Source organism: Pagrus major, chromosome 16 (genome assembly GCF_040436345.1).
Source record: "Pagrus major chromosome 16, Pma_NU_1.0".
NCBI lineage: Eukaryota > Metazoa > Chordata > Actinopteri > Spariformes > Sparidae > Pagrus > Pagrus major.
The window spans coordinates 22,504,189-22,575,998 of record NC_133230.1 but is presented as its reverse complement, the minus strand read 5'-3'; the positions used below and the strand labels follow the sequence as shown (position 1 = coordinate 22,575,998).

The 71,810-nt window shown below is 42.4% G+C and overlaps 3 protein-coding genes across 3 annotated transcripts; 2 read left to right on the top strand and 1 right to left on the bottom strand.

Annotated features, from left to right (window-relative positions):
* Positions 1-13,337: 13,337 nt before the first annotated feature.
* Positions 13,338-18,787, bottom strand: cmpk2 (cytidine monophosphate (UMP-CMP) kinase 2, mitochondrial). The gene is made up of 5 exons (XM_073483348.1): positions 18,171-18,787; positions 16,933-17,047; positions 16,364-16,565; positions 15,930-16,163; positions 13,338-14,247 (listed from the first exon to the last, which is right to left on the bottom strand). Exons 1-5 carry the CDS (start codon positions 18,741-18,743, stop codon positions 14,127-14,129), a joined length of 1,245 nt encoding a protein of 414 aa, XP_073339449.1. The 5' UTR covers positions 18,744-18,787; the 3' UTR covers positions 13,338-14,126.
* Positions 18,788-19,802: 1,015 nt separating this feature from the next.
* Positions 19,803-23,015, top strand: rsad2 (radical S-adenosyl methionine domain containing 2). The gene is made up of 6 exons (XM_073483347.1): positions 19,803-20,201; positions 21,061-21,222; positions 21,404-21,633; positions 21,717-21,866; positions 22,261-22,293; positions 22,618-23,015. The coding sequence occupies exons 1-6, from the start codon at positions 19,886-19,888 to the stop codon at positions 22,780-22,782; spliced, it is 1,056 nt and encodes a 351-aa protein (XP_073339448.1). The 5' UTR covers positions 19,803-19,885; the 3' UTR covers positions 22,783-23,015.
* Positions 23,016-24,557: 1,542 nt separating this feature from the next.
* On the top strand, positions 24,558-56,055 carry rnf144aa (ring finger protein 144aa). Its single transcript, XM_073483270.1, has 9 exons — positions 24,558-24,625; positions 24,862-25,108; positions 40,892-41,042; positions 43,085-43,189; positions 44,176-44,236; positions 45,691-45,907; positions 47,406-47,553; positions 48,349-48,438; positions 50,863-56,055. The coding sequence occupies exons 3-9, from the start codon at positions 40,908-40,910 to the stop codon at positions 50,992-50,994; spliced, it is 888 nt and encodes a 295-aa protein (XP_073339371.1). The 5' UTR covers positions 24,558-24,625; positions 24,862-25,108; positions 40,892-40,907; the 3' UTR covers positions 50,995-56,055.
* The last annotated feature ends 15,755 nt before the right edge of the window (positions 56,056-71,810 follow it).

Below are 71,810 nucleotides of genomic sequence, written 5' to 3'. Positions count from 1 at the left end.
GCTGCTGTCTCACTGTGGGTTTACACAAGCTTTTGATGGATACCCCTGAATCTATTAACCAGCTGTGTACTGTAGGTGTAGCTGTACCCTCTGGAGTGCTGCATCACTCTTTAGTGCTCTGCAGTTTCACGTTAATTGTAACAGGCTCCGTCTAGGTGCCAGCTGGAAAGGATGGAATATCCCAAGCTGTCATCAGCAGCTTGTTCTTAAGCCCCTAAAAAACCGGAGTGTTAATAGTCGGTCATCTGCACTTTTTTTCGCAAAATGCTAAAATGTTTGCTTTTCTTTTTAAGTTAGATGTTTAACAAGTACGCCCTAGTGATATCTGTAGAGTCAGATGATAACAGAAACAGTGGGAAACCTCAAAAACCAAAAAGCTTGAAGTTCAAATTACATTTTTAATGCAGAAAACTGAAGAGATCCTCTCTTTCCTTTTAGCAGAAAATTAAAGAGAATAACCAAAGATTGTGCTCTGCTTGTTGGAATAATTCATTTTTTTTCTTGGTTGCCACATTGCTTAAAGGGTGCATAGGCATTGAAACTTGGCTGGCCTTACAAGTGAGAGGAAGAGAGCTTTAAACCTCCGGCCAGGTTCTGCCTGGAACAAGGCAATCTCCTTCGCTCACAGAGCCTGCATTTTTAATGAGAACATCTGCTCCGGTGGCCCTCTGGTGGAACCGAGGCTTGCTTAATCACACAGTCGAGCCCCTCAAGTCCCTCGCAGTGGGATCTGCTCAGCCCAGTGATCAGACAGACCGAGCTGGCCACTTTGCACTCGAGCAGAGTACTGGCTGGTAGGGAAAGGAAAGGGGGGCGGAGAGGGCATAGCGGATGTATTATATTTGATGCACACAAAAAAACACCCTCATCTATATCTAGTGGAAGGTAGAAGAAGACAGTGAAATAATCTGACTGGAAAGAGACAAAGAGAGTAGGAGACCCAGACAGAGGTCTATTAGTGCAATGTGCAGTCTGTTTCCTACAGGTGGGAGTGTGGCTTAGAGGCCTGACAAGCCTTAGTAGCCTTTTTCCACATACTCTTAACAGCAGTCTTTTTTATATGATTGCACAAGCATGAAAAAGTGTTATGTTCAAGTGCCTTATTTTAGCCAAGGACAGCCCTGGTTAGCGACTACGGTAGCTTTAATGGCCGTCAATCAAAACACCTTGCTATATAATGTATGTTACAGAAAGGGCTGTACAGTTCTACAGTTTATGCTTTATGTTTATTACAGTTTTGAAGAGGAACACTTAATCAGTTTTCTATTGTTTTGTATTCATCATTCATGTTCCCAACAGTATTTAGGATGCAAACAGTGTTTTAAGTGTTTCCCTATGATATGAGAATGACTGGAGGGTCCAAAATACAACACAAGGTCTGTTGTGCACAGAAGGGCAACATCAATTCATAATATTCCAATCAAATCAGCCAGTGTTGTTTAAAATGAGGTATGATGTAATGGACGAACAGTTATAAAACTGTGATGTGCGTCTCATCAGCTGATAGTTAAACAGTGTATTTCCCTCTGGGTTAGGGTTAGGGTTTCAGAACAGGCAAACTCAACGAAGCATGTGAATTTTAACTATATTATAAATATGGGGTTAAACATATTAACTTCAACAGATGAAAATGTGAAACACTAACACCCATAGGCTCAAAAACTTGTAGTTTCACTTTGCTCTGTAGGTCATGTTTCTGTTTTGCATGGGACTTTCCAACTCTACAGTAAAGAGCACTGACTAAACCCTGTTAACGTAGAAATAACGCAATTAAACAGAGATCGACTCACTCATCCTCTTGATGAAGAAAAGCACTTTGCTGGCATTAGATCTCTGAAGTGCTTTCAATGAAACACAAGTGTGTGTGTTGAGGTGTCCACGTGTGTATTTTAGCACAGTAGCCCACATCTTAAAGAGTGTGGATGTGTTTGTGATTGTGTGTGTCTGTGGTGTTGTCCCTGCATCCATTATATAGAAAACTATTACCTGGGGAAACTTCGCAGAGTTCAACTGTTCGCAGATTCTCAACCGTTCCAAATCACTACATACAGAGTTACATGATTTTCACTGGACAGGAAGGGGAATGAAATTCAGAATCTGAAAAGCAACAACTGAAGCTGTCAGAGAAATGTAGTGGAGTAAAAAGCACCAGATCTAACTCTGAAAACAATGTTCAAGTGCCTGTCCTCAAGAACAGTACTTGAGTAAATGCACTTACTTACATTCCACCACTGTACGCATGTATGTGTGCGCACACATTTTCCTGTGTGTGTATGTGTGTGTGTAGCAGCGACAGACAGACTGACCCTCTTAGCACACTGAGCGCAGTGAAATACGAGCTGCTGAGATGCTATGAGACTGCTAGCCTCTGGTTGAACCGCCGATGAGGCCCACCTCTGCCTCCACCGCTACCAATTAGATAGCGCCCATAATGCAACCTGAAAGATGCACTGAGCCCGGTGGCTTTATAAACATCCTCCTTGTCTATGGCCAGCGCTCACAGCCTCATCGTTTCAGCTCAACTTTGTGTGTGGGTGTGCGGGTTTAAGTGTGTGCGCCAGGCGTGACTGTGTACGCAAGTTTGAGTGTTGAGAGTGATAGATCCTCCCTTCCAGGGATGCACTCCCATCCTGGCAGTGAGTATTATAGTCATTGCTCTCTCTCTCTCTCTCTCTCTCTCTCTCCTGACTACATTATCTTATCTGATTACTCTCTCAGCCAGGATGCGCAGACATACTGGAGACTGCAGTGTAATATAACATGCCTATATGACTTGTGGTTGCTACATGAGATATGCCACCACACACATCATACCAATGGTAACATCAGACCTGTCTGCTTGCCTCTGAGACCTGACAGCTTCATTGTTATTAACCATACACAAGAAGCCAGGCACAGACAGCCGGGCATATCAATGCTGCAGCAAAACTCTGTAATTACGCCGTAAATCAAAGCAATCTCCGGCCAAGTTCCGACCAATTTATCTGCAGACCTGGACTTAATGTGCGCAGGGAGGTTGTGTTGACTTGTGTACACCTCAGAAAAGAATAAGGAACCAGCGTGTAAAGCACACTGTACGGCAATGAGTGATACCTCCGCCTTTCTCCATCTTTTCAGCTGAAAGATAGCTTTCCCAGCTTTGGATCATAAAGCGGCAGTGAAACTGTAGCCTACCATCAGTATACAGCACTATTAAATAATCCACAGTGTTTTCAGTGGCCTGTGGGGACGACGCAGAGGATGGTATAAACATTAGAGTCAGGAACAACCCTCCAGTAAGCCTTTTTATGCCATGTGAACAGGTGTGAACTCTGCCTCTTTGCTTTCAGACGATTGTTGGAAGTAATAAGAGACATCGTGCTTAGGATTCTGCTACAGGCTGCAACAACGCATTCTCCTTGAAGTTTATCCAAATGATGGCCTTCTTAAAGCTGTATAATAACAGCTTGTGAATGCCATCCCATAAATACTGTCTGAATATTAAATAAACCCGACAGCTTTGAGTCTTGTTGTGTGCACGCAGCCGACACGCTTGCGTAGTGCAAGGCGCAGCGCCTCGTTGCATCAGGCGCACTGTAAAGTAGAGGACTTAACTTTAAATGGGCCACCGTGTTGCACCGATCCATCATTCACAGAGCAGTCTGACTAGTTTGAGGTCAGGCGAAAAGGATCAGTCGTTTAGGAGGGCAGAAAATTGAGGTCAGAGGCAAAGAGGGAAAGGGAGTGTGGGAGGAGAGGAGTGGAAGTAATAGAAAGACACGTACCTAGCACTGTAGGTACACATGCAGCTATGGTGGTCAGAGCCATAACATGCTCAGACTGAAAAAGGACATATTCTTTTGTGTAATACAGATTATCTTCCACTTTATTTACCAGCTCTCTTTATTCCTCTCTGCTCCTCTCCCCCTTCGATCGTGCCAAAGCACACAGTACATCTAATGCTCTCTTGCTGTTTCTCCCTGTTGATACTTTCATGAGGTCTTGTACAACAAGTCAGCAAAGAAAGAACGAAAGAAAGATGAGATGGGGTAAAGAGACAGAGAAAGGGTTTAGAAACAGCTACAGATGAAAGAAAAACATGTGAAGAGTCAGAGGGACCGGCAGAGAGTGTTTTTTGGACAAATAACATGGTGTCAGATTCTGCTGGAGAGCAGTGTGGGTGTCTCTGGGCTGACATGGCTGTAACAGAGAAATCCAATGGACCAGTGACTTTTCCAATTAAAGTGTTGCACTGCGCATATTAATCACACCAAGACGGAGGACTGTTGCACCCTCAGGGTGCTTCAGTTACTTGCCTATTGGCGAGTGTCCATTAACTACCTCAGTGTAGGAGTGTTGATCTAGAATTGGTTTTGCTGACATATTAAACCCAGTCTGATGCTCACAGTAGATTATTACTCCATTTATTTTATGCTGTTTTCTATCTCACTTCAGAATGGTTGTCTCTCCCCTGTTAAGAATGTGTTCATGTGTCTGTGTGAGTGCAGTGCAGGGGTGCAGGCATCTGTAAGACAGGCCTAACCTTGTAATAGTATCTCTGCCTTTTGTTGCTCGACTTCCTTCAGGGTAACCCAGAGGTCAGTCTCTGTCAGGTGGTTTTGAGATATACCAGTTGCCTTGAACTCTTTTGTGAAAGATGACTCAATTGCTTTTAAACTATAATACCATTAGTGAAGTACTCTTTTGGAACGCTGGGCCACAGACCATATTCACATGCCGACCATTTTAGTCTGACATCATGCTTTTTGGAGGCTCAAGTGTTGTACTGGTGTGTTCCAGTTTACAAGTTGTATAACTTGTAGACTGGAAATAATTATGGTAACCACAGACCTTATTCCAGATATTCACTATGCATCATCTTTTCAGTTGCTGATCAATAGGGAAGTGGTGAATTCATAACAATTTATCAGATTCCCCACGTTTATAGGACCTGGAACACAGCAGTACGACATTTGAGATTCCCACCCTGAGTGTGATGTCAGAGGAAAATAGCCGCTTTGTGAGATTCCCTCGACAAACAACCTGTGGGATTTTTGATTTGGATTTTGAATTACACGTGTTGTTCAGCAAGATAATCTTCACAGATGAACGGCACATTCTTGAAGCGTAAGTGAAATTGCTAGAAGTAAAATGCTACATTGAGGTCGCATTATTTAAACGTCACCCCCACTAAGCCTCTAACTACACAATTACTGTACACATAAATTGCAAATTTAGTTTGCAACTGAACTCGCCTGTGAAGACGGACTAGTGAGTAGATGAGTCTCCGTGTTCAGAGTGATGATGTTTAATGTCCCTGACAACCTCTTTGGTCTCATTTAGCCACTTGTTAGCAACCGCTATTTTGAGGCCTTTGTAAGCGCTTTATGATTAAGTTGTGGGACATTTGGTAATGTATTTTATGTCATAGAACAAAACGTGTAAATATCTTAAGCCTGTGGTAAACACAGACCTTATTTCAGGCATTTAACCGAAAACCCATTGAAAAGACCCATTGACTTTGAGATGAGAGAACCGGAAGTACAAAAACACTAACTGATTTCCAGGTTTTAGGAATACTAAAGCACTCTATTGTGATAGATAATATGATCATTCATTTGCTCTGACGTTCACTCTTAAACTAGCAGAACTGATGCCTCTCTGTAAATGTTAAACACAAACAAAGTTGTAGACCAAACAGAAGTAACTTTCCTGCTAAACAGCAAAGCACAGTAATTACGGTACAGAACGCCTCTGAGACACCAGAATTTGGCATATGAAATCCCAGCTGTCTTACCTAAATATTTCACTGGCTTCTGTATGTGCATACGGAGTAGAATACTGTATGCTGGGAGGGAAAAAATGCATAGTACATGCAAATACATAAGATTTGTGTCCTCGGGCGAGACCTACACTATTTTAAATTAGCTGACTCCTCCACACATCCCCTGAAAACATCTCAGAAAATGATTTTTTAAAGACAACAACAAGTCATTAAAATGAAAGATCATTTCAAATTCACTGTTTATTCTTCTCGATCGCTCTGCTTTGCGAGCACTTTAAATTAGGTGGAGAAGTGAATACCTTCAGGGGCGCTACAGTGTGCGTGTGTTTGAATGTTTATATGACTGTCCCTCGCTCAAATTAGTCTTAATGATGCATCAGTCAAAACTCCTACACAACTTGACAGCATACTGAATATTTAATAAGTCTATACTGTTGTCACTATATACTACCATTAATACTAATGACTCTATATGGCACATAAGCCAGATGAGATCAACACAAAATTGAGTGTATGCACAGATTTCAAACCTGTCATGTGAGGTGTAGAGTGCATCTATCATTGGAAAATGGAGCCTGACCCTCTCATTGTGATCATTATACTCAATGTGTTTGAGTATGTTTTAAATGACTTTTAACTTGTCAGTTTTCAAAGAACAACATTTTGTTCAAAGCAATTTTTGTAGTCTTATGTGTTTTGATTTGGCTGTTTTTGTGCGTTTTTTAGGCGAGGATGATACAAACATAACGATTTTTCCGCTGATTTTGCTGCACATGTGCTTAAATGTGCTGCAAAGTGACGTTTTTTTTCATCCGTTCAATATTTCCAACAGCGCAACTTTTTTTGCAGCAGCACAATACCCACATCAGTCTGATAAAAACAGCCTACCTTAACTCAAACATGATGGCGCGTCCAATAGGCAGGATTAATCATCTCCCTGCTACACAGCTATAGTGGGCTGCTCCGTCTTGGCCCGGAGGAGACATCAAACGCACTCTCCCTGCCCGCCTGCCTACTGTTTCCCCTGGAGAGACAGAGATGGGTTAGAGAGTGGAGACTGGCCTCTGGTAGTGCAACTCTCTGTGGAGTCCATATTGATTACACCTGCCACTGGCGGCTAGCTCGAGCTGTGTACTCTGACAGCTGGCAGCACAGGGCGAGATGGATAACTGCTCCAGCTAGGCTCTGGCCAGCTACATCATCACTTGGCTTTGTAGAGGGTGTTTGGAAGGCAAGATGTTTTTTTTTTCTTTCCTTTTCTTTATTTTTTGTCACTGGCAGAGTTTTAGTTTACCTCTTAACAGTTAGCTGCTGTTCCTACCTCAAGTCTTGTAAGGTTTTCTTCGATTTTTGTCATGGCATTCAAAGAATTGACTATATCTTGTCTGGGGGCACTATGTAGTTTCATTCCATAAATGAGTAAACAAGCTGTTCTCAGAGGAAAATAAGGTCCCCAGAACACTGTTTGAAGATAGAAAGGTGGCAGGGTCCGCCAAATATAAACAAAGTTAAACAATATGATGTTACTACTACTACATAGTGCATCTTTAAAGGCTGCAAATTATAGAAAACACTAAACACAGAAAGAATCTAATGGTAGCCCTTTCACAATAAGATCAATTATCCATATCATATTCTGCACATGGCTGACCACAGGCTTGACTATTAAAGTTTTCTTATCACAGATGAACAGCACTGGAAGTCCTTCAAAGTGAGCAAGTCAGACACTTGTGAAAACATTTTTATGCTCTCGTATCGGCCCCTGAGGACGGCTCGTGAAACTCTGTTTAGAAGGCAGGGGGAGTGACTTGTGGGAAGGGTTGGGAGGTAAAGCCAGTGTGAATCCCTTCCCCAGTTAGCTCACAGTCCCTCCTGTAGGCTGCTGAGTATATGGTGTTTATTATGGAGATGAGCGGCTATAAACTTGATATTTTCCAAGGTGCAGTGAGAAGACTACAAAGTAGGCAAATGCAGCGGCTCTCACACAGGAGAGCCATAGAGTGAGCAAGCTAAATGGGTGTAGAGGGATTCAGATGGCTTAGTCAGGATAAGGGACTGGGATCTAGTGGTATGTTTCTCTCATTTGTGTCTCTCTGCCTCTCTCCCTCCTTCTCTCGCTCTCTCTATCACTATCTGTTTTCACACCCCAAAGGCCTTATTTACAATCCTTTACTTCTCACACTGAAGCGTGTGACAGCGGCAGTGGGTAACAGAAATTGAAACGTAAGCCTCACCAAATCCCCGGTCATCTGGATTTAGAAAATGCACTTGCGAATTCTCGATTCTCACATTTGGTACGCTGAGTTAACAGCATCATAATTAAAAAGTAATTTGATATATAATAACAGTATGTGGTACACTTTTACAGAGTTGTCCCACTGAAGTTCAGCAAACATTTGCTCTGCTTAATGATTCATATTCCTCAGTATTATTCTCGCTTTCTTTGTCAGCCTGTGCATTGTGATTTCTTCTCTCCCTGCAAGCGCAGCTTCCCCCAACCGCTATGCATCTGTCTTTGGTAGTGTTCATCAAAGACCAGTAGCTCCCCTGACACCGTTACAAGAATCCAGGATCAAGTTGCTCTACTTTTATTTATGTGTAGTGCCGTGTGTTTAAATATCTGCTTGCTATCTCAGAGATTAGTCTGTTTTGACCCAGCCATTATTTCTGCGGTAGGGACCACAAAAAAACAGACCTCTGTGTCTCGGGAGAGATCCAAATCAAAGAGGAAGACCAGGGATACAGAGAGTCAGCCAGCTACTTGCCTGTCAAGCGAGGAAGCTTCTCAGCTGTCTGCTGATGCCTGATGAAGTAGGAGACATGCCTAAGCATTAATGGAACTGAAACAAAAATAAACCATTCTCAAGTATAAAAAGAGATGCACATACACAGCTGCGTAGAACTTGGCAGTGTTGCCTTTGATTTATTCCTCCGAGGGAAGAAGGACGGTATTTGTGTGTTTGGAAGTGGGGGGGGGAAAAACATGGCACACAAGGAACATTCCAAGTTCGCCACAGGAAATCAATTTATTTGAGAGGGCAGCCAGGCTAAAAATAGGGAAGCCCCAAACAATAGAGTTGGAATTAATTGCCCAGATTTTGTGAGAAGGCAAGAAGACTCCAGAGAGCCAAAGTTTGTTCTCCGTCTTGTTTTCATATGTGTGTTATGGAAATATTAGTCTGGTCTAGTTGTCATGTTATTTTGTTTTTGGCATATTTCTGCTTGCTCGCAGCTGTCAAAACAGAACTGAGTCTCAATCATTTTCTTCCCCCGATATGACGACTTACCACTTGTCAACACTGCTGCCAGCTGCCTTATTTGACAGGATGTGATGATTTATCACAAGTTCTCCACAGTAAATAGACAATAACTGTTTTGTCACACTCCACTGATTTCTAACTGGGTTTTTCGGGAGTGTGTGAGGGAGTGCTCTAGGGGCCTTATGGGGGCTGATGTGCCGTTTTTAATGAGATCTCACAGCAGTGTTTAAATATTTAACCGTTCCTGGTGAAGCCTCCCCAACAGCCGCCAGGCAAAACTGGTGAGGTTTTCATGCAATCATCACAGGCTATACAGCACCTATCCCCTGAAAACATCAGAAAATAAGCACAACCTGAATATATAATGGCATCCTGAATACACAGCCCGCTGCGCCTAATACCAGCACCTATCCACATAGATGCTGTCTTTGCCCCTGCAAATAAGTATTCACACACCACGACAAAGGCTGAGCATGATGATGAAAAGCTGTTGAATTATACATCTGTTTTTTGATGGGATATTTTCAAAACTTTCTTTTCTTTCTTTTTTATCCCAACAAAGTAATTCCCCCATCTCTGCCTCACTTTTTGCCTTTTCCACCTTATTTTGAGCTTTGGAGTGTATTTTTGAGAAACACACACACACGCACACACACGCACACACACGCACACACACACACACACACAGACACACACATTTCACCGTCGATCAGTTCAACTCCTGCACCCTTCATGTTTTTACATCCCACCACCCGTCATTCGCTGAGAATGGCGCTGGGGTGTCTACCACCACCTGCTGTGTTCAGAGGGAAAGTGTAGAGCCGTGTGTGCATGCGGTGTGTTTATGTGTGAGGGGGGAGGAGTGGTTGCAGAGGAGATCGGGCCTGGATGGACAACATTTTGGAGAGGCAGTGTAGCTCAAAGAGGGAAGAGAAATCGTAACTGTGATCATGTGCTTTAATTTAGCCTCCTGGACAACTCAAACGCAACGATACGATCTCATTTTGTTCCCTCGATCTTGTTTAAAATGTGAGGTTTCTTGAGTGAGCTACTTTAATCGTTGGTTTTAAATACTTTGGAATTTTGTTTTTGCAGTCACTCTGTTTTAATGAGATTTTTCTAATCCAATTTGGTGTAATGCCTTTTATTAAACAGCAACCCTTGCAGTTGTTTAGGATGTTTCGGTTGCTGAATATCTAGCTGCTCTGGGAACGCTACACACTGTACAGTATTTGTAGGTGAGGATAGTATTTGAAATAAGCTGTACCTGCCAGCTGGAGGGATCTGGTGGGACTTGAGCCCACAAATGACAACATCCACAGCATCTCCCATCACTCTCGCCTGGCCCCCCTTCCTCCTCCTCCTCCCCCTCTTCCTCCTCTATCCACCATCCTCTCCTCCTTTCCCCTCTTCCCTCTTTTATCCCCCCTCCCTCCACCATCGCAGACAGCCCGTCACCGCCTGTCTACCACAAACTCAGCTCTCCAAAAATCCACCATCGTATCCAGTCACAGCTCTGAGGCCTCCACTGATTGAAAGGAGCATTATTAGCTCCTGCTAACCTGCCCATTCACCATGTAAAATATTGTTTATTTGACAAGGGATGTATATAGACAGTGCTGTAGGGTCTTTAGAGTTTGGCAGACACTTGGTGCCAAATCATATGCATGACTCCTCTTGCCATGCCGCTTCATGTGGCTGCCAAGTGAGGCCCACTGGGGTGTTTGTCAGGGGACCCAGACTACTACTCAAAACCTCCCCTCCTCACTCCTAACACACAGACACACATACACACACACACATAAAAACACCTTGTGCCTCCCGATGCCCTCTCTCCCTCCCCCAACCTGTACCAGCCCAATGCCCTCCCATTCCCCTCCCACCCCTACCCCCTCGGTCTCCATACCACACTCATTATTAATGATCTGAGGGACAGCTTTCATTTGATCTATTACTTAGGATGGGACGGCGGCTGCTGTGCTGCAGCATCCCTGCTGGATCTTTAATTATTTCATGGAGGGCTTTCCTCCTCTCCGCTGCTCCTTCTCTGTTGTGCAGATGAAATATTGAAGTTGAGGAGTGTAGTGCAAAGTGGCCCCATACAGGGTGAGGCGCATATGTGTGTGTGTGTGTGTGCTCGCCTGGTATTTGGTGTAAGTGTACTGTATGGACATGCATGTGTGTGTGCAGTTCTGAGATGCTTTTTTTTTTTTTTCCATAAAATGTGGTTTGGACTTTTATCCTGCTACTTCAGTAGTGAGGTCATAGATTGGAAGCAGATTGCATTAGTTATTAACTTTTTTCCCCCTCAGAGCTCAGTTCAACTTGGAAACACAGATCTTTAATGTGTGAGTTGTTGTTATTGTTAGGACCGCAGAGTGTATCCTGGCTATCTGACAAAAACAACTGTTTCAATGAGGAGAAACACTATTAATAAATGTAAAGAGAATTATTTCAGCGCATGTGTAATGTACTGTGATTATGGGCCATTAATGTCATATTACAGTCGTGTCGAGGGGCAGCAACCTCATGATATCACCGCTCACTTTTCGTTGCCAGGAACAACAAAGCATAACAACATCTGACGTGGAAACGCGGCTGACACCACGGGCGCGCACAACTTTGCATTCAGGTATGATGTATGGCGTAATGCCTAATTGCTTTGCTCTCCCACTTCATAAATTTTGGACTCTCTTGAGACAGAGGCTACTGTGTTAATGGCAATCAAAATTCCACACCGCTCTGAGAATACATTCATTTTGTGTCATCCACAGCGTCGCCAGGCAGCTATGAATTCAATAAAACGCCCTGAGATACTTACCTCATGTAGGAATCCATACTCCATAAACATAATGACACCTTATTTTAGTTTATTTGATTACATGTGATGGTAGGATTTGCATCCACAGCACCTCTCCACTCAGTAAAACATTGGATTGCTGTAATTGATAGTAGGAGTAATCCATGCACTTATGTGGGGGAGCACTGGAATGACATTGATATACAGCGCTCCATTAATTGCCATATGAATAGGGTCTGCAGTGGTTGGCGCTCTGCTGATGCATCACAGTAAAAGAGATGGGTCACTCTGTCTTCTCCAGCCCGCAGCTTTGCCAAGCTCATAATTACTAAAACCTCCAATTAATCTTCCCATCACATAGGCCAAATATACACTTCCTCCATATATACACGACTTACAGTATATGCTCTTAGTAAATGCACAGGCCTGTGTTGTGTGTTGACACAAGCGTGTGCACATGTACATTTATGCACGCACACTTGCAGGCCTGTGCCCATGAGAACATCAAGTACAAACAGCACTATATGTTCTCAGTGTACTCTGTGCCTCCGCTGTGAGCCACACAGGTTATCAATACAAGTGACATCAGTTGTGTCCATTACACACAGTTGAGCTCAAACTGAGGAAAGGGGGAGAGGTTGGAGTCACTGCATGGAGGGCGTGGAAGAAAATATGGAGTTAAAGGTGCAATATGTATGAATTATAGTTTAAAACATTCAAAAATTATCAACAGAATGTGGAGAAATAACAGTTCTGACATTATGACGTCTATGTATTGTGTTGCGGAGATATTTACATGGGGCTAGCATGCTAACCAGCTCGGCACATCCGGTCCCGTTCCAAAACTCCCTTGCTGGCAGTGTAAACACCAACACTCCCCCAAAGCTCTGAGCTCACAGTCACTAGCTGCGCTGCTAACTGAGCCAAATAGCTAACGGCAGCTGCAGTTAACAGCAGTTAGTGGCTACCTAGGTGATATACTGCCCCGTACTTGTTTTGAGTATGCATTCAACAGGAAGCAAATTCTTACATATTTCACCTTTGAATAAAGATGAATGAATCTGATCTGAGTATTTTTTTTTTTTTATTAGTTGCATATCTGATTATTGTTAATGGGAATTTGATATGTTGTTGATTTTGATACGTTGTTGATAGTGTTTCCACCATCAAAAACATTTTTAACGGGCAAACTTTGCCTTGGAAAATGTAAACATGGGCTCTTCCAGCCTACGCGCAGACCTGGTGGCAGGCGTTAAAGGGGCACTATGTAGTTTTGGAGAAGTAATTCAAACTCAGAATTGTTATATTTACAATATTAATGTGGTAACAAGTAAAAGAGTATGAAATTGTGTTGTCCTTTAAGATCAGTTTGTTTATTAAGTCATGAAAATGAAGAAAGTAAGTTTATTTATGTCTCTTCGGATTATAATTTATTCCCCTAGCCTACCGAGTGCAAAACCAGTTAAAAACTCCTAGTAGTAGCTTTAACGAGTGATTAAAAAAACAAAAGATGGAGGGTGGGGGGCATGAACTTTATTCAGCTACTGAAGGGAGGCATGACAGAAAAAAGTTTTAGAAGAACAGAACTAAAGGGATCTGCCATCTGCTGTACAGCAAAACAATGTGTTCACAGAGAGTTCATATGCACTTACATAAGCAAGCTATAACACAAACATGCTGGTACATTCATACAGCTTGTATTACAAACATCTTTGTCAGGCTTGTGTACGACATAATCTGTCACACAAACATTTATTGTCACTGTCTTTTAATTTGAATTTTTTTTTTGAATGACAGTCTTTTATCTGAATGACAGTTAGATCCTATCTTTGCTCTCAATGTCTTCATTCTCTGTTGTATATTTTGAGACCTGGATGTTTGTGTGCTTAAAGGAAATCCAGCTGCGTGGTGCTTATACAAATGTTTCTATCCATTTCCTCAGTGTCGGTCCAAATACAAGTCAATAAGTGCAGCTACACTGTGTCTGAAGGGCTACACTGCGTCTGATTTCTGAGGGGTCATAACAGCAGTTAAATGCACACTTCTTCCTGACAGTACTTGTGTGTGTGTGTGTGTCAGAATCTGTGTGTGTCTACATGAATATGTATTTCTGATTGTAGCATGCAGTTCTGGCCCCTGGCCATTCAACCTTTACTCATTCTGAATAGAATCTCCTCTCCACACTCCAATCTGGCCATCACCATTCCTCCTACATTCACAACACCTTACTGGCACCCAGTGGCGCAAGAAGGTACTGCGTCCACTTGATGCTTTGCTGACAGCAGGGGAGATGGAGAACTGCTTACAAGTGGCATTTGCCCCTAATTAAAAGCTGCACTTGTTGGAGCACTTGGTCTGCAGAAGGACTAGCATCCACGGTGACACAAGCTGGGCCGCTGATCCTCCGGTAAGCCTCCTCCACTCTGCAGAGACACACGAACAAGTGAAGGAAATAAGCATGTAAACACAGCAAACGACACTTTACACTACACTGAATAATCTGTTTTCAGGACCACTTTGAGTATTTTGACTGTTCACAGTTTTGAGAGTGATAAATGCGCAACATCTGAGAAACTGAGCACGAGAAGCAACACAGATGGCTCCGAGCGCAACCGTTTCCTGAGACAAATGAAGCATAGTCCTCGTGAAAGTGATTGACCAAGTCTGCAGAATCTCTCACTCTCTCTGCGGCAGACATTCAGCTCCCTCCGCTTTCTAATTCTGCTGGTCCAACATCTGGCTGTCCCGTGTGGAAAGGCCATTATGTCAGGATAGAGGATGAATTAAAGTAGCCATCGACCTGTCTGCGGAGCGACTAACTGGGCCGGCAGTTCCTGCGAGTTTTGACCAGCTTAATGGAGCACAACAGCTCAGCAACTAATCACCTGTTCTTTCTCATCAGCTGCTTCCCCCGCGGGACAGTAATTGATTGTTAAGTGTTTGATGGATCAGACTAAGACTGAGCTGACCTGACTCAGTGAAACGTGCAGGGGTACAGTTTGTCGTCCATCTGCGCTTTCATGTTTTCACACTCGGACAGAACTTTTCTTCATCACAGACTGTGGAACATTTGTGCGCGCATGTCACATAGCTAAGTGTGTCTATTGTGTTTTTGTTGTTTTTTTTTCTCTCTCCTTTTTTCTGTCATTACCCACTCTGGGTACCATGCTGTCATGTTGTAACTCAGTCAGATCAACGGAATTGTGCACACAATACAGCCCGTCACCATAACTACATCTGTTGGACAATATGGCATATGTTATTATTGTCATTTTAAGACCATTTTCAGCCACTGATATAATGATAATATAAAATCATAACAATGTAAATACAGCCTTTCAAAGAGCAATGCATGTTTAATGCTTAAGAATATTCAGTCACTGTATTTAAAATGTGGATGATATATTAAAATGTACTAAATAAATAAATAAATTAAAAAAATGAATAAAATGGATTTCCAGGCTTTGTTAGCAAAAACTGCCCTTAAAGGGTAACTCCACCTATTTAACACATTAAAGGTCTTGGGGAGTGCTACTGAATGAATGAAAAAAGCCTTTTGTGGCTCCAGAGGAAGCTGCATATAACCTGATAAACCGCCTACAGTGATGTCACTCAGTGGTTAAGTTGCATTGTGGGTAATGTAAAGTGGTTGTTACGATTTAAAGAAATATTAGTTTATTTGCATTAGAAAACTAACTCAGTCACTGCCAGTTCTTTTCACTGCAGGCAGAGTAATGAGAAATGTGAAGTCGATTAATAGATCAGTCCGTTTGCATGAAAATCCAATGCCAACTATTTTGATATTTAATTGCCTAACACATCAAGCTAAAGGGTGTTCCTAATCTCAAATCTGAGTATCTGTTGATTTTCCGTTTGTTATGAAGGTTCATTTTATATTTCTAGGTGTCGGACTGTTCGGACCGCAACATGAAGACATTAGCTTGTGTTTCTGGGATATTGTGATAAGCGTTTTTCACAATTTTCAGACATTTTAGAGACTAAAAAATCAACATAAATATTTAAAATGCCCGATTATTAACTTATTATAAACTCAAACTCGTATGTACCCTACACATATTATATACATGTACTCCAAAGACCTCACTTGAGTCTGAAAAGCTGGTTGTGGTCCAGCTCTTGCTCCTCCTCAGTCTTTCCTTGACCTCTGTCCCTCAGCCTCCTCCTCCTCTCCTCAGGGTCCAGGGTGAGTAAGACCACCAGGCTGGGCTGGAGCAGGTCACCGGGCCAACGGTAAACCTCTGAGCCCTCTGCTGGAAGGTTGCACACCGGACCGCTCACTGCTGTGGCGATGGCGTAAGCTGCTGTGCTGTGCCAGAATCTGGGGATGGGATAATAGAGGGTGGATTGAAAGGTGATTGATGAATAGATGGACGGACGGATGAACTATCCTCGCAGGAATAGGAGATGCTAAACACTGAGTTGTAGGTCGAGATCCCTGTGGAGTCCATCTGTTGTCCCCTTCTATCACAAAACAGGTCACATACTTCACAACACCTGCGACATCTCAGCTGTCTTTACCTGTCAACGATGACAGGTGTCTTCATGCCCTGCTGGCCGACTTGCTCCGCTGTGATGTAGTTCCCCAGAGCGTAGAAGGCCCTGCGGATGAGGGGCGGCTCTCGATCAAAGCGGGCCCTCAAGGGGGACAGGCACTGGGGAGGGGACCGCAGAAGAGTGGCCCCTAGAGAATCCCTCAGAGACTCAGTCAGAGTGGTCTTACCTGTGAGGGGAAGATAAACAAAGCAGAAACACCAAGGCTGGGTATAAAAGGTTGAATTCATCCTATTTTGTGTGTGAATTGTGAATAGTGAAGTGAATAAGGGACTCTTGAAAAGTTGACTGACTTCCCATCCTACCTACACGCTTGAGCTTTCATGAGGTTTGCAAAGAGTATTAGATGAGCGAGCTCTTCAATAAACCATTCTCACAGTGATGTAACTTTTCTGAGGTCATGATACTTGATATTCCATTAGGCGAAGCCCGCTGGCAGATAATGGCTTTAGCAGAGAACAACCAGCCATCACTTTAACGAGACATCTATACATCAGGCCGATTCCCATATTTATTTATGAGGTAATGGCATTAACCTGTGGCATCCAGGCCCTCTATGACAATAACAGGGAAGTCTGGTTTGCTTCTGGCCTCCGCTCCGCTGGGCAGCAGCTCCATAACAGACGTTGCCTCTGGGATGATGTCACCACACTGCAGAACAGAAACACAATCAGTTTGCTGCTGTTAGAGGAGGCAGGAGGGAGTCATAGACTGCGGTGCACGTGAGCATACTGCAGGCCACCTGGCTGCACTGATAGATAAATGGAATAATCAAGTGCCACTTTGGATCACTTGGTGCACACTGCAATACCTTCCTCGACCACATGAGGGTGCCATTTAGCCAATATTTTCACACTCTATGTAATTGTAAAATGTATACCTTGAGACTATAAGCAGTACCCCAACCGTCCAACTTTAAGTAAAAGTAAAGATATTGTGTTAAAAATATTACTTTGGTAAAAGTCAAAGTCACCCATGTGAATAGTACTTGAGTAAAAGTCTTAAAGTATCTGATATTAAATGTACTCAAGTATAACTGCAATTTTCTGACAATAAATGTACTTGAGTATTAAAAGTACAAGTAAATCATAATATATGATATACATATACTGCATACTATTGATATTCATTTTTTTCTGATTATTAGAATCAATGTTTTTTTTTTATCCAATTGGCAATCAAATAAATTAATATAAAAATGTGCTCATTTGGCTCTGATACAGCATATAATCTACAAAGTAACTAGTAACTAAAGTTGTCAAATAAATGTAGTGGAGTAAAATGTGCAACATTTGCCTCCAAAATGTAAAGGAGTATAAAGTATAAAGTAACAGAAAGTAGAAATACTCAAGAAAATTGTAGTACTGTACTTGAGTAAATGTACTCAGTTACACTCCATCACTGAAAGATAGTGAGTAAAAATGTGGAGGAGTGGAAGCATAAAAGTAACAGAAAGTAGAAATAGTCAAGAATATTGTACTTAAGTACTGTACTTGAGTAAATGTACCCAGTTACATTACATCACTGAAAGTTAGTGAGTAGAAATGTGGAGGAGGGGAAGTATGAAGGAACAGAAAGTACAAATACTCAAGAAAACTGTACTTGAGTAAATGTACTCAGTTACATTACATCACTGAAAGATAGTGAGTAAAAATGTGGAGGAGTGGAAGTATGAAGTAACAGAAAGTACAAATACTCAAGAAATGGTAACTTTAGTACTGTAGGCTACTTGAGTAAATGTACTTAGTTACATTCCATCAGCGACTATAAGAACCTTTCTCATAACTTCACAGGCCTCCTCGAAGCTGTAGAACACATCAGAGTTGATGATGTTGAGGGTAGCTGGGTGATATTCAGGCGCTTCTGACGGCACCACACAGTACTGCTCTGACGTTTGGCTGTCTGGATGAGACCACAGATGTTGAGTCCACAGCTGGCCGTCGCCACCTCTCAGGTATGAACACACGAGCACTGGATCGTTCCGGATTAAATCTCGCAAAACTCGTTCTGAGCTGTGAGAGGACTCTTTTAGAAAGAAGCCGCTGATCAGAGAGCCCTTGACATTTGGCAGAAAAGAGGACATGGGGGACACATCGCAGTCTGGAGGCAGGTCTCTCAGCAGTTTGTCTCTCAGCTCCCAGTAAAACTTGGCTCGTCTGACTCTGTCGCTGCTGCAGACGAGGACAGAGTAGCACCTGTCGCATGGCTGGACTCCTCGGAACACCCGCGGCACTTCTTCTCCTCGGTGCTTTTCTTGAAGTGAGAAGTAGAAGGGGGCTCCATCCAGCTCCAGAGAAAACACACGAGAGGACCACTGGGGGAGAAGAGACATTGCGCGACGCGCCATCTGTCACACGAGATTGTTGTGATCAGTTTCCGGTCTGGTTGTGTGGTAGTTACTGGGCTGTGTTACATAAGCTAGACGCTGAAGGAAAAACGAAAGTGACTGCGGTGAAGAGGCGAAAACGAAACTTAGGAGTCTATACTGCTGATTCTGAGAAATACTTATCTCATCTCAGATAGTTGCTGGATGTGTCACAGTTAGGTGGTGTCTCTTTAACATCATTATGGAAGGTGCTGCTCACCTCAATCAATTGCATACTGGCTAGACTGGACATGGATGAAATGAAACTAATGAAAGAAACTACGGGCTTGCAGAGAAAATACAATGTGTGTGTATAGGGCTGAAAACTGCAATAATCCTTTAAATCATTATAATATATTGTTTAAAACAAAAACAGCACCAGCAGACATCCCTTTACAAACATGCATTCGACTGATTTGCTTCTGTGCAGGGTTTAAAGGGGCACTGTGTAGTTTTGGAGAAGAAATCCAAACCCAGAATTTTAATATTTACAATATTAATGAGGTAAAAACACAAACTCAGAAATATTTATTTCTTCCACAACTGAATAAACAAGCTGTTCTCACTGTTTGAAGCAAGAAAGGTGGCAGGGTCCGCCACATGTAAACAAAGTGAAACTGTAGGTCAGTTTGTTTATTCAGCTCCCTCAGCCGTGAGAGTTTATTTATTGAGTTTGTTCAGTTAACGAAGATCTTCTCTTCTGATTAACATTTCCTCCCCAAAACTACAGAATGCTCCTTTAAAAATCATTAAAAGCATTGTTAGGACTAACCTAAGCATGCATGCTTGTAATATATAGGCCTATAATAAAGGCTGTATTGTAATATGTATTATATTTAATTGCATTTCATATCACTAACATCCATAAAGTTGTTCTTGCTGCATCATCAGTGTAAGACTGAAGGTCTATTTGTTATCACGTGATGCAGCGCCGCATGACTGCATCTGTTCATCACCCAGCCGGGTTTCGTTTCTGATGTTTGTAAACAGAAACTAAAGTTGACCAGCTGGGCTACATTCCCTCTCTGCACGTAAAAAAACACACCCTGCAGCCCTCTATATAAAGACGCGCCCCACAGCCGCGCAGTCCAAAACACAGCAGGTGTGATTGTGTCAGGTCCAAGATGCAAATCTCCTCTGTCGTCGCCTCTCCCGGGCTGCTGCTGCAGCTCTGCATCAGCACCCTGTGCTGCGTTCTGACGAGCGTCTTTTCAACAGTTCGCTGGTGGACAGCAGGAGCCTGCAAGGGGACAGCCTCACCTGTCTCACCTGCGGACAGCCAGCTGGATGAAAGCGAAGCCCACACTCCAACGAGCGTCAACTACCACTTTACGCGCAAGTGCAATTACAAATGTGGGTTTTGTTTCCACACTGCGAAAACGTCGTTCGTCCTGCCTCTGGAGGAAGCCAAGAGGGGGCTCAGACTTCTGAAGGACTCAGGTAAATCTCACAGATGAGTGTGTTGTGGTGTTTTGCAGTGGTGGAAGAAGTATTGAGATCCTGTACGCCACTGGCTAAAAGTACTGATACCACACTGAGAAAATACTCCAGTGAAGTTGGACTTTGAAGTAAAAGTCTTGCATTAAAATTAAGTAACAGTACAGTATGTTAGGATAATCAGAGCAACATTATGTCACTTTTTTACTTTAAAATAACAGTAATTTATTTTGATGGTAGTGTCTTGTAATAGGGTGCATGGTGTCTCTGTCACTGGGAGGGCGGTATCACAGCGTTACACGGCACCTATATGATGTCTGACAAATTATTACAGACCTGGGATTTGTATTTACAACAGTGGTGTTGCACTCAGAAACTGTAGGGGGCGCCAAATCGCACAAAATGGCCATTTCTACATGATGTTGCTATGTTGTATTTTACTGCTGCAGAACCATGTATGCTCAGAAAAACATCCTGTTTTCAGTACTATGACTGCACTTTTTAAGTTAATCCAATAGTGTTTTTAAATAGTTTATTTAGTTTAAGAAGTGTTCTCAAGTTAGTTTACCTGAATAAATAAAAGTCAATACATTTGGGGAATAGTTTATTCTGTTTTTAAAAAGAGTTCTCAGTTCTAAATTCGAGGTTTTTCAGTGAACAGGAAGGGAATGGAAAATCATAATCTGAATAGTAACTAGTAAATAGTACAGCTATTGCATCTGAGATGTAGTGGAGTAGAGCTGCATGAAAAATAGAAGTGCTGAGGTAAAATTCAAGTGCCTCAATTTTGTGCTTAAGTACAGTAAACACAAATGTTAAAAAAAAAACAACATGCAGTGAAATTCATTGCTGTGTTTTTCAGGCATGGAAAAGATCAATTTCTCTGGCGGAGAGCCGTTTCTGCACGAGAAAGGAGACTTCCTGGGGAAGTTGGTTCAGTTCTGCAAACAGGACCTGCAGCTCCCGAGCGTCAGCATCGTCAGCAACGGAAGCATGATCAAAGAGAGGTGGTTCCAGAAATACGGTGAGGCTGCAAGTTAGTTCAAACTTTGTGGGACAAATTCATTCTCGTTTTGTTTACACTTTTTTTACCAGATCGCACGCGTGTTGGGAGCAAATTTTTGATCTGAGAAGAAGAAGAATGTCCTCATTTGGCACCAGTGTAAATGTTACACTCTCTGTCTCTCTCTCTCTCTCTCCATCAGGCGACCATCTGGACATCCTGGCCATCTCTTGTGACAGCTTTGATGAAGCAACCAACCAGCTGATTGGCAGAGCTCAGGGCAAGAAGAGCCACCTCGACAACCTCTACAAGATCCGCGACTGGTGCCAGCAGTACAAAGTGGCATTCAAACTCAACTCGGTCATCAACACCTTCAACGTGGACGAGGACATGACAGAGAGCATCACCCAGCTCGACCCAGTCCGCTGGAAGGTAACGACGGAAAGGGAGTGTGCGGCACGTTTGCAATGCCAGCGCCTTGACACAAATACTCACCTCCTCTGAATGTGCTTCAGGTGTTCCAGTGTCTGTTGATTGATGGGGAAAATGCAGGAGAGGAAGCCTTGAGAGAGGCGGAGAGGTTCGTCATCAGCGAGGAACAGTTTCAGGAGTTTCTGGACAAACACAGCAGCGTCTCCTGCCTTGTTCCAGAGTCCAATGAGAAGGTAGGCCGGAGCGATCTTTCCATATTATTAAGTAATTCTGGAGAAATATAGTTGATTGTCTTATTCCCAGATCGTAAAATACCAAGGCTTTCTGTCCAATGCTAAAGACCCGATTTGGTATTTTATTTTGATTGGTATTTGACGATCTGGGCATGAGACTGGTGTACCCCACCACTTGCCCAATGTTAGCTGGGATAAATAGTTACAGATGGATGCATGTCAACCACATTCATTGCTGTCCCAACAGAAATGTAGCATTGCAGAGATCGATTCATCCTATATCTCTTTCTATTGGGAGTGGAGCGACATCAGCAGTGTTAGATCTAAATATAGTGTGACAGTGTTGTGAATCAGTTGTCAAAATTCAAGTTTGTGGTCTTGGTTGTCTTCACAGATGAGGAATTCCTACCTGATCCTGGATGAATATGTAAGTACCTGATATTGTTTATGGTCTAAACACACATCCTCTTCAAATCGGTGCATACACACTGCACACGGGTCATTCCTTAATGTAACTGTAAGTGTGATTGCATTATTATGTTTGCTTAAAGTCAGTTTTAAAAGGAGACCTATAATGCTTTTTCATATTTTCTTCCCTAAAATAAGTCATCAAATGTGTATTTTACTGAATGGAATTCAAAGGTTTCAGTTTGGTTTGATTCTGATCATTTAAATGTGCATGTTTTTACTTATTTTGCCCTGTAAGTAATTTGGATGTATGCAGCTGATTTAATCGTTCGTCCTTTTTCAGATGCGTTTCCTGGACTGCCGAGAGGGAAGGAAAGACCCATCCATGTCCATCCTTGATGTCGGTGTGAAGGAGGCCATTCGCTTCAGTGGCTTTGATGAAAGGATGTTTCTCAAGAGAGGAGGGAAATATGTGTGGAGCAAAGCTGACATGAAGCTGGAGTGGTGAAAACCAGCAGCTCCATTACGCTTTACCTTTTGCCTTTTTATGTGTTAACGCAGATCATTTGTACAATAAGTGTTTTTCATCAGTGTGTGTCTGTTACTTTTATAAGTTAATATAATGCTGAACTATTGAAGTAAACATTTTTTTAGATTGATATATTGTATTTCCTTGCACTGCATACACATCTGTTTGTGAGCAAATAAATTTATAATATATTATTTTAATAAAAATACCTCAACAAAAAAAGTGTCAAAGTTATGTCATCCATTGTGGCCTGAAGGTTACTGTATAAGGTGATGTTGAAGACATACATCACTTTTGCTTTCAACAACTTTAATATATTTTATACTATTTTGTTCAATACAAAGTGTTTTACATGGCCAAACCAGAATTAAAACTGCAATGAGGCTAATCAAATCATTTATCAGATAATTAAAGGTGCAATATGTAAGATTTGGCCTCCTGTCAAATATATACTCAAAACAAATAGGGGGCAGCATATCATCGAGTAATTGCTAAATGCTGCTAACTGTAGCTGCCGTTAGCTAGTTAGCTCTGCAATTAGCAGTTCGGACAGCCCGGGGAACAGGAGAGTGTTAGTGTTTACGCCACCAGCACAGGAGCTTTGGGCCGGGACAGGGATAGCTGCATAGCTATATATCTCTGCAACATAATACAGGGTTCTTAATGTTAAAACTGCTTTTTATTCACATTCTGTTGACAATATGTGTTTATGTATTCAATCAAAAGCCATACATATTGGCCCTTTAATCTTAAAATTCAACATCAGACTGTCAGAAAAATTTCATAATATTATGAGAATTAAATTGTAATTTAACAAGAAAAAAATGTGTTGTATTATGAGAATAAAGTCATAATTTTAAGAGACAAAATGTCATAATATTTCAAGAAAGATGTCAATATTATGAGACTTAAATTGTAATTTTATGACAGTCGCAATATGACAGTAAAGTCCTAATATTATGAGAAAGAAATGTCATTATATATCAAGAAAAATCACATAATATTGTGAGAATAAAGTCAGAACATGTTATGAGTCATTATATTTAAAGAAAAAGTCGTAGTCGTAATTTTACAAGAAGAAAGTCAAACTATTATGAGAATAAAGACTACTTTTAGGCATAGGTGTAGTGCTCCGCCACTTTTTTCTCCAAGTCAGGAAATAAAATGTTCACAGTTTTCATTTTCACCACACAAAGAAAAGGAGAAGATGAAAACTGAGCTTGATGAATTAATACTCCAATGGGAAGAAAATCATAAATATGACATAAAAAGTCATAAACACGAGGAAGAAAAGTTAAAATTGAGACACGAAATACATAATTTTGACTTTCTAACTCATCATTTTTGTCTTACCATGAGAATATGTGTGCGTGTGTGTGTGTGTGTGCATATCAAGGCTAAGTTTTAATCATTTATTGTCTTTAACTGGGTCACTGTGCTGCAATTTATTTATTTTTTTAATATAAAGATTTTCTAATTCCTTCTTAATGCCGCTCCTTCTAGTACGCCTGACCTCAGTATGCACCCTCCACCGCTCATGCGTGCGCCTTTACGCACGCATTAGGTGTGTTCTGCTGCTTTTAGGTTATGTTATTTTACACGAGGAGTATCAGACGAGCACGATTCTTAGAAAAAAAAAATGCGACTGCAGTATTCTGACAGCAAGGGGCGCTGTTGTTTGTGCAAGGCTGGCGGGTGCTGAGCTCTCCTTAAAGCGGCAGCGCAGGGCAGCAGACGGGAAGCCTCTCACGAAACAAATGGCGTCTCTCCAGTGCGGAGCAGCTGATCTCCCACCGAGCACGGCAGCAGGAACGGCGGAAAGGTAAACACACCGCCCCCGGATTCCTCTAGGACAAGATACCCTCTTGCTTTACGCAGGATTCGTGCTTGCAGACTGACGGCTTGGACGTTGCGCACCCGTCAGTAATCGAGAGTAGACCGCGGTTCCGGTGTACAAACAAACCCTACTGTCAAGCAAAACAGACAGGACACAGTCAGCTGCAGCTTCCCTCTGCTCTGCTTATTTATCTCCGCTGTTTCCACCGATGCTTATTTCAGCAGGGCCTGGTCTGAGGCGCTGTAGGCGACAGTAGCGGGTCAAATGTTCCCACCCCGCTGTTGGAGGGACACATAATGAACATGGGCATCACCCCTTCAGAGATATCCTCCACCTCCTCCTCCTCCTCCTCCTCTTCCTCCTCCGCCTGACTGGTTGGCCGCCTCTTCGTTAATCCAATTCAGGAGATCATCTTCTCAACCCTTCCTGAGGTTACACCATCAAGACGGCGTTATCTCAGAAAGCCAGGTAAGGTTTTGTGCTTCTTTCTGTTCAAATTCAGTGGAACGCAGCGGGAGCCGTGGCGCTATGAGCTCGCAGTCTTAATTAGAAACTGCTGTCGCATTTTATTTTCGCCATTTCCTCGTTTTTTTTAACAGCAAGATGTGTTGTCTGCTCGGCTGTCGGAGCGATGTCAGGGCTGGTTCGTGAAGCGCCTTTAACTCTTGGATGGCCTCATTTGGGGGCAAACAGCTGGAGTGAATAGATAACAAAGCAGTGGCTGCAGGTAGCCTCTTTAAAAAAAACATGACATCAGTGAGATTTTGTGTGTGTGTGTGTTGCTGACACTTGATAAGAGTTGCTTGTAACTGTTGTCCACCACGGCCCTTAACTCATATTTGTTTCAGCACACAGCAGCTGCCTTCAGTACGAGAGTGTTGCATCTGAACTCGTTGCTCAACATGCTCAGAGTGGATGGCTCCGCCGAGCTTTGAAAGGTCACTTAGTGCCCTGCTATTTCCATTTTAAGCAGCAGGTCCCCCTCAGGGTACAGTCAGATTATAGGCATAGCGATGAAACCGGGCTACTGGACAAACAGAGCATTCCTTGCAGCTGGCACTGTGAGGTTTGTGTGTGTGTGTGTGTGGTATGATACACATTTCTAATGTGTGCCCTACCTGTACACCGTGTTCTCATCTCTCACGCCCGTTAAATGTCAGATGTCAGTGGTTCACATCCACACGGTGCGTTCAAGTGACATACATTCAACATACATCCGGTTATCAACCCTGGCTTTTAAGATCTTCTCATTTTCTGCTATTGATTCTGTCTCCAGTGTCACGTCTTGGGCAATATTGCTACATAGTGAAACACACACGCACACACACACACACTCGTTCGAGGAATGTTGTGCACTCCATACAGAGTTTCACAGGCGATGTTGTGATGCACTTTTTCCATTCTCCTCAGAAAGAGCCCGCTCCCACCGGGGGGAATCTGTCTCGCTGCCACAGATTTGTTCAAAACAAGAGAGAGATGGTCCGTACAAAGCAGTAACACATTCCTCAGAGTGACCAGCAGCAGTCAGCCCTGTTTCCCAGAGGAGAGCCGAGATGAGTTTACTTAAGAGTGAGGAGGAATGAGGTTATGATGCCCAGAACTCGGTCCAGAGGGAGTATGGTCGTGGCCAGGAAACTACACGCACATGATTGTACACGGACACGCATATGTACACAGGCATGAACATACGTGGAGCGCTTTATATATAGACATTGAGAGGCTGTGATTTGTTTTGGTGCACAGGCAGTCTCTCTGTAAACACTTCATGTCTATCAGAGCCTTTCATGGGTCTGCCTGACCTTGACATCAGCATGTACTGAAAATATATCACTGCAGCGCTTTGAAAAAAGAGCCCTGCTGAATATGTTATTGCGATGGTGATGATAAGGCACTTCGGTAAAACCTGACAGATATTGTGATTGCAGGGAAAGTCTGTCGCCGGGTTTGTTTTACATGGACTCAGCTTTTGGCTGGGCCTTTTTTGAGCAATCCTCAAGCAGCGTTCTGCAAAACAAAAGCTCCTGAGAAGTTTGCAGTTTCGTGCCTGGTGGTCAAAAGTTCACATGCAGAAGAACATGTGTATGCAATCACTTTCTCACAAATTGGGCCTTTTTTTTTTTTTTTAGCAATACTGGCTCTCATGGCATCATCGGCGCACCCTCAAATCACATGTACAGGCAGATTTTCAGCGTCACTTAAGTAGAAATTCAGCATTAGTACAACCCCGGAGTGTTATTTCAGTTGGCCTGCACGGTAGCCTTAAGCGAAGTTCACAGTGTTTGACTTGTTAACACCTGCTGATGGTTTTTGCAGATGCAGATGTGGGATATAGCTTGATTGACTGATTCCATTTCCATTCAGTCGTGTTAAATGACTTAGCTCATCTAGTTCTACTAATCATAACCCCCTATATTTCCACTCTGTTCCTGTTATTTCCCACAAATTCCAATAAATTACCATGGAAAGCTTTCACCCTCAATATTCCCAGAATTTTGCAGCCCTAGTTTTAATCCTGGTCAACTCTGTATCCCACAGCAGCACCTAACATTAAGAATCCTGAGGCAGACTTCATCTAGAAATGTGACATGTGTTTAAATATACTTGGCTGTTAGTTTGTCACTATCTCGGTCTTGTTACGGTGGTTTCACTGAGGTGAGGGTCCGTGAGGGCAGGACACGTAACATTTCCGTGGTTAGGTAACTGGCATTTCTTGGCTGTCTCAGACACACGGTAACATTACTGCAGCGTACGTTTGTTGAATCACTCCTTTTATACTCGTAACATTTACACGTCTAGAGAAGTGATTTTGGTGTAATCTGACTCCAGGGGCTGTAGTCTGCCTTTTGTGCAGTCAGGTTGCCAAGGATTATGCAACAGCTTAAATGCCATTTCAGCTGGGTGTTGTGTGAGTGAGTGAGTGAGTGAGTGAGTGAGTGAGTGTTCAGGGTGGTGCCGGTTTCCAGGTGTACGGAGTGCGCGGCTGGGGTCGAGGGGAGGGTGGTGTTGATGCCAGATAGTCAACAATGCAACCACTTGAGTTCTAAATGACTCCTGAAAATGATGTTCATTGCTCGGAGAGCGCTTTAGCTCTGTGTTATGGCTTGTATCCAGCCCGTTAGGATTGGGTTGGGATGAGATAGGGATTGTTATGAGTGTAGTGTGTTGCTCGTGTGTGCCGTGCTTCTTCCGAACGGCTGCTCGACAGTTTGAACCGTTCTCGCGGGCTCCATTTTCTCACGCAGGTAGGGCACGTTAAGTGAGACACTGTTATGTAATGAGCGCGCCACAGATTCTGCTGACCCTCTGACACTTTCCAAGATTTAGCACTTCAGGAATGTGTAAATTGCAGCGAGTCCTTCGGGGTGAAGCAGCGGGCACAAGTGTCATTTTAGACAGGAAAGAATTATGCGTTCATCTTCTCCGGACATTGACACGAAAAGCCGTTTCCACTGGAGCGCAAGCCCTCTATGCGTCACGCTGACTGTCGGGTCCATCTGTACATACATACTAACTGCCTAATGGACCACAGTCAAAATGCTTTTAGAAACAGATGTCAGTGCACTCTGGATACATTTTGGGGTCAGATTTTACCGACTTCTGCAGAAAATGCCCTTAAAATAGATGATGTAACATCATTATGTCGAGATACATCCAGTGCAGCTATAATGGAGTCTCGCAAGAGGGAAAAAAAAAATGTGGAAAAGCTTTCTGTAACATTTGTAGTTAGGCTTCTTCCTAAAGTTACTAAATTGGAAAAAAGTCAGCAAAGAAGTACTTTGTTGGAGGAGACGGTAGTTCTTCCACCCACGGTAGCCTCAACAGACTATTAGTCCAACAACAAACCATGCTTCATGTTCATTAAAGGGGAACAACTCTAGCCCGACTGGGAATAAGCCAATCCTTTGCTCTTACTATGTCTGTCTCTATCAGTGTTGCTCCCCACCTACGCATTAAAAACAGCACAATACAACACGTTCGGGCTTGTGCTCTGCTGAAAGTCGCTGAGTGAAGGAGAAGTAGATGAGTCAGGAGGTAGGCCGGGATCTGGGAGTGCCAGTGATGAGACGGAATCTGGTGCAACCTGGCATGGCATAAATCACGAGCTGATGCCATCCGGGAAGACGGCAGACGAACGGCACGGTGACTTTATAAAGTGCTCACAAGAGATCTGATTACACTGCGACTTCGCATCCTGTCATTCTTTGGGCATAAAAATCTTAACTTCTTGCTAGTGCGTTGTCTGCCTTTGGAAGGGCCTGACTAATACTTGGAACACGGTGGTGGAGAAACTTTCTATCCCCAGGAAACCTGCAGCCGAGACTTTTTTTTACTTAAACCAAACAAAAGAAATAAAGTTTGACACAATGGCAAACACCCCAGGAGCTGCTACTTTTTCAGGAATACAATAGAATAGCAACTTCTGTTTCTGTTTTACAGCACATCCAGAAACACTCAGGGATCTTAATGAAGAAGTCAGACAGAAACTGTTGCAACCGCAGTAATGCTGGACTCAGCACGACTAGTTTCCCACACAACAGCAGGACACAGTGAAGTCGGTTACCTTGCTGAGGAGTTGGAGTTGGAACAGCTCTCTGTGGTTACTCCTCCTTGTTCCATTACTCCCTTGGAACATTTTTAAAAAAATGATCCACTCTCCAAACAAGAAAGAAAACAACCTCTGTTTTGTTTGTGGGCGCATGTCTGATAGCCAGTCGTGCTTACTGCAAACCGTGGTGTCACACACATTGTGATTCCTGTGGCTGCTTCACAATTAAAGCCACCCGTTGTTTGGCTAGTTTTTAATGTGAAGCAGCAGCAGAAGGAAATGTTTCAGCAAAAAAATTGATTAATAGCTGTTAGTTATTTTGAGTCTGATCTGCAGATTCAGATCAGGGAAATGAGAAGGCAGATCATGTCGGAGTATGAGCTTTCTTTAATTTAAGGCCAAGCATTCAGCGGTTTGCAGTAATGTGCTGTATTGTCACCATTGACACAACACTCCCTTTAAATGTGTCATCGTGGTTTTGTTGTATCTCTTTTCCCCACTCTGCAACATAACGTCACAGAGACATCTGCCTTTTCGGAGTGTTTCCTCTCCTCACTTTCAGTCAGTTTGCATCCATTGTGTATCTGCACCAAACCCAACAACAGGACGTCAGTGCATTTCCTAAGGTAGTCTTCGGCTTCCTCCCTCCCTTTTTCTCCTGCAATGGGACTCGGAGACGGGGCTCACTTTACAAGGCGGCAGCTCACCGACTTGCGAGGATGAGGAGCCGGAGGGCAGAGCGAGAGACGGAATGTGCTGTTGTGATGAGGCGTACGAGACGTGAGAAAGCCCTCTGTGGACGATGATACATTGGGAGTGTCTTCTCCACGAAGAGACTGAAAGAACAAGGAAGCAGCAGAAGAGGGGTGCATGAGAACTTAAAAATTCTTGAGTCTACACCCTTTTGTTTGGTCTGCATTGCCCTAACTCAGCGATTCCTGAAATTGCTTGTGAATTGTTTAGCTCACTGCTGGTGAGAGTGTCACCGTTCCCTGCAGATTAGGCTCTGAGTGGCTCTCTGTTTGAGTAGCTCTCTCCTGTGACCATGAGAACTCTATTGTCCAGTGCAGTAACAGCAGTGCTCACTTTGCAGCAGGTCACTCTCGTTAGTTTTTTTTACTGGGCCTGCAGCAAGTCATTTCAACTGTTGATATGATTCAAGTTCTTTTGAGTGTCTCAATTAAAATAAGGTGAAATTACTGTTTTTTTTTTCTTGCTTCTTTCATTGTAACATAGCAGATAGTGTCTCATCCAGTTCTTTGAGCCTCGACATGTGTGACAAACAATTGCTATTGCACAATGGCAGAGTGGATTTGTCCCCAGGGTGGTGTGTGCGTGTGTATGATACTGTAAAGCTGATGTAGTTTCAAAGGATCTATGAGAGTCCGTGCATTAAAAGTGAAGATATGACACTCAAACGCTGAACGTCGAGCTTCTCGTGCCGTGATAAATAAATCGGCTGTATGAACTGACAACCATTTTGATAATTTATTAATAATTTCACTCATTTCTCAAGTACAAATGTCAAACATCTGCTGGTTCCAGCTTCTTGACACAGCATTCATGATTTAATGTCAGTCAAATTAGGGCAGGAATTGTTATAATTGACTACAGACTGGAAATACAGACTACATGAGTTCAAATCCAGCATATATCCTCCTTTATTGGCTGTGATAAGAGTTTTTCAATGGGCTGCCTCACATTCTACTTTAATCAAATACTCTTAGCAGTCAACAGTGTCTCTCTATGGAGTCGTCTGTTGGCCGGCAGCCATAAGGCGTCTTTTTGTGTTTGTTTCAGAAACGCTGCCAGAAATGTGCAAACGTGTCCACCAGTTACGTCACTGTCAGACAGCCTGTGAATGCAGCCTTTATTTGTTGGGTTTCCAGCCGTTGCCCTCGGTGGGTGTGACCTTGTTTTGTTTTGCTGCGTCGATGGAAATTGAGATTTCTTTTGGGGGAGAGAAGAAGAGTCCTTTTTTTAGTTAATCTATTCATCCGCCATTAATAAACAACTGAGCGGGTTCCACTGTGGTATTTTTCTCACATTTTGTTTTTGGATGGAAATTCATGAAGGAATTCTAATGAGGCTTACTTCAAAGATGAAACTGAAGAGGGAAAAAAAAACAACCTGGCAGAAAAACTACACTGAAATAAGCAAAATTATGCCAATGACATTAACAAACAAAACTGAGTTTCAAAACAGTACATTTTTGCCAGTTTATATTTTTTGGATTCTGTTTTTGGAGGAGAGTACAAAGAGAATTGTGGATGGACGGACGGAGAGAACCATCTTTAATGACAAACTGAAAATAACTTCCCATGATAACAGAAATAAGGGTTGAGTCCAGGCTGAGCTGAGCTGTTTCCGGATGTTAGAAGAGGATGTCAGATTGGGTGTGTGCGAGATTTTATCTTCTATAAATACAGTGCAGGTAACATTCAAGATTGTCGGAACATCCACAATAATGACCTGAGAGCTTAATCTGATTATTCAGTGTAATCTGGTTATATAGTGTAAACATAATGACTGAAGCGGTAGAGCAGTGAGCGACAACAGATTGCCAGCAAAGTCGACCCTTTGCCCAGGCTCTCTGCATCTGTCAATAGACATAGGCTCAATGTGGCATGCCTGTCGTCTTCACTTAGCTTCTGAGATGCTAATGTGAGCCTAGATGGCTTTTTGGAAGGGGGAGAGCAAGCCTATTGTCACCGCTTAGAGCCTTGTTTTAAGCACTTCTGGAGTTGGCAAGATGTGATGTCTTACGACTCAAATAAGGACGTTCTTTGAGCAGTCTTATCTTGGGTTTTTTTGTGTCTTCTTTATTATTCTTTGTGTTGTAGAGAACTGTACGCTGTCACCCTTGTTCAGTACATTCTGGCTCCGTCGCCCCGGACAATAAGACTTTGTGGGCGATGATTGCCTCTTGCTTCAGGCACTCGACTGAATGTTTCGCTCTGTGCATGTTGCTCACAAATATGTCATCGAGTCTGACGGTGTTTTCTTTCTTGTGAAATCAGAACAGCGGAGTGTGCCTCGTCTCAAGTTGTGTGGAAATTAACTCATTCGAGTGAAGAAAGACAAACACTCCAAAATCTCGGAAGAAAAAGCTTCAGGAACTTAAAAAGTCAGTGAGTGTTTTGCCCGAACGTGGGTCCAGTTAGGCGAGCGTTGAATTTTTCTTCAATATAGACTCTTTAAAACTTCAAGGGACAAACAGAGAACATTTTAAAATGCGACTGGAGTCTCATGAATATTTACAGTCAGTCATTAAGTGCTGCCAAAGCCTCGGCTCGTTTGCCTAACTGCCTACTTAGGAGGCTTACAGGCGTATAGAAAAGAGTCCTTTTTTATGACAATTTCACATGATTTCTTTCATTTCCTCCCATCTTCTTGCCTTCTGTTTTTTCCCTTTTCTCTTTTGCCCCATTTCACTCTTCCTTCCTTCCTCCTTCCTCTTTCTTTTTTGGTCCCAACTCACTCACTTGTTTTTGTTCTGCTTTGTTCCTGTGTTTTATGATGACAGACAGTGATTTCTGGTAAATGTTGTAAATGAGTGTTTCACAGTTTCCTCTACCTGTTGACACTGTTGCAAACCATGAAGCCATTGCAACCTCGGCATTGACTGCAGATTTTTATGCCATTTTTGGACATTTACTGTACGTCCCTCCATAAGGGAGCGTTGCATACAGACCAATGGTACTGCAAAATGCTGAGAATGCTGGTTAGAATATAAACTGATGTGTTGTACTGGTTATGCTGTAGATCTTTAGTGCAAACGTATTCATTTATAATCTAACACAGGCTTTATTTCATTATTGTAGCTCCGATGCAGCATGAGAACGCAGTGTCATGCATTCACCATACTGCTCACATTAAAGCAACATTATGTAGAAATGTTGTATTTAGTGTGATTTGGAGCCCCCGCAGTTGAGTGCAACACAACTTTTTTTGAATGAATATAAACCCAATGTCTCTGTAACAATTTGTCAGATGCGATATACGCCTCGTTCCGGTGCCTACCCCCGCCCGGCTCCAGTTCTGGTGCCATTACCAGCACCGCTCCCCACCAGCATTCTTCGCTGGGTCCCCTCATGCTTTGGACTTATAAACCTCCTCCTCGCTGCGGTCCAAAGCTCCTGTGAGTGTGAGCAGAGTTAGCTAGCTGTGTGGCTAACAGAGCTAACTTGCAGCTACAGTTCACGGAGAGGAGGGGGAAACCACTGCGGACTGTGATCCTACCTGCTCAGTGTACCATCAGAACGATTCTGAAGCTGTTATTTTATGGTATAAAGGTTACATAATGTTACTTTAAGTATGCTTCCTGTTTCCCTTAATTACAGAGAGTAGTAGATGGTTGTGAAAAGGGTGGGACCAGATTTGCTAAATCAGAAGAAACAAATTTAGCATTACAGAGAGATAAACGATTACTTTGCTGTTCTTTAGCCTATTCAGTGTTGTCGTCACTGTCAACAAACTGGCACATAAAGTAAATATAACCCAGCTCAGGCAGACCCATCACAGCTGTTGCAGTAGCTGTGCACTCTGCCTTAGACACAGGATATTTAGCTTGCATTGCAGCAGAAAAATGGCAGGAGACCAAGTGGCCATGAGACTACGGCTTTTTTGCCCTACATACCCAGTCATGACCACTGTCTGGCCACCACACACACACACGCACACACACACACACCCGCGCGCGCACACACATAACTTCTCCACACCACTCACGATGCCAAAATACATCTGGTTGATTGTGTAACTCCTCAGGGCATGGAAAAACTAGGTCTATCACCACTCTTAGCTACCCTCTTAGCACTCCCCCCTCCACGTCAAGGACAGACGGAGACTGTCCCCAACCGCTGTTACTCCACAAAGGCATGTCACCTTTCACATTCAGCGATTGAGCCGTCCCAAAATAAAGCCCCTGTGCTGTGGGGTTACGAATGTGGTTTAGTTTCTAGTCGATCGAAAGGAGAAGACGCATCCTGAGCGCGTGGGTTACGGCTGGTCACGGTGTGACTTCAGCGTCGTTCCAGTTTCTGTGTGATCCACATCAACCTATGGCCCACATACACCCATGACCCACATTCTGCCTGCAATAACCCTACTCAAAATAGACACTGGCATGATTTATCAGTGTTTTTTTTAGTGTCCCACATTGATTTTATTTTAACAGTACACCAATGTCATAAGTCAGATGGGGATATGGTATGTAAGTATAATGAGGGTTGTAAATTTGCTGACAGTTAATTCATTTTGTTATTTATCGCTGCCTTGAATGTGCTGCGAGGTTTTGCATTCGCCCCACTGTTTGAGAGGAATCATTTATTACTGTATGAATAATGCAGAAGATGTCGATTACTGTCCATATTTGTGCCTCAAACACTGTTGCTTGTTTGACCGTAGGCATCGTGCTGTGCAGCGTCTCTGTAGAAGGCTGTCCAACACTGACGGAAGGTCTTTTGAATTGCTGATTTCCATCAGTTCGTCTCCAGGTGGCCATCAGCAGGCAAACCATTGCTTATTATTTGTCTTCTTGCAGGATTGAGCAGCAGCAGTAGTTTCCAGGCTCACTGCAGTGCTCACTGTAAGATGCGGAGGATTTGATAATAACAGTGTCGTACACAAGTCGGTGTCACTTGTACCCTGTGTTGCGTGCAGTGTGTATTTACCGACCACGCTTTCATGCTCTCTCCAGGAAGTGAGCGCAACAGCTTGTAGAATCTAATGCAACGGAAACACTTTGCAGTAACACAAACGCATACATTGGCTGGGCTGAATAATATAATAGGAACACATTTTAACACTTTGTAAATCATTTAAAGGGCATTAATCACCCCCTTCTACTTTGTACTTTATATACTTTTGTAGGCTACACTCAAGCCTTTTTGTGAACATGAGAATAGATTTGGCTGTAATTCATGTAGTCATGTTGATATTTTGCTCTGCCATTTGTTTGAGAAAAGGCATAGTGGAACAGGAGTAGAACTTATTTAAGATAGTAAGTTTAATAATTTACTTGTTTACATGTGCTACAAAAATACCCAGAAGTCCTCAAAAATAATCAATAATGGATTTTATAAGGTTTTGGCGATTAACTGATTGTTGATCACACAGCAGTGTATCAACTCAGGGAGAAAATTGCCCCTTTTCACCCTGCTCTGTCTGGCAAGCAATACAGAAGTATCTGCTCATCAGTAGCTCCGTTCCTCAGGCTCTTCCCTCCTCTGCACTCCAATATAAAAATAGTTTATTTTTATCACCTAGTATTTATGAATCCATCTATTTAATGTCTGTTATTGTGAGAAGCATATACTGTAGGGAATGCAAACTTCATTTCATAACAATAAAAAATCTCGATTTCTTGACTATGCTCTCCCCGGAATCAAAAGTCTGCATTCTTAAGTCCATGTCTCCCCTCGGATTGTTCGCTTCAGCCTGCGGTATTCTTCTGTCCACCTACAGTATGGTTTTAAGATCCATGTTGCATCTGTACTGCCTGACTGTGTTTGTGTGTGTGTTTCTTCTGCGATACAGTATGTTCGGCCTGTTTGTTCCATCGCCCAGCGGGGAGCTTTCACAACAAGGTGACGAGAAGCAATCGCAGGCAGTAAAAGTGAGCCGGGCGAGTCTGGAAAATGGATGAAACTGGCACATCGCCACTGTCCTCTCTTCCTCTCTTTATTTTTACTCAGTTTCTATGCTTTTCTCTGCAGTAGTGGACGCAGAGAGGATACGACAGGAATGATACTTAAAGGCCCGACTAATTGGCCGTGAAGAGCTGGGCCGGCCTGTTGTGAGAGGAAAGGCAGGAAGGAAGAGGGGAGGGAGGAGCAGACGGCAGGCTCACCAAGTGCTTACTCAGACAGGCCAATCGGAGTTTATTCTTTCTTTTTTTTCACTTAACTGCAAATTTCAGGTGATTTCAGGTCACTCTGTATGAGGATTTTTGAGGTGAATTAAATCAGATGCTGTGTTAGTGGGATGCATTCACAGCTGCAAGTACGGTGAAATAATAATTATCGTAGCCAGACAGGAATGTTGACATGAGTAAACCTAAGCTCGGATTCAGTTACGCTGATAAGGCCGGAACAGAGTTTGCGTCAGTCAGCTAGTATCACATCATGCTCCTCACTTCATTAATACTGCTGCAGCAAATAACGACACAATTGAACACCTACTGTACTGGCTCGCTCCCAGACTTCAGGTAGAATATCATCGGCCACCTCAGTTTATTACAGCCCTGAACACAGTGCGGTCTTCAGCTCTCGTCCTTCATCGCCCTGGCTTGTCTAATTGGTTGCAGATCTGCTGAAGGACAGCATTGAGCGTGTGCTGAATGAGTTTTCATCTGTATGCAAGAGAACGATTGAGAAAAATGCCTGGGCTACAGGTGTTAACAGCTTTCATTCACATCAGCCATAGGTTAGGTATATATATATATATATATATTTATATAGAGAGTCTTATGCAATGCTTTAATGCCACATTATATAATTACACAGTGTAAAAGCTGTTAACTCAAGTGAAAATGGAGAGCTTAAAGATCGTTTCAGCTCTCTTGCGCTCTTTCAGGCCTTCTCTCTCCTCTATGGGAGCAAATGATGAGGTGGCTTGTACACACCACTGCAGTGAGAGCACTCGGTTTATATCCTCATGAATGTAAAGTCCGCATCACTATGCAGCGTGAGGCTTCGCAGTGTAGCGTATGAAAATGGGCTCTCACTTCCCATCCCCGCCTGAGTCTACTCAGGTGAGAATTAGCATTTTATAGTTTTCTCTTCACACGGGGTTGATTTATGCTTCCAGCACCTGCAGAAAGTGGCCAGAACAACTCCAAACTATATAATTCATGTGGTTGCTGATGAACGCGGAGCGAAAGCATAATTTTAAAAAAATACGGCTGTGACTTTTTTCACCGTTGATTAATCTATTGATTATTTGTGGGAAATTGCTGTTTCCCAGAGCCTGGCATATTTAGATAGCTTGTTTTGGGTCAGGGTTAGTAAGGATCTTCAGTAAGTTGATTTGATTGACTACATAGGAATTCCATATGCCGTAGTTATAAATCAGGGCTTGACAGTTGCCAAGAAAGTAACTATCTGCGCTTCACCCATCAAAGGCGTGTGTTGACAAGTAGTGTTTTAATTAAAGATGTCACATGAAGCGGCACGTTATCCATAAATTAATCACACCTATGACGTATATACAGTATATGGAGACAACAGTATGCGGTCGAACACAATATATTCCTGTGTGTGTGTGTGTGTGTGTGTGTGTGTGTCTCCATTTGAGTGGCTTGGTGTGATATCTGTCAATGTTTTGTGCGCTTTAAGTGACCTTTATTTAACGCACCATGTGATGTAGATGTGGATAAAGCTTTAATGGATGGTATCATGTATACTGCAGCGTTCGCCTCGAGCTCCCCAGAGAAGTTCTCCACAACTGCTCCTCCGTGACCATTTCCACCCCCCTTATGCAATGGATTCTTAGTGTGTGTGTGTGTGTGTATGCTTGTTTGTCTCTTGGATGTGGAGTCATTATCGCATGAGTGCTGCTGCAGTCAGTCAGTTAAACTATGACTTGAGATCCCTCAGACTGATGACTGACACATGGTGGCCACTGCTCAGGATGGATGTTTGACTTCTGACTCACTTCTGACTCCCGCTTCATTGATTTTTTTAGCTCTCTTCCCCGACTTTTTCAGACTTATAGCACACATTAAGGCCTGCATGCACGGTCCCCATTGCTCGGCATATACTATATATGTCTACATGTATCTCAGTGATAATGGACCATCTAGTTAATAATTCAGCAGAGGGATGGCACTGCACCTCCTTTTCTCATGAAAACTCATTTTCCCCCCGTGTTGCTCTTTCTCTTTCTCTTTCTCTCGCTCCCTCTCTCTGCTCTCCTCAGGCCATCCTTACAAAACAATTTCATTTGTCCCCATCGACCCGGTCTGTCAGCATTTGCACAGCCAATATAAAGTCTTGGAGGAGAGAAACTGATTCAAATGTATTAGAAAGTCCTGCTCTGTATGCTGTGGATTACTTTTTTTTACCATCAGGTGCTTTTGCCACAGGGCTAATGGAGTTCAGCTGCTTATACTAGGAGACGGATAAGGAATAATGGACTATTTCAGTCATCCCGGTACTGCTATCATTCAGTCATCAGCTGCATTGACTTGAGACTCGACCACAGAGGTGTTAATAAAGTTTGTAGTGTTTAGCACCAAATATGTGTCACAGGCCTAGAATTAAACTTTAACTGGCAAAGTTCCTCTTAGTTTGTCCATGTTGGCAGAATATCATTGTTCCAATTTGTCACATTAAAGGTGGATTATGTAAGAATTAGACAGCTGTTGAAGTCATACTCAAAAATAGGGCTCTCTTCTTCATAAATAAGGCTGCACAGCTGGATTTTGTAAGTGTGGTTTAATTGCTGCAGTGGTTGAAGTTCCCATTCTACTTCTTTTGGGCCACCAAAGCACACGCCCTCCCACACTCTCCCCTGAGAGGTCATTTGGCTCCATCCTGGTAACAAATTGTTGTTGTTAAACTTTTGTATACAAGTTCAGCACCTAGATAATAGAGCTTCCTCGCCACTCAGTGCTTTCCGGGCGGTGGGAGAGATGGATGAATGCCAGGTGATTTGAGTGAGTCAGACATGAGGTAAATCTCATTTTTCTTCTTCATCGTCTCAGTTTGTCTCACTTTGCAATTTCGTCCTTGGTCCTCCTCCTACTTTCAGTAAGACACGATGAAGAGATGCGGAGGAGGAAGAATCGATGCAATCAAAATGACACATTTCTTCTAGTCGAGCATCAACTGAATGGACATGACTTACGATAACAGGTGCAGAGCAGGATCACCCTGGGCTCGTAGCTGCGCTGGACAGGCTTGTTGTTCCAGTTTTATTTACATAAATAATCTAATGCAATCAAATATTAAGCATATTGTCACTTAAATCTGCACTTTGTGAAAAGCATCGTCCTTCCTATTTTTTGGCCTTTTCGTATTTGCATCTGGAGTTATCTGTGCTTACTTACTTGATGGCGTTTCGGCCCAGTACGTTCGATTACTCCACTGTGGCAAGACAATCATAATGTGTTTCTTCTGAAACCCTCACTGAGTACATATCCAATACATTTGTCTAATGGTGCTATCTCTTTCGCCATTGCTTGTAGTTCGACAAAACTGCAGTGAGGTGTATAGCTGTGCACTTACCAGCCGCAGTATCCAATCACTCACAGATTTCCAATGAAGTGTCTTTCTAATAATAGACTTCCACATAAGATGATGCGCTCATGTTGCCTCACTGAAGCCTCCTTCGAGACTCTTCCTCCTTCTTCTCTCCTTGCACCACTGAGCAGCAACTTACTGAAGATGTCCTCACTGATAGCAGACCCAATAGTTTCCCACGTTATATGATGGACAGAGGAATAATGAGACATAAGGGCTGCGCAATTAATTGGAATACTATTGAAATTGCAATCTTAACCGCAGAGGCTGCAATTTTTTTGAAAAGGTAAAATGTGTGACAAAACAGCATTATATGGCCAATATGTGCAATATGTAAGAATTTTGCATAAAAGCAATGAGTTTGAGGCATATTTCATATTCATTTGCCCATCATCTGACTCCCTGGTTTTACCTCATTACCACAACAGATTAGTTTTATTGCCCTAGCACGTTATCATCTGCCGTCACCCAGCACCCTATTGAAGTTGATCTATGGTGGAAGCAACAACCTGCGCTTTTCCTCCATCATTCAAAGATTAAATGTGTTTTTAAGAAGTGCGGTGTGAAGAGATATGATATGAACACACTGTCTCTTCCTCTCCCCACTCCCCTCTCTGGGTGGCGCATGCGGACGACGCACGAGTTCGCGATCATGCGGACTCTTGAACCCGTCTCCTCCCACCCGCCGTCCACTTCTTGCACTGTATGTGTGTGAACAGGCACATTGAGGAAGGCATGACCGGTGAGAGCAAACTGCAATCTCACCCTGTCTCTCCTCCTCTGCCGTCCCTCCCCCACCCCCACCTCCACCTCCAAAATCCTCCTTCAGCTGGTTGCTAAGCAGCACGGGGAGAGCTTGACAGTGTTGACGTTGTGTGCGCGGGACCACTTCCTGTAAACAGCCGAGTGGGTGCTCTTTGCTCTCAGCTGCAGAGGGAAGGAGAAAGCGAGACGAGACGGCCTAAAATAACCCTCCCCGACTCGCACAAAGGAGATGCGATGACGCGCATGGAAGAGAGAGAGGGTGAAAAAAGTGTTATTTCATCTGAAGTGAAAATTTCACAAGGAGCTGAGATAGCTGATAGCTATAGGAGTTTCAGGAGCTTTTGAAATGTATTTTCCCTTTTTTTTTTCCGTTCTGCCAGAGAGCATGAGGTCTGGAATAAAAATGAATGCAGCTGACAAGGGCCATTTATGCACAGAGCTGGTGCATTTCTCTATACAACAGGCCTGCTTGTGTGTGTGCAGACTGAAAATGCATTTTCAGTCATGCTGGTTCTGTCACAGCAAATAAAGCACATTTTGGACTCAAACAACACAAACAAATCTGAGGCTCATACATTTTCACTTTAAAGATTTCCTTCATGAGCAGGATTTTTTGAGCATTCAGAGCACTTTATTTCAGGATAGACACTTGGCTTCAATAACCATAGCGACTCTTTCTTTTTTGTGTTTCAGCTCGGTGGCGGTGAAGATGACCACGGCACGGTACCGTCCCACCTGGGAGCTGGCCGTGGACCCCCTGGTCTCATGTAAGCTGTGCCTTGGAGAGTTCCCTCTGGAGCAGATGACCACCATCACACAGTGCCAATGTGTCTTCTGTACACTGGTGAGCAGGACACTGTACACACAGCAGCATGTTATCCTGTCTGCAGAATGATGACTTGTGTAAAAGTAAATGATCCATAATCAGGTTATATAGAATATATATTTTTTTAAAAGATTATTTTTTTGAGCAATATTCAAAACTGATACACAGAATAAAATTGAAGGTTCATCACCAAAACACTCCAAAGAGCTGTAGTCATCAAAATTATGATCCTTATCAAAGTAAATGGTATATTCAGATGGGTTTTAACTTAAAGGTGCAATGTGTAGAAAATGTGTCTGTCAAATTCATACTTAAAACAAATAGAGGGCAGCATATCATCAAGGTACAAGTCAATTTAATCGTCATTATACAACACAGGGATGCAAAGCTAAATGGAAGTTCATAAACTCCTTCATGCTACACAAATTACAGATCATATATACAGTTATTCATATACAGATATACACAAAAACCTAATGCATCCTTTTGAATTTACACCGGGGTAATTGCATACAGCAGCAAAATGATGGTGATGGTAATATGGTCAGCATCTTCACATCAGAAGTTGGATCAGGGAAACACTTTCCATCCACATTAACTGTGTGTGAGCACCAAGCATCAAGATGTAAACACAATTACATCTTCTTGTCCCGCTGTCGTCCTGTGCTGTGTCGGCCTGGAACACGGTCGCCCATCCAGGGTAGGGTAGGGTAACTACTAACTGCTGCTAACTATAGCTGCCATTAACTAGTTACCTCAATTAGCAGTGCAGCTAGCGGTACAGAGAGGGAGCTTGAGCCACTGTGGTATTGGTGTTTACACTATCATCACAGGAGCTTTGGACCAGAACGGGCCGGGGCTATCTGGTTACCATGCTTACTCAGGTAGATATCTCTGTAATTCAATACGTAGACATTATAAAGTCCAAACTGTTATTTCTTTACATTCAGTTGATACTTTTGTTTTCAACTAAAATTATTACATATTGCACCTTTTTAATAATAATGAGCCCCACAGGGTTTCCACTGTATCAAAATCGTAATAATGACCTGAAAATCTATTACAAATCTCACACCCTGTTTCCTCCTGTAAAACACTAGACCTGTGTGAAATGCTGGGAGGGAGGTGTAGTTACACCCATTGGCTGTGAGATCTGAACCAATCTAGTACAGAGATGAGGACACAATGCCCGAGAATGACCACTAAAAATAGAAGCTGCTTCCTTCAGCACAGTCTGGGTGGCGGCAGTAGTTACCAAAGCTTAGTTAGTACAGTTTATTCCACAGAGGGCAACCACAGTGTAAACACAAACACTGTCTGGTATCTCACTTAAGCTGCTGTAAGAACATAGAAGACAATTTGGTGAAATTAATGGAATAGAAGCTTATTAAATGCTGGTGCATGTCTGTCTTTTAAGTGGAAAATGTATTAAATCCCAGACAATCTTTTTGATTTTTCAGCTTTGTAAAGGAACACTTGATTCATCAATGTCAATAGTAGAAGTTATACAAGCAACATTCATTGACTTCTCTCAAAGTTTAAATAACTGGCAAGTTAAGTTTAACATTCAATCTTCCAACTCCCGAGGGGAATATGTGGCTCTTCAGCTGTTAAATGCTCCATTTTCTTCATGCCATTTGGTGCTCTGCAGTCAGCATGCAGTGGGGTTTACGTTAGAATTAAATGAAAACAGCTTCATGCTGTGGCTGTAAATGGGGCTGATTGAGGTGGTGAGACTGAACCCAAAACAGTAGCGTTGTGGGCAGGAAACCCAAAAACAATGAGCTCCGAGATGCAAAAATGCTCCGTAGAGCCGAGGTGAACTGCAGAATCAGGAGATGGTTATCTGAGCCTTTGATAGCATAAAATTATTAATCAATACAGTTTTCTTAAGCTTTTTAACAAATGCTGTGATCAAGAGAGAATCATACTGTAGATCTGTTCTGTTTACCAACCTTTCTGATATGCGGTCTGTTTGTTTGTGGCTGACTGGATATTGAACTGGATCAAGGTTATATTTGTCTATCTGTCTGTCTGTCTGTCTGTCTTTTTTCTCTCAGTGCCTGAAGCAGTATGTGGAACTCCTGATCAAAGAAGGCCTTGAAACTGCAATTAGCTGTCCAGACTCTGCCTGTCCCAAAAGAGGACACCTGCAGGAAAATGAGGTATTGATAAAAGGAAAAACTGAGATTTCTCAGACTGGTTGCCAATATCAGAACACCCTGCTGCTCCTCAGGTTAATGAACATTTACAGTAATGCCCTAATATCTCGAGACAATTTTGCATTGGTGCTTGCATAACCAACTACTGTATGAACATTTCATATCTAGCACGTGCAGTACTGGCGCTGCATGTGCTGGAAATGAGCAAAACCGTGACGTGTCAGCTCCACAGATCAATTTCTTCCATGTCATGAACCTCCTATCGTGCTGCTCCTTTCCCTCCCACGTAACAAGCACGAGTTGGTAAAACTAACATGCGTGCAGTTAGTTTAACACCTCTGCGCCCCCTCAGGGCTCCAGCTTTACTCAAGATGACCACTGCGCTCCACCTGCCAACGTGTTTATTCCATTATAATGAGCTCACATATGCGCCTGCCTTCCTATCAGAGGTCAATGCGAGGGCAAAACGCTGCTCATCCTCTGGGCAGTTTGGCTGATGGACTCATTCACTCACTCACGCGCTCACTTGGTATCGGAGGTCTGTAGGCGCAGAACGATTCAGCACACCACGGCCTTATGTTTCTAATCAATCAGAGTCACCGGCCCTTAATGGAACCCCAGCTTCTCCTGCCAGTCATCCTTGTCTGCTCTGACAGCAATGCCTTCACCTTGTAATTGACTGGTGCTTTACAAAGCCTGGTTGCTCATTTCATCGCCCAATAAATGAGTACATTTAACCTTGAGTGGGCCTGGGAATGCACCTTGAATACATCCTGGCAATTGGATTCTCCTTTTCTATCTGCATGAAAAGCCTTTTTGGTAAACGTAAAAGTGGGAAGTTCTGATCTTGTAGAAATTTGAATTTGACGTTGTTCTGAAAATGATATTCGCACTCTGACTGTGTAAACGCTCCTCGCAGCTTCTGTCTATAAATATGCACAATGACCTGCTTATTTCCCTCCCACCTCTCCTCTCCTCTCTCCCTGTAGATCGAGTGCATGGTGGCCACGGAGATGATGCAGAGATACAAGAAGCTTCAGTTTGAAAGGGGTGAGTCAGTGCAGGAGCAGCCGCAGCACGTCAGTGTTCGTTCTCGGTGGGTGATGAGTGGGCAGTGACTGTGTGTCGCAGACACACGTGGACGCTCCTGTCCTCCAGGGAAACTGTACAAAAGGATGACGACAGTCCTGTCTCACGAGTGTCACCAAACTCTGACTGGACTCAATCATTCACCCCCTGTGGATGTTTTTGCTGTTGAATTACACCACGGGGTCTCTGCGGAGAGCTAACAGAAAAGATTTGAGTGATGCTTGTTTGTTCTGTTAATTTAAATCTTCAACACTGACGTGTGTCTTCAGGTTGCCGTGTCGGCTCTTAACAGCAGTGTTTCAATTTTAACTTCCGACACCAAAAATTATGAATTCATTACCAGTCACAAACTGCAAACAATCACGCAGGCAAGGAATATTCTCGTGACAGGTACTCAGGCCTTACATTTGTCTGATTTGTACTGTAGTATTCTGACTCAGCCCTGTCAACCTCATCAAAGTGTAACACCAGCTTCCATCAAATATGCATGAAAGGGAAAGCCTCCCAGACTTTGTTTAAAGAGATTGTAATTGGATTGGTTTCGGCTCTAGACTCGTAAACCGTCTGAGTGAGTCTGGTGGAGGCAGGTCTCCTAGCAAGGCAAGATATTTCAGTTAAATCCTTTTTATCTCCTCTTCTGTGTGCAGTCTGCGGTTTACACTGTTTGTAGAATAAATGTTAACCCACTGCTAAAAGGCTTGGATATCAGCGCTGGAAAGACAATGACAGGTCTGTGTTGCGCGGGTCCCCGCTGTCAATGTAGACATGCTAATCAGTAATATTAGAGTTCAATCGCTACAAGCGATAGCTGTAACCAAGCAGTGCAATCGCTCTTTGATGGTACTCGACCTGCAGGTTCTCCACCTACACAAAGGCACAGAACATTCAGATCTCGCACAAATAAATACATGGAACACAATAAAACAAATACATATATAGAAGTACAAGGGGGGGGGGTCCTGCAAATGAATAAAAAAAACCATCAGAAGTAGCTGTTGATGCTGCCTGGATAAGGGCAGTCAGCCGTCTCATCAATGTCCCAGTCCAGTCAGGCAGAACAGTTTCTGTAACCGTTCCATATTTCTCAGGCTGAGCCAAGAGTGCATGTGGAATGTGTGCTCTGAGTTCTTGGCAGAGAGGCAAGAGGAAGGAAGGAGAGGATACAAGGGCAAGTGCATCATGCTATGAACTTAGAACAGAACTGGCAAAAACGCACATAAAATTGTCTCTCAGTCACCCGGAAGAAGTAATAGAAAATCACACCTTCAATAAGAGTTTTTGAGAAGTCATGGAAATTTGAATATAAATCTGAAATACTTATAAATTAAACAAAATCGATTTCTTTGTCATTTTGGTTAACTAAGCCTTTAAAAGAGCTACTGTCCATGACACTGGCACTTCTTTTGATCCATCAGAGGTGCTGCTGGACCCATGCCGGACGTGGTGCCCTTCCTCGACCTGCCAGGCCGTGTGCCAACTAAAGGAGGCAGATTCTCCAGCGCTGCCCCAGCTGGTCCAGTGCGCCGTCTGTGCCCTCGAGTTCTGCTCGGCCTGCAAGGCCAACTGGCACCCCGGGCAGGCCTGCCAGGAAAATAACCTGCCCATTACCTCCTTCCTACCAGGAGAAAACAGGTACTGCCTTTTGTGCGTTCATACCTTTACGATTGAAAGTTACGGTGCATTTGAAATTTTTGCTCTCTCAATTTTTCTCTCATCTATGTTATTTATCGGATCAGATGTTATGATTCATACGTGTTTTTTCAGTGATCCATGAAAGGCTTAAAAACACAAATTATCTGAATGTCAAGAACTAAGTTTTGATGTTATGATGTGGATATATTGTGTTGCAGAGATATTGACTGAAGATAGCATGCTAACCAGCTAGCCTTGTCCCGTCCCAGGCCAAAGCTCCTAGTTCCTGGTTCTCCGAGCTCCCGGTCTGCCTCACTAGATGCACGGCTAAACGGCAGCTACAGTTAGCAGCCCTATTTGTTTTGAGTATGATTTTCAAAGGTGGCCAGTTCCTACATACTGCACCTTTTTAAAAGCCTTGTACGACAGAAATACCCAGTCCAGTAAAAAACTGTCTGCACTTTATGGATGTTTCACCTCTTCAACCTTCAAAAAGATACTTTATTTTGTCCTTTTTGACATCAGCTGCAGAAGAAATCCCTGGAAATTGAATTAATTTCTTAGAACCCGTGTAGCAACCCACGTCATGTTCACCTGACTTGAGTTCAGAATCCCAAGTTGTCAATATACAGCAGCATTCGTTCAGTGCGTCCATATATCCTGACAGCCGGTCTGGCTGACTGTTTCGCTGCCACCGCTCAGTTGAGCGTGAGCCAGGGCTCGAGCACAAAGTAATAGGCGGGTATAAAACAAATCTGCTGAAACTAAACTGCAGTAAAGAAGGCCTGGATGGGCCCATTATTCATTTTAAGGATACGGGATCTGTCTGCGAGGGTAGAGGAGGGCCGCCCGGAGACATGTGCAGCTGACCCGTTTTCTCTGAGATATCCTCTTACTCTGGAAACGTCATTAGCTCTGCAGAGCCTTCCTCTATCTGCACAGGTTAGGGACCAAGTACAGAGGCCAGAGTGGAGGGCGGAAGAGAGGATTAACAGGTCAACTTTTAGTCATAAGAAGAGCCTCTGTGCCTATCCCACACTTGTTCACTGTAAGGATGTGAAAGCTAGATTCTGACTCTTTTACACACCAATTGTTCCATTATTACTTTGAGGAGGATGACAGGAGGAACTCTGAGCCCCCTTGAATGGGCTTGTTTGCTGTCATTGGACAATACCCAGAGTGACAGCTACCTGCTCGCCTCCACATTTCAGGAGTCAGCACTTAACTGAAACAGGAGAAATGGATTCAGACGAACTGACACCAACGGGAGGGAAGAATGAGAGCGTGGGAGGGAGTTCAATGCCATTTAGTGGCTGTTGGTTTTTTAGAAGAGAAGCTCTCGGCTGTCTCATACAACCCTGTTACAGCAACGATTGTAAATATTGATCGCTGCATTAAGGCAATCTCATCCCTGGCACGTCTTGCGGGGTTAATATTGAGTGATTTTTAATTTTACATGACGTTTGGAATGAAGCTCGTGTGTCTCTCTCCTTCCCAGCTCCTTCTATAAGAACGAAGAGGATGACGCACCAATCAAGCGCTGTCCTAAATGTAAAGTTTACATCGAGAGGGACGAGGGCTGCGCACAGATGATGTGCAAGAACTGCAAACACGCCTTCTGCTGGTACTGTCTGGAGTCCCTGGATGTGAGTCGAGTCTTCATTATTTGTTTATTCTATGATATTCAAGACCAAGAATTAAGAGTGGCCAAGATCTTTGTGCCTTGTCTTTACCCACTTAGTTATTATATCCACTTACTGATGGTTATTTATCATCTCACTGTGTGAAAGTGCCAACAGTCATCCCTGCAATATTGTTGCAATATCAATATTGAGGTATTTGGTTGCCCAGTCCTGGCATTCATGAGATGCTTTTGATTTCAAACCTGTGTACACAAAGAGGAATAACTGACTGGTACAAAGGTAATTCCAACAGCGTCAGAGGTGTTTCGGATGTTTTCAGTTTCAAAATTGAAAGTCAAATCAAATTGTGGATTTGGAGAATCGTGACACCCCTCATCTTATTTAATCCTACATATATTGCAATGTCATTTTGAGGCCTTTTGCCCAGCGTTAACAAGAATATGCTTTTTTTTCCCCCAAGCTCAAAAAATCTCTACTGTTTAATATTGTAATACTGTGTTTGCATACTGATAATCCTGACTGTAGTCATCATTTGTCTTCCTGTGACAGCAGTAGCTTTCATTATCAGGAAATTGTAGCTTAACCTTGGTCCTGATAAGAAAGGAATAAGATGTGTTCGTCTTGGGGTTTCTCTCCATGAGACGTGGCGTCTTATGTAATCTTAATTGCGCGAGGACATACGAGCGTCTCATGCAGGTCATTTAAAAATCCATTTTCTCAGAACAGCTTTTGTGTCTTTCAGACTGCTAATGGTCAATCTTTATCTATATTGTGTTTGTGTGTGTGTGTGTGTGACAGGATGACTTTCTCCTGATCCACTATGACAAAGGACCCTGTCGAAACAAACTGGGCCACTCCAGGGCGTCTGTTATCTGGCACAGAACACAGGTGAGAAGCCCATCTTCCTCTCCCCTCTCCCCCCTCTCTTCAACCACCCTGCAGCATGTGGACATACACGTGCTCCCTGCCTCTTTCTCTCTTTCTGCCTCACACACTTGCACTCAGCGGCAGGCTTGTATTATCTTGACAGCGCAATAGGCAAAGGACAGCTTGATCCGGGTGCAGCGACAAGTGTCTGGTGGTCAGTGTCCTGCTGTTTCCAAGTAAGCCTATTATGTACACCTTTCAGTTTGAGGGGAAAAAAAGGTTTACATAACCAAGGTCCTTCTTTACCATAGGTAACCACGTGAAATGATGGATTACATACAAAGGGTTGGCTATTACATGTGATTTCCCACATGTGAATGGCGGATTACACAAGACGGATTAGATATGACATAAAATTTCCTACATGTGACAACGTGTTTAAAGTCTACGATAGAATCAGACTGTCGTTTAGTTCCCAAATTTCTCTCCAGTATCTTGGCCAAATCATCTGTTCACGGGGTGCTACGTCTCTTTTGTCTAACATACTTGTTATTTTGTCAACATTAGCATGCACACTGGCATCTGTTGCCCAGTGGGGCAGGCTGAGTCATATGATTACAGTTGAGCTGATGGAAGCCAGCTATAGCTTCACTGCTCTGTGTGTCTTTGTGTCTCTCTTGCTCTCCTCATTTCACCCCCCCCTCGCTCCGTCTCGTCTAAAAAGCCTCTCCTCATAAATACAAGATGCACCGGGGCTAACCTATCTTGCAAAAAACATCATCTCTCCCCGCCCGTATCTGACGACATGGGGGGCTGTGTTTCCACAAGATTCATACCATTAGCTACAAGGAAGGTCATGTCTTAAACATGTAAGCATCGCTGTGGTAGGTTAATCAGAGCCGCTGTTTCTACAGCGCAGCATGTATACCAGCTGTAAGACAGATAATAATGTCTTCCTAATAACAGGTAGAAACCTGTTTGCTGGTGATACCCCCAAAAAGATGTATTTTCCCCCTCAAAATGTGAGGAAAAGCGTTGTGCTGTAATAAGTCACTGTTGCATGTGACTTCATGTTATGTATTCCATTTTGTGTCTCTGAACCTGCTGGTGTCTGGCTCCCCCATGTGGTGAACACGCTGACTTGCCAGGATCGTAACAGAAAGGAAGTGAAAATCAAATGACAACATCAACTTTTCATCTTCTGTTTTACCTCAAAAGAGCGCTGAAGGGACGAAACTGTAGGCTAACCCGGACGTGAGCATCGCTCTGGTTCTCTCTACAAAAAGCCAATAGGATTCTTCGATCGGATTTTGGATTATTAACGTTTTTTAGTCTAGAAATATCTAAATAGATTTTTAGAACATTGCTTTTTCAGAAAATGTAACGTTCACTAACCAAATTACAACTGTAATCAACAGCTTTCCTGCTGTTGATGCTGGAAAAAAAGAACCAGTAAGTTTTTGTTTTTTTTTACAAACCAGTCAATCTGTCAGTTGATTTAACAATTACGGCAAATGGGATTTGAGAGATTTCTAGCAAAACTTTCACTGCATAACACAAATACTGTAGATTTCAAGTTCAAACAGCAAACAATAACAAACACTATACTTGTAGAAATGTGTAAAACTCTGCCAAGATCTTCTTTGGGAGCTGCCAACATCTTGTACATCATCCTCTCAGACATGACTGCCATAGCTGAGTTTAATGCCCCTGTTGGTTTATTTGCCTTGAATCCAGAAAGTCAAAATGTATTCCCTTCTTTATATTTCACAGTGTACGTAGTTTCTGTGATTTGTAATAGCTTTTTCAAATTGTCGTTGATCTTCTCCATTGCATTAGATTATGTGTGTTTGTCCATCACACACCCTATTTTTGTGTACACCTGCAAACACAAAGAAGCACCTGTCCGTGCATCATGAATGAGTACAGGGAGAAGAGAAAACCAAGCTGTGATTTATTTATTTGTGTGGAAAATATTCCCTAAATTGCTAATCTGCTGCTTTCTGAAGCAACTGTACTGGAAAGGGTTTGTTGTTTTGAGTCAGTGTGTGCCATCTGCAGGCCATCGTGCGGTATTGCAGTTGATTGGGAGGATTTAAGGCATGCAGTTGTGAAACAGCGAGATTAAATAACTGAATCACCACTGTCATCTTTTCTATGACTCTACGGGATGTCAAATTTTCATTAACGCAAAACAGCATCACCAAAAAACCCAACTGTGCAATCCCCAAACAACTCCAGACAGATGAAAGATTAAAAAAATTTAATAAAATAGGTAAAGTTGACCAATACTGAAATATGATAAAAACAAATACATAATAACTCAATAAACAGTATACTAAGGTTAATCAAAACATGATTAAATCCAACCCTCACATGTTCTATATGTATAAGACTGCTGGATTTACATTAAGCTGTCTGTTTCTTCCTGATGTCTCCCTACAGGTGGTGGGGATCTTCGCCGGCTTCGGCCTGCTCCTGCTCGTTGCCTCCCCCTTCCTCCTCCTGGCCACTCCCATCGTCCTCTGCTGCAAGTGCAAGTGCAGCAAAGGCGACGACGACCCATTGCCAACCTAAACACGCCGTCGGAGACCGGAGCGGAGAGCCGCTCCGAGGATGGGCCATCTTTTTTTCCTTTTCACCCCTTTATACGTTCTCTTCCTCCCACCAGCTTTGAGCGCTTTCATATTTTTTGGGCTGAAACGTGCACCAGCCCCCGGCCGCTTCGGGATCCATCGCTCTGCATGAGAGAGGCGTGGTAGGAAAGCGACCCTACACCTTGGCCTGAAGAGAGGTGCAGGGTTTAAAGGGCAGAGGAGGTCAGACTTGACAATGGACCGCTGTGTCCGCGTGTGTGAGACGTTGGTGGTTTGGGAACGTGGAGGAAGTCTGGGCCGCGTCAAGCGGTCCTCAGTCATGGGTTAACCGTGGTGTGGTATTGAGGCGGGTCGTTACAAACAAAGGAAAGATCAAAGTGAAGAAATGCTTTTCTCTTGTATGGACAGTATCATGCAGGAGCCACCTTTTAAGAAAGAACTTCAACTTTATCGCTCTGTTTTGTCGGTTTGTCGTACGCAACAAAAGCTTTTTTTCCGCCCTACCACCACACTCGATGTAGCTCTACAGATTCAGTCCGTAGCATTAGAGTCGCACCACGCATGTTTGGTGTTCACTCGATTTGCACACAGAGCGTGATTCCTACGTCACGCTCCCGACTGAGGTAGAGACGGGAGGCTGTCGTCACTCTCAACATGTACAGCACGTCCTCTTGATGATGTCAATGTTTTATAACCTGTTGCTTTTAATAGAACTGTGCTCAGAGTAGTGTCTATGTGTTGTACTTTTGAGTGTTTTCCAAACTGTAAGGTACACTTATTATAGGGGATTGCCACTCAAATTAACAAAAAATACACCTATTTTCTAGTTTTGATTGACCTTTAGCTTCTGTTTTATACCCAAATTGGGCTTTTTTTTGTTTTTTTTTCCACTTCTGTTGCCATCTCTCTATTTCATTCTCGTTGACGTTGGAGTCATCTCTATTAGAGAGGGAGAGGCTGTGTTTCAGGACAGATTTTTATTATCTGAGATCCCGAAACGTCCCAATTTGAGTGGCGCTCCCCTTTAAGTTCAGCAGTAACGTAAAGTCTATCAGAAGACTTTGTATCCACATGTTGTGGAACCATTTTATTACTACAGTAAAAGCGATGTCACTCCTGTAATTTCTCAGTCCCCAGGTGGTGGTGTAGCCAAATAGAAGTGAATAGCCTTAAATTGAGAATAGCCAAAATCAGGCATTTCCCCCCTGTGCATTAAAAAGAGTTAAAAGTTGAATCCAAATAATCCCAGGGAAAGCATGTTCAACAGCGTCAGTCAGTGAAGCCCTTTATATATTCAGATGATTCTATGATGTCATCCATATGCCACACTGTTAATAGCCATAATGTAAAGAAAAAAAGAAAACTGTCCTAAACTGATGTTTTGTGCGACCTGGGGCCTGTATTTCCTAAGCCTCTCGGAGCAGGAGAGCTGATCGACGTCCAACCGACCGTCACAAACGATCCAAAGCTCAACTCGGATCAGATCTCCCCCTCTTTCGAGACTTAACAAATACCCGCTGGTCCGAATTGCAAACTTGCATACGTTAGTGGTCCGAGTGTCGATGTTTTGTTCTGTTGGCAGGTCAGACCTCCAACAACAAGCAGCTATTCCTCGCAGGGACGTCAGAAAAAAGCCTACAGCGCAAATATAAAAGAATGTCACAATTTTTTGGGGCACATAATTACGAAGCTGCTCTCTACTATATCACTTTATCTATGCAAGTTTGTACATTACCGTTCTTAAAAGGCTATCGATTGGTCATAATCAATTGTGTGTCATGGTTAGGTTCATATAGTGAAAGTTGCCGAATGTCAGCATACATGAGCATATCATGGTGTGGTAACACTTTAGATTAGTGAACACATGGTGCTTAAAAACATGCCTATAAGTTGCATATTGGCTCTTCATTAGTCACTATAGAGCACTTATTAATGCCTCATTCTGCATGACTTATCAACCTACACAGCTTCTACTTTCACTTAAAAATGGGGAATATAGAGTTAGGGAGAATTTAAGTTAGAGCAGTGCTGACCAAAGTTGAGGTTAAATTTGTTTAAAAAAACATTTTATTTTATACTTATATCTTTTTATTGAGGTAAAACTGCTCTTTAAATATTTAAGATTATAATTATTAGTTGTTTTTACAGTAATGAAAGGAAATCAGACTATTAGGGAAACTCTGGATTCTAGTATGCCTACCTTTTTACATCTTAAAGGGTAGCTCCACCAATTTTAAACAATAAAGAGTGTTTACAGGTCTTGAGGAGTACTACTTTATGTGAAAGTAATAGTAAAAAGCTTGTTGTGGCTCCAGAGGAAGCTGCATATAATCTCTAAATTGCCCCCAGTGATGTCACTCATGGCTACGTTGCATTGTGGGTAATATAAGCACCAGATTTTTAAAGGAGGAAGAATGGAATTAAAAAGGTCGATATCTCTCTTTCAAACTGTACATAATGAGTCAGTGATATTGCAGTGCAATGCTTCCCGATGCTTTTTTCCCCCTGGTGCCTACATTACCCAAAATGCAAATTAGCCACCAAGTGACATATATAGTAGTTCTACTCAAGACCTTTAAACACACTCTAATGTGTAAAATTGGAGGACTTTCCCTTTAACAATACAATAGGTCATTTAGAGCTATTTGGACGGTATTAATACTTAGTTTAATTAACATTGTTTTGTGTTGTGTAACATAAGAATAGACAATAACTATTAAGTTTTATTAATGAACTATTCTTGTGTTTTCATCACCTTATAATTCATGATATGTACAACAGCTTCCTTACTGTCTATCAATAAGCAGTAATAAAGTTAGTTAACTATTATTTAATAGTATTTGTAGTATACCGTCATGGAGAATAAGGCATTAATAAGTGCTTTATAATCACAAATGAAGAGCCAGTATGCCACGAATAGGCATGCTAATAAGCAACTAGTTAATGGTTGATATGTGTCCTTATCTAAGGTGTTACCCATGGATTTTATTTAATCAGGGAATTATTCAGAAACTATACATTTCCTTCTCTGTTATGTTCTTTAGTTATAAAGCTTTAAAGTTTAAACTGAATTTGGCCATTTTTCTTCAGTTTGTCTTAATTTTTGGAGGGAATGTCGTTTTTTTTAATAACTCTAGTTAAGTTAGTAAAGGAAAAATGTGAAAACATTTCGTTATAAACAAATAGTTTGTTATGACAAACAGTATGTTTATCTGTGTTGGTCTGTCAAATCAGTTTTTGGTTACCATTCATAGCCATTCTAATTTTTTTAAAGAACCCATTTACTACTGCTTACTTTCCCTCCCTTCTGGTGAAAGTTCCAGTATCCATGTAGCATTTCATGACAGGTGTGGCTACAGCTACCTATAAAAAAGAAAAAAAAAAGAAAAAAAAAAAAGGTGATCAACAGTTAACAACAGTAGCTAATTGAAGCTAAACAGTAGCTTATCATTTGCAACTCACTCCTTTAGCTCCGATATTCAGTACGAGAAACCTTATTATTAGTAGCCTTAAATTTAGAGTACCTAACCTGTAGCCTGCGTTGCTTTCACTGACCTCATCTACTGTATGAGCATGGTGATTTGATATCAAAGCCAGTCCATTTTCTATATTTGAGGGTTTGGTGCTTTTCCCCAAAAATGGTTAAATTCCACAAGCTTTCGTTGTTTTTATGACAATCGTGCCAAGCAGATTTTCCTGGAAGGGATAAGGAAACAGAGCTGTCTACTGTATGTGACCATGTATTTGTAACGTATTAACAGTTTTTACAGGGTGGAAAAATATTTCAATGCTTCTTTATGTAAACGCTGCACTGTATATGGGTTTCATTGTTTTACTTCTTGATATGATCCGTGACGTGTGTGTGGTATGGTGCCTGCTGTGTTTAATGGAGGAGTTCAGTGTCAACTCGATAGAAATGTCCACGCATACTGAGAGATTGAAACTTTAAGGGGGTTTCACAAGTTAATGCATCAGAGCTCTGATAACTTAATTTCAAATAGTGCAAAATATTCATTTCAACACAAAACATCAGTTATCGAAGTCTTGAGCTGGTACAAACGGACTTAAGTCGGACAAATTCACGGCCATTTCCATTTTTTTCTCCTTTCTTTTTCTAAACTTACGTTGGCTGGCACCACTGAACAGGAAGATACTGTATTATGCAACAAACATTCAAAGGGCCAAACCGCAGACATTACAATCACTGCAGTGACACATTGCATATATAGCCACTTCAGCAGATGAAACATCAGCACAGGTGTTGAGCAGGACAGTTTCGAAGGGCTTGCTTCTGAGATTTGGCCCTCAAACGGGAAGCAAGGCAAAGTTTCTTTTACAAAAAGGCTCTACTTTGCAACTATTCTAAGATCAAGTTTGGTTACGAGCAGCGATTTATATTTTATAACCTGTTGTGTCAAGAGATGAAGCTGCATGATTTTTCTCTGACTTCTACATGTTAAATATTACAATATTGTAGCCTCTAAAGATCTTTGGAATGGTAGCGTTGTCACTCTATCACCCAGCTGTCTCGTTTTTATTATTTTTGTTTTTGGGTTTGTTTTTTTTCTTCCCTTTTTTAAGAAAATGTTTTGATGTTCATTCAGCCATATGATATCCAACGTTGTCGAGCCGTCCTCAGTTCAGCAGGTCGGCTCTGTGCGTCTGTTACTTCTTTTGTTGATTTTCTTTTTTATATATAACGCCTGTGTTACATCATAGTCTGTATTTGCATTATATGTTTTGAGAGCGGGATTCTTCAGGCCTGATCGGTCAATTAAATTTCAATCAATCACCTCAGTAAGTGGATTATTGACAGAGGTAATGTCGTCTGTACGCAAGACTTCTGTATGTAGAGATAGTTAATACCGTCTCTAGTTTAGGCAGTTGTTGAAAGTTAATTGACCTGGGTGATACAAAGATATAAGCATTGTAAAATGGCATATTCGAATCAGTTCTGTACAACTTAAACTCGGCATCTCGGTATATCTACAGTTCCACTAACACTGTGACACCAGGTATTAAAGGTTGTTGTTTTTTGTGATTCTGCTCTCTTCATTCATTCACGCCAGTGTACCAAAATAATTGAATTTTGCATCTCAAACATACCGTGAAAGAATGCCACAAAGTAACTTTACTCAGGTATTGTATTTAAGTACAATTTTGAGGTACTTTACTCGAGTATTTCCATTTATACTTCCGCGCCACTACAATGTGGAGGCAAATATTGTGCTTTTTACTCACTACATTTATTTGATTTATAACTTTAGTTACTAGTTACTTTTCAGATTACATAAATGAATGTATTTAATTGGTAGTCAGATAAAAAAGAAAGAAAGATATACAGTTTATCGGGAAAAATCCTGAATATTGGATTTGATAATCGTCCAGGCAGGTAATCGGTCGACCCATAGTTTACAATATCTACATATATGTGAAAACATATGTATTATTTACTTTTACTTGTACTTTTGATACTGAAGTAAATTGTTTCCCAGCAAATTACTTAAATACTTTTAATATTTACAATAATAATGAGGTAATAGGTAATATACAGGTAATACAAACTCAGAAGTATGTTGTTTTTTTTCCATAACTGAATGAACCATCTGTTCTCAGTGAAAAATCAGGTCCCCAGAATACTGTCTGAAGCTAGAAAGTTGGCTTTGTTCATTTATTTGAGAGTTTGTTTATTTAGTTTGTTTAGGCATAAACAAATCTTCTGATTAAAATTTCTTCCCCAAAACTACATGGCGCACCTTTAAGACGTCACGCAGGTACTTTTCGTATGGGTGACTTTTACTTCTACAAAAGTAATACTTTAACACGATATCTTTACTTTTATTAGTATGACTCTTGGGTACTTTCAAAACACTGCAAACATACCATGAAGAAGACTTCTGGCCCTTTTGGCTGTGAAATGGCTCCCTCTGGTGTTCAAAGTGTGGAGTTCTCCTTTTCCACTAACGGAGACCCTTAGTACAAAAAGACATGCATGAATCATTCATCATCAGTTAAACAAGAGATAAGAATTTCTATATTGGTATACTGGTCTAATACATTTAATTATATTAGAATGAAACTTAAGCAAAGTTATCTATCCTTTATGCTGCAAAGATGATAAAAAGTGTTAATTCTTACTATTTAATGGACATAATCACGAAAAAACAATGACAAAGTGTTAAAGTCGCAGTCACAATGGTGTGTGATATGCTATCATTTTTAAATTGCTCTCACCTTCCTACATGGGCGGCCTAATAGCTTGAGTCATACAATAACTTTATTTAATGTTGTCTTTTGAGGGGGGCGTTCGTCATTTTCTTCTCTAAACAATTAACCATTCTAAAAAATACTCTTTCTAGTCTTTGTTCTGCTTGCATCAAGCATCTTTCCTTCATATTCACGGCAGCTCTGTTCAATTGCAGCTCTGTCTGTACATCAGACATGTGTCAGCCTTTTGTTAAGGTCTGCCAAAGAACAGGTTGTTCTCTCCCTCTCTCTGCCTTTGTGTCTATTTCCTGCCAGATGCTGGATTGGGAGCATTAACAAGACAACCCTGAAAATGAAAGTGCAAACGCTCGGTGATACATCATCCCTCACCAGCTGTTCTCTGTTTGGAAGTCTCTCCACCAATCACTGGGCAGGACCACAGGAAGTTGCCATCTGTGGGCATCATGGTGACAGAGTTTGTGGATGGGCGTTGAAGCTGATGTGTTATCTGGAGCAAATGAAGTATGATACAGGCAGAGAGAGGAGGAGGAGGTGGTAGGGGGTGGTGGAGAGATGGACAGAGAGACGGGGAGGAGTGTATCACCTGGAGGACAAAAGGCTGAACCTCAGAGAAACAGGAAACAGAGAGCCAAGCTCCACCGCTGAGCGGGAGGGGTGGATGAAAAGAGAAGAGACAAGGCCTTTGCACCTGCTCTGTACAGAACACAAGGTTCTGCTATCACACGTGTGCTGGCTGCAGGCCGATCAGGCTGCTCTGCTCTGGCTTTACCTTCCAACACCTTGCTGCCAAGTCCTCCTCCTGCTCCACAGCATCCTCGCCTCTGCTGCTCCGCACCTACAAACCAACTGACAAACTCTTAACCTTTCAGCCTTCATAGTAAAGCATCAATGCAGGACAGTATAGAAGATCTTATTACGGCCAGAATGCATGTTAAAGCAGATCTCCCCTAATAGTGCTATGCAAGGAATGACTGTTAGTCTTGTTCGTCAAGCAGGGGTCCAACAAACATTTTCTGGATATAGTTTACTCTAGTGGTTACCAACCCTTTTGTTCATGCGGCACTGTAATATGAAGCAACATCTACTTATAACAGCTCATCACAGGGTGCATGTGGACAAAGACAGATGTTTCTTTTTTTTCTGCACTTTTTTGAGGCCTGAAGAGAAAAGAACTATCCAATATTTCACAAGAAGCTGGTGAAGAAGTGGAGCAAAATTAGATTTGTTTTTACATTTCCTACCTGAGTAATCATCTCACAACTAGAGTTGCAACGGTATGCTATTTTCATGGTACAATACCTGTACCTGAGACCGTCATGGTTTCACAGTATTTACAATTATTATTATTATTGTTGTTATTGTTATTATCAGTTACAAACCCCCTTACAACCACACATATATCATCATAACCTTTCTTAACAGGCCCAACCTTCTTTAATGTATTTAGTTACAATGACCCTTAAAGGAACACTACATAGAAATTGGCATTTTGTGTGACTCCACTGTCGTAAATACAATCCCAGGTCTGCAACAATTTCTCAGACATAATGTAGGTGCTCACTACAGATGAAACTCATTACATCATTACAGTGTTATGTGTTGAAAACTTGAAGTAAACACGTATGTAACGCTGTGATCCTACCCTCTCACTGAAGTTACATAGTGCAGAAACAAGTGATGGGGGGCGGAGTGGCTGAGACAGAGACACCATTTGCCCTATTACAAGACACTGTACCATCAACATGATTTTGAAGCTGTTATTTTAAGGTAAAAAAGGTACATAATGTTGCTTTCAACAAATGAAAACAGCGTTTTGGGGGGTTAAACAAACACTTAGATGTGTAAATTCACAAAATATTATGCCCTGTCAAAAAATGTAAATTTATGCAAACTAAATACACCAACAATACTTGTTTTAAAACACTAATATGGTAGATAAGCAAATGTTAAAAGGTATGAGAACTGCCAATTTTCCTATCAGGGTATAGGTAATGATAGACTAAGCTTTTGCCTTTTTATCTGCCATGTTTAGTCTTAGACTGTCGTTGGCTAAATGCTTTTGCTTCATCATAGTTAACAAAGCTTGTTAGTATGGTCTGTGATGATCCTTCCATGACCAGAATTCAGTCGTGAAAGACTTCTTACTACCCACAGGAATTCAGAATTCCCATGAGCACTATGGTATAGCAGAAGGTCATTAAGTAGTTGTGTTGTAAGTAATATTATGATTGACTTGAGCTTTATGGTAAATCTGCTTGCCAGAAGAGGGAACTAGAGTGCTGAAAAACAGCGCAGCCTGTTTGTCAATAATGATACACACTCTTACTTCTGATGCATCAAATACTGAGGTGAAATGTTGTCAGCGCACTCGGGCTAAAATGCCGGTCAGAGCCTTTTGTAGTTTGAGGCCACTTTGTGAAGGCTGCCACAACATTTCAAAGCAGCTAGGGTCAAACAGATCACGGATTACTTCTGTACGTGTCACTGAGGGCAAGAAACAGTCTCCAGTGCAGTATGAAGCAATATATACTGTTTTCTGTTCCGCTGAGCATTGATGCCAATTCTACAGGGTCTTTCCTCAGTCCTGACATGTCACGCTGACGGGCAGCAATAAGCCCTGCAGAGGAGAGAACCGAGTAAACACACATTGACATGAAGAGCTGAGAGTCCTCTGCTAGCTCTCCGTGGGGGTTAAGGGTTAATAATAGGCATGTACGTTCGCTCATACTTGCACACACAGTACACAGGACTCTAATTGTGACCAGGGGCCATTGTACATCAACCGGTGACTGACATAAGATGACAGGGTCCCGCCCCTCATCTATTTTATCCCAGCATGTAGTTGTGCCGCTCATTGTCCCTTAAGCCTGTGACACCTATTAGCTCTCATTAGCTTCCTGTGGTTCAGTGAGACAAGGCGCTGACCTGTCACATCAACCACAAAAGGATGTACAGTTTTTGTTGATGTTGCTCTAACAACCAGTTGCTGGCAAATGGTCGTCAGCACTGACACAGAAAACACCAATGGATTGTATCAATATGTAATAGCAAGATTTCATCTAATTAAAGGAATAGTTTGAGATTTTGGAAAGTGCATTTATTTTTTCTTGCAGAGAGTTAGATGAGAGGAACTACGGGCTGAATCACTGCGATGTCACGGTGACAACAAAAGTTACCTCAGGGAGAAAACTAGCAGTTGATTCGCATTGTGGAGATGTGTCACATCTGTAGACTTATTAATCATTTTGTCATTTTCAGCTGTGGCTGTAATCTTTAAAGATATGTAGTGTCAAGATGCAACCTATCTTATGTTTCTGCTGTGCTGATTTATGTACTGTGTTGCTTTGCTAGCATCTTTGATATCGACGCAACAGCAACATCTCAGACTAACTGCTTGTTTGGGGTTAACTCAAGCTGTCCTTTTCTCTAGTCTGTGACAACCTAATTTTGATTAATTATATGTATATGCTTTGAAACAGCATCATGGCATTTTTAATGTATGCTAATGCGTGATGCAGGGGTTTTTCCACCAGGAAGTTATTGTAAACAAGCATTGAGATTCAGTCTATGCCACATGTCTGTGGCGGTTAGGTTAGGTTAGCTTAGCAAAACCTAGAATCGCGAGAAAGCAGCTAGCCTGGCTCTGTTAAAAAGTAAATCAAAAAAATAATCCGACAAACAGCAATACTAGTAACCACATTTTGACTCATTTGTTAAATTCGTAAATCGTGGTTACTCCCTATTTGCTTTGTGTAGCTGTTCATAGGTGGGCAATTCTTACATATTGCACCTTTAATATTTTCTTTTTTTTAAATTAAAACAAATCATCTTCTTACTAAACTGTGTTTTATAATTTGCACTGTTTAAACTCGTGCAGGTCTAATCCAGTAAATCAAAATAAAACTGTCTCTCTGTGTTGATTTATATGAGGCTCTTGCATGAGAACCTGACTGTGTCAGTGACTGGCTGAGCTGCATACCCTCTGTCTTCCCTCCTCCCTCTTTCTGCCCCCCTTCATGTGTCATCACACGCCTCCTCTGCCTTCCTCCCTTTACAGTCAGTTTTGATTGATTTACCCTCTTTCTACACTGTGCACCTTAATAAAAGTCATCTACCTCATCCCACTTCTTCCTCTACAAACCCTCCTGTTGTCCTGCTCCACTTGCCTCCCGTCTCACTCCCCTCTCTCCCTCCTTTTCCCTTGATTTTATCTGGGAGAAGTTTGCCTGGGGTCATTCACCTGAGCCTCCTCACCTGGCCGCTGACAGGCCTGTTGGGATGGCAGGCCTGGCTGGTGAGGATAACGGTTGTCGAGGGCCGTGGGGAAAGTAACAAATTCTGTTTTCTGTCATGGTGACATACCTGAGAATAGCGAAGACCTTAGGGATTTAGATAGAGCGTGTAGTCAAATACAAACAGGTTTGAGTTGATTACGGTATTGCCAGGTGTAAAGTGAACTGTTGGGAAATCACTGTGTTTTAGAGTTCTATTTACATTTGTTTCAGCAAGAAACTTTTTCTTTTTGTACAGCTCACAAATCGATTTTTTAAAATACCTGAGGCTACAGAAGAAAAAAAATGTGCTTTCGTCTGTGGATTTAACATGAAGTTTGTAAAATGGAGCTGGATCAATTTCCAGCCCACCGCTCTTTATGTAATGTCAGTCGTGTCTTTTAGTCACTGGCAGTTGATGTGAGTTTGATTAGTGAAACTGGAACCATCAGCTACCAGAGATGACGTACTGTACTGGGCCCCTGCTGCACCTACCACTACCACAGCTTCCAGCCATGCACCTGTTCCCTCAGCCTGCTCTATCTCTCACTCTCATTTTCTCACTCTCTCTCTCTCTCTCTCTCACACACACACACACACACACACACACACACACACACACACACGTGTCTGCGCCTGTGGTTTCAACTTGGCTTTTTCTCATTAAAGACTCAGTGAAATTTGACAGCTTTTGACAGCGGAGGTTTCCACATAGATCCTGCCATAGTGACAGATATCCGACAGCTTGATGATAACTGCTGCCTTATGGCAGAAACACAGGTGTCCCTCATGGCTGATGACAATAGGCAGCTCTGAGTGATGGACGGGTTTGATGAAAAGTTACAGAGCTGGAACAAGTGTGCATGCTGGGACAAAAACAAGAAAGGGATTGTGAACTTGTGTGAGGCCTCTGTGAAACTGACTCCTCAGTAAGAGTGGAATTATAAGAGCTTTGGTGGTTTTTGGGAAACTGTTTTATCCATGTTTGCTCTTCTACCAGAGTCCTTCGACAAAAACAGTAGTTTTACCTTGCAGAACACAAGGGTTGCTGTTAACCAGCAATCTATTTGTATGTTGAGTTCAATGTTTTAAAGGGTCAGTTTGGATTCACTGAAGTCACACAATAATGCAAACCGACCAACCAATCGAAGCAGGGACAAATATTGATTTTGTCAAAGGAGTCTTGAGAGTTTTCGGTTTTCTCATAGGTGTCAAGTGCTGCAGCACCTTGTTCCTCCTCTGTCTGAAACGCTCTGTTTTAGCTCCCGTCTCTTTAAGGCTTCTCTTTCCAAATACCAAGTCTCCTCTGATTGGTCAGCTCACACATGCCTGAGACAGCACCGCTAACAACAACAGAGGGGGTGTGCTAAATCAATTCTTGTTTGAAATTTCATTCAATGCCAAACTAGCGGCTAGGAATAAATTACGCAAATGTCTGACTCTATGATGTACAGTAATGTGATGTCAGGAAGCCACAGAACTAAAGGCGAGACTACTGACCAGGCGTTTCAGGGGCTTTGTTTTCTGTGGGAGAGATGAGCTCCTGCTGGTGCGGACCTTGGCCTTTTTACCTTTCAAGACCTTTAACCTGCACAAGAACATAAAACACTGAAGGAAAGGGAAAAAAAAACAAAAAGCATAATAGGACTCCTTTAAAAATAAAACTCAAACTATTCCTTTAATGAGCCTTCCCAACCTCAACAATTCCTCCACCCCCCCTCAATATTTTTACTCCTTGCCCCCCCGCCTCTCTCCTCCTTCACCTCTTCCTCCACCCTCTGCCAGTAAACCAGCTCCTTAGCACTCCTTTTAATATTGCTTGAGTGTGCAGTCTTTTTAACGCGCTCTGGCGTTCACTCCTCTCGCGTGCCCTCTGTCAACAGTAAACTTTCTGAAAAGCGAGCTTAACAGGCCGTGAAAGGGCGGCACAGATGGCTACATCCTAGGTGGTAATTATCAACCACTTCCTCCCAACACACACAAAAAAAGGAAACAAGCGAAGGTGTTGCCGTCAGGTCAACTGATGCCGCTGACACGTTCGTAGGCTCTCTGGCAGTGAGCTCAAACCGACGTACAGGAGAGGGCCTTCTGGAGCCCAGACAGCACGTTGACAGTGTCACAGGTCAAGTACAGCCATAAGAGGATGATTTTTGGCTTCAGTGCACATCAGCCAGACGGAGATCTATATTAAAACACAATTCTGGTTGGCAAGAAAATAACAGTTTTTCTAATACACTATACTGCAGGTGCTGCTTTAGCTCAGTGTCCCATCTCGTTAAACTGAAGATCTTGAGAAGTATTTTAATTGCATTCTAATAGGTAGCTCTGATGTTGTGTAATGTACAGTAGACAGGCAATAAAAGCCAATTAGTCTGAAAGTGGTTCAGTCGGCACAAGGTGTTGGTAATGGCTGAGTTTATGCACACTCAACAAGCAAGAGGCTGTTTTTTGAAGAGCTTAACCATTTATTTTGCTGTAGATCTATTAAAATTGAAGGTGACAGCTAATTTGAATCCTCTTTAATTTGGGGGAAATTTAATACACTACAAGGTGATAGGCGAGGCTCCCCCTACCTCCGTACAAGCCGCCCGCCGCATGCAAAAATATGTAAATGCTGCCCGTATTAGAATCTTTGTCTGGTTGTCATTCTCACATGGGGCACATCAAAGCCATATGACCTGATTTTGCACCTGCTGTTTAATTAAATTTACAAGACAGACACAGTCTCCACTCCCGGTGATATACAAATCTGGCTTTATTACCCCGGCACTGTAATTTACAAGGCAATTTACTGCTGGGCGGTAATGGTGCCTGCCAAAGTGCTCCCTCTGAAAAGATACACAAACATGCACAACAACAACTTATCCTATTTCCCTTCCTGAAGATGGGACTAAGAATGCCAAGACCGCTCTATAAAATGTAACCACAGGACTGGTGATAGTGTAGAGGCCCACAAGGCATCTACTGTATGTTCACAGTACTTGCCTCAATCTTCCACTTACTGGAACATTCAATACCAAATAAACATACATTTTTTTGGTGTCAAGACTCTGGCCTCGTCACTCCCTATAAGCATGCACCAAGCTCAGGGTTTGGGGAGTCACATAATAATATATATGATATGTAATATGGCTACAGACTTTTAAAATCCAAACTGATTTTGAATTCGGGTTGTGTCACACACATACTGTAAGGAAAAACGTAATGAGAAACATTTTCTTTTTTCCGTGGGGAAGCAGACATAAACAAAATGGAGATTAGCATATTGCAATAAGTTGCTGTAGTAATAGGCTGCAGTGAGAAATATGTAGATGTAAGGAGCAGATATTACTTCAAATCGTACTTATTCCTCAATTATGATTTTAAAAGTAACCGAGTAGATTACATGGTGTATTGCATACTTAGGTACGAGTAAAATTACAGACTTGAAGAAATTATCAAATACACTCAAATAAAGTACAAATACCCAAAAAATGACTTAAGTACAGTAATTTGAGTAGTTGTAATTAGTTACCTCTACCCCTGCTTCTCACCTTGCCAACTAGTGCATGTAGGTGTATATGTGGCTGATTGATGATTGCTATAAGTCACAAACATTAGAATGGTGTGGAGGGATTGTGCATCCAAAGCTGTTTGACAAGCACTTTTATTAATTCTGGTGCCTTCAAAGCCTACAGGTGGATTCTGGGATAGGAGCGAGGCTTAAGAAATGCTACATATAGTAAGCTATAGTATATAGCTATAATAAGCACAGCAGAGCACAAAAGCAGCTGCAGCAGCCGCTGTAAGAGCAAGTGCAAGTGAGCACTGCAGCAGCGACACACAGCTGAGGAAAAGAGTGAGTGGAGCATAGACAGCTCACATATCAGAGTGCATTGGGTATGTACATTTGAACACAACATCAGAGTTAGCAGTAAAAGAGCGGCTCAGCAGTTTATATCGAATTGTGATGTGAAGACTAGTAACTTTATGGGATACACAAAAAGACACATTTCAGTTGCCTTGTGTACATTGACAATAAAGTACAACTTAACTTAAATAGTAAAACAGGTCGTCATGTAAACCTAAAGCTTTGAGCTAAAAACAAAAAAATGCTGTTCTTGTTATTATAGGAGACTGGATTCTTTATGTTATATTATCCAAAGTTACCACCTTTAGTACAAAATGGTTCATATATGAGCTCATTTGGCTTGCTGTCGTAACAATGCTGTACTTAAGGTAGTGTGTTCTTATTGATGATTCATCACTATTTTCTCAGCTCCCTAACATTATATTTATTCTGTGTTGCAGTTGCCTGATGCATCAATCTATTTTGCCTACTGTATTTATTCATGTTTGTTTTAAAAGGTGCATTTAATACGAATTTTGGTTTAAAAACATTCAAACATTAGCTAAAATTATCAAAAGAATGTGAAGAAATATCAGTTTTGACATTATGTCTTGAATTGTGTTGCAGAGATATTTGCTGACGTTAGCATACTAACAAGCTAGCCCCAGCCAGTCCTTGTCTCATAAAATGACTCCAAGCTCCCAGTCTGCATTGCTAGCTGCACGGCTAACTGAGCTAACTAGCTAACGGCATCTAGAGTTAGCAGTTATTTTGGTGATATGCTGCCCCCTTTTTGCTTGCAGTATGTATTTGAGAGGAGGCCAATTCTTACATAATGCACCTTTAAGGCTGCATGTGTAGAAGTTGAACATTTCAAACTTCAACTGACTCAAAGTTGCAGAGTTGAAAACGACCATAAGTGCAGATACCAAATTATTTATTTTGCTAATAGAATTTGACCGTGCTTTTGCTTTTTTGATAAAAATTTTTACAATGGAGATTATTAGACCGAGGTGATATCCTGTCTTATGCGTAAGTGTGTATAACAGTGAATCTTCAGTTTGTCCTTCTAGGTCCTGGTTCTTAGATTAAGGGGTTTGAAATGCTTCAGGTTTGATTGTAGAGGTGTGCATGCATATACAGTATGTGTGTGTGTGCAGATTTGCAGTTGCATGTGAATCGGAGACATGCCCCTGGTTGCAGTAGAGTGTGCATCTCAGGCAATCCATAATAGATGATGAAATTTGGCAAGCCGTCCAGCCTTATGGTCCTTTCCTCCTCCTGCAGCTGCTTGTTTTCCCAGAACTCATCTGTGCTGCTGACCAAGAGTTGTGTGCGTATGTGTGCGTATCTGAGAGGGAGAGAGAGAGAGAGAGAGAGAAAGAGAGAGAGTCTGCGTCCGTATGTCACTGTCTTTGCCCACAAGCACTCCACGAGCATCTTTCCATTCCTCAATATGTCAGACTTGAATATGAAAACGGGCAACTTTTTCATCACTCAACCACCATGTGCACATATGGCCACAAAGCTGATGGTGAATGTCAAAGTTGAGTGGAAAGGCCAAGGAGCAGTGACAGAGCGACAGAGCGACAAAGCACCACAGATGATAAATCCAAGCCACACTGTGGTGACAGACACAGATCACAGGCCAGTTCGAGGGTTAACACTCCAACGCTAAATGTGGTCATTTTACAGATGTTATTCTGCTTGACAAAATATAGAATCTGTCCAAAAAAATGACAATCTGTGTAATCTTACTGCACCTCCTGCTTAAAGTTAATTACAACTTAGGTTTTTATTTTGAAAGTCTTGCCATCCTTCCTTTTATCTTGTTGAAGGAACAGATTGACATTTAGCAAAATCTGATTGTCCACTTTCTTGCCAAGAGTTAGATGAGAAGATTGCTGCCACTCTCCAGTAAAACGGGCTACCACCAGCAGCTGTTAGCTTAGCTTAGCTTACCATAAAGACTTTAAACAGGGGGAAACACATAGCCTGGCTTTGTTCAGATGTAACAAAACATTTGTTTTATTCGTGCTGTGTTGTTTAACGTAGCTCTAATACATAGAATGTAACTGATGTCTTCATGTTCCCAGATCTTCGCAATTACTTTGGTGACTACATTTTTGTCATAACTGATACACAAAATGGCTAAAACTTTCAAAATAAGACCAAGTGGAAAAGTCTTTTAAGTGAAATTAATGGGTTCAGAGAGTGGGTAAGCCTTTGCCTGCTCCCTAGTGTGTAACTTTGCTTAACAGTTGTTGAGGATGGTCATTGATGTATTGTTGTAATTTATGAAGCATTATCAGCTGGTACTGTGGCCTCAGGCCTTCCGGACAAATTGTTTCAAAGTCATTGACCCACAAAGTTCTAAGTTTCTCCCCGTGTAGTGCACTTGGATCCATACAAACAGTGGTGAGTAGTGTGCCATGATTGATGGGATAGGCTGGGCTGGTAAGGTGGGATGCCTGTGCGCAGGCTGTACAGCAGCTGTTTTCTCCAAGCTCGAGAAGAGCAGAGACAGAGAAAGAGTGTGCGGAAGTGAGAGAGAGAAAGGAGGAGAGAGAGGTCGAATAGAAAGCGGAGGGAGGGCAGAAGGAGGACGAGGAGAAAAAGCAAGTCTACCTTCCTCTTGCCCTTCAGGCAGACCAGGTGTCTGTAGCTCCACGCTGAGTCGTACCACAGAACCTGGCACGGCTGCTCTAAACAGGTCCTCCTCATCGTTCTCCCCTTCCCCAAGGATGGCCGCAATTAACACACACACACACACACACACACACACACACACACACACACACAGAGTGCACAGTGTATGGAAAACATGCCGAAAATGACAACGCCGCAAGCCACAGCACATGGAAAGGAAAGAGAACGAGAGAGAGACAGAGGGAGGGAGAAAAGGAGAGAAATGAGGGGAAACAAAAAGAGAGAGAGGGAGCCAGAGAGGCACACCGGAGAGCTTGTTTTATAAAGGTGCAGGTGCAGGATTTGAGTGACTGCCAGGCTGCACTCTCCTTTTGGTTCCATATTAACGTTGTCAGCTTTTTGCCTCCCCTCTCCTCACCTGCACTGCTCCATTCCTCACCGCGTTCTGCTGTTCGCTCATTTTCAAGTGCTCCCCTCACACCCAGGCTCTACAGGAAACACAGGAGGAAGTTTGGCAGAAACTTTCAGCCTCGCAGCCATGTTTTTCGTTTTCATTTTTAGAAATATTTTTGAAGTTCTGGATGGAAACAACAAACATGCTTACGTTTCAGCTCACCACTGTTGGTCAAGGTCAGGGATGCACACACGTTTTGACAAGGTGTCACTCGTGTCTGATGAGTCAGCTGAAGGAGGTGTTTCTGATGTTGCATTTTATGGGGTACATATTTACTCCAACATGAAGGTATCTTTCTTAACCTGATACAAAACATAACCTACATAACATTTTTCCCGAATTTACAAGAAATACATTCAAGCTGCTTAGAGAGGTAATTGAGTGATTTCAGATGGTACTTCAAGACAAATTACAATTTTTGGGCTGTGAACAACACAATGACATATTTTAACATGGCATTTTTTTCAGCAAACAGTTGCTAATTTACACATCCACTAGTTATGGAGCAACAAGCATCATTTGCAGTCATGTTTCTGGTCACATGGATAATGTAAGTCCAATATTCGCTCTTCTTTTAGCTCCGTTTTTGGTCTTCACCAACTCCCGAGACAAATATTTGGCTGTTGAGGTGCTAAACTCTCCACTATGTTCACTAGCTCAATGCTAACTTTGTCTGTTTGGTGCCGGAAAGCACACAGTGGGTTTTTAGAGCTTTTTCACTTAAAACTACTGGTAGCTGAAGATCAAAACATTTTAAGAAACAAATTTAAAACACCACAAAATTCCACAAAAGCCATTTTGTGAAATGTCGTTGCGTTTTGTGAAATGTCGTTGTGTTTTTACCCTCATGGCCACCGTAGAAAACAGCTACTCGTGTTGGTCAAAACCACTCTGAGGAGAGTTGTGGACCATGAAAACAGCCAAAAGGTGATACAAAGTACTCTAGAACTGAGGAGTCACTATGAGCAACTATTACAACATAGAATACAAGCAGTCATTCATTATAATTACATCCATTATTTATAAAAGCATAAGTACTGATTACAGCCACTAATTTCACTTCAGTTTGCACGATTCCTTTCAGGTCAGGCTAAAAAGTTTATAGGAAAAAGAAGATTTATTTTTTTATGTTTAGCACCTGTTTGCACCCACACTAAAGAACAGCTGGCAGTACAGAGCCGCCTAACCATGGGCCCTTTGAAAATATCCCAGCACTGGCCAAATCACATTGAATAGACCTGTGTGTGTGTCCGTGTGTGTGTATTATATCTCTAATCCCCAGATTCTACACTTCTGCACAAGCTGCTATTAGAACCTCAGTACTTATCTGTGTGATTAAGCTTTCATGTCATCATTTCATCACGTCATTTATTTATTTCTGTCCCTACAGATGTTTCCCTTTGTACATAGAGCTATTTTTAATTAGCAAGACAGATGTCTCCTGTGACAAAAGCAAAGTTTTAAATTCACTGACAGGCTCCCACATACTGTACATATGCACACATGCCGACAATTATCATGACTCATTTTGTTATTTTGGTCGATTATTTCTACGGAGGCTACAGATTGTAGAGGTCAGATTTTGAGAAATGGAAAGTGGAGCGTGAGCCGGTAAGCTGTTGTGCAGTGATCTATAGATACTTTAAGCATTACGACATATCATTTCTATTATTCATAATTTCTATGTATTCATTGTACCTTATTCAAACCAGATTTGTTTGTGGTATGTATGTATCAGATCTCTACTCAGATCAGCATACATGTCGGGTAGGAGTAGCTTTTTGTCACTGATGTACAACATTCTAATTTTTCATACTGATGAAGTGTTCCACTCCTCTGTGAGCTGTGAGGCCATGCTTAACAGAAGCAGAACTTGGAGGGGAAAAAGTTTCACAAATGGCCAAATGTCACTAATTAGTTTGAACTCTGCATTTTTGATGAAGCCAGTTGGTGTGGTGGGGTGGTGGTGTTGGCAGGGGGCAGCGGGAAGAGGGGGAATTGATGGGCTGTGCCTCAAAATGTAAATTAAACAAAAGGCGGGAGTTCACATGACAGCTTTGGAGGGGCAGGGCTGGAGCCTTCTGATTTTTTCTGTGTGAGAAGGAGAACAAGTGGAGCACAGTGCACCAAACATTGGCACATGGCAAACAGCTCGGAGGCAGCGGAAGCAAAATAACTTCTGTTCTAGGGAACAACAAAGGAGGAACAAACAGCGTGGCCCACAACTTTTTGGTCCTTATTATTCTGTGATTTCGTAATCAAGAGGATGGGATCTGATCTACAAACCATGGACAGCTGGTTCATTTCCACCGCCGGGCCTTGTGGGAGATGTAGTTTCTTCTCTCAACGACATATGCAAATCCCAACTGTCCCTCCCCTCTCTCTCCATAATTGCCGACTTTTCAGTAACAGAAGGAGGCCCATTTGTGTGCGTGTGTGAGACTGTGTGTCTGTGTGTGCAGCCTATGCTCTCGTCAGGGTCCAGCCTTATTTCAAGGGATAAATAAAAGATGCAGAGTTCTTCTAAAGGAGCCCGGCAGAAGGTAGACACAGACAGGCAGGATACAGAGGGATTCTTCAGAGAATCTGGGCCACGCATGGCGTTGCATCGATTCTCCATTCCGGGTTTCACGAGGTTCAAAAACACTGCATTGTGGGCCGCAGATTGTGTTGCCTGGGCGTCCCTCAAGTGACATGTAAAAAGCCGGCCCCCCATCTGCCTGACAGATTTGTGCGGGCAGCCACTGAAAGCTTTGGCAGAGAGAGACAGGTGGGGATGGACAGACAGACAGACTGAAGGACGAGTGCCACTCATCACCCCTCAGCTGTCACCAGAGAGGAGGAAGTGAGGCTAACTTTACTGGTGACAAGCTGTGGCAGACAACAAACAAAACTTGGCCAAACTAAGCAACAATCTGAACGTGTGCAGAGCTTCACAGAAGGACTGTAGACTGCTACACCTGTCTATAAGGTCCTGGAAGCTCCATAGGGCAGGAAACAGACCTGCTGATGATACACCCCAACAGCCTGCACCAGGGTAAATTATGGTAATGGCATGCAGTCATCTGCCTGGTGCCATTTGACTCGACAAAAACACTTAAACACTCCATCTATTTCTCTAAGTGGGAAGCAGAGAGGCCATCTTGGATGGGTGGGCCTGTGGGTTTTTTGACAGGAACAGAGCAGAAGAAACCTAGTGACGCTACAGAGACATCCCACAGTCTGTTCAACACAGAGGCAGGCGGACATGCCTCCTCAAAACCTGCCAGGATAGATAAATGTGTTGTAAACGCATTTAATATGAGAGCTCTGACATGAAAGGATGTTTACTTCGAGCACGACTGAAAGTGAAAATGGTGGCATTT

Excerpts from the sequence above, each read along its gene's own strand:
- cmpk2 (XM_073483348.1), bottom strand. The coding sequence starts at position 18,743 with ATGGCGCGTCGCGCAATGTCTCTTCTCCCCCAGTGGTCCTCTCGTGTG. Across the intron at positions 17,048-18,170 it reads CCTGTGAAGTTATGAGAAAG|TGTGGTGACATCATCCCAGA; the intron begins GTTCTTATAGTC and ends TCTGTTCTGCAG. Across the intron at positions 16,566-16,932 it reads AGAGGGCCTGGATGCCACAG|GTAAGACCACTCTGACTGAG; the intron begins GTTAATGCCATT and ends TTCCCCTCACAG.
- rsad2 (XM_073483347.1), top strand. The coding sequence starts at position 19,886 with ATGCAAATCTCCTCTGTCGTCGCCTCTCCCGGGCTGCTGCTGCAGCTC. Across the intron at positions 20,202-21,060 it reads CAGACTTCTGAAGGACTCAG|GCATGGAAAAGATCAATTTC; the intron begins GTAAATCTCACA and ends TGTGTTTTTCAG. Across the intron at positions 21,867-22,260 it reads TTCCAGAGTCCAATGAGAAG|ATGAGGAATTCCTACCTGAT; the intron begins GTAGGCCGGAGC and ends TTGTCTTCACAG.
- rnf144aa (XM_073483270.1), top strand. The coding sequence starts at position 40,908 with ATGACCACGGCACGGTACCGTCCCACCTGGGAGCTGGCCGTGGACCCC. Across the intron at positions 43,190-44,175 it reads GACACCTGCAGGAAAATGAG|ATCGAGTGCATGGTGGCCAC; the intron begins GTATTGATAAAA and ends CTCTCCCTGTAG. Across the intron at positions 45,908-47,405 it reads TTCCTACCAGGAGAAAACAG|CTCCTTCTATAAGAACGAAG; the intron begins GTACTGCCTTTT and ends TCTCCTTCCCAG.